Below are 72,089 nucleotides of genomic sequence, written 5' to 3'. Positions count from 1 at the left end.
AAACTAGTGGTATGGTCACCAATAAAAATGATGCTGGTCTTGTAGTAATCTGATGTACCAGCGCTGAGAAATCATTTCAGACAAAACTCCAAAAATGGTCTGGACAAAATTGTTGGTACTTTTCCAAATTTTGGGTAAACAATTTTGCTTCAAGCATGTGATGCTCATTCAAACTCACCTGTAACAGGTGTGGGCAATATGAAAATCACACCTGAAACAAGATAAAAAGGGGAGAAGTTGACTGAATCTTTGCATTGTGTGTCTGTGTGTGCCACACTAAGCATTGAGAACAGAAAGCAGAGAAGAGAACTGTCTGAGGACTTGCAAACCAAAATTGTTGAAAAATATCAACAACCTCAAGGTTACAAGTCCATCTCCAGAGATCTTGATGTTCTTTTGTCCAGGGTGCACAACATAATCTTGATGTTTACAACCTATGGCACTGTAGCTAATCTCCCTAGATGTGGATGGCAAAGAAAAACTGATAAACTGATAAAAGGTTGTAACAGAGGATAGTAGATAAGCAGCCCCAATCAAGTTCCAAAGAACTAGCAGCTGTCCTGCGGTCTCAGGGGGCATCAATGTCAGTGCAAACCATCTTTCCAGATATGAATGAAATGAAATGCTATGGAGAAGACTTAGTAGGAACCCTCTGCTGACACAGATACATAAAAAAACTAAACTGCTGTTTACCAAACTGTATGTGAGTGTATCTATATATATAATTGCCTTATTCTGTCTGTCTGTCTGTCTGTCTGTCTGTCTGTCTATCTGTCTGTCTGTCTGTCTGTCATGCTCCGAAATTGTGTCCTTACGGTGACACAAAGCTGATTGGCCGCTGGGCTCGCCATGGCCCCGCCCCCCCACACGGATTGGCCTCTCGCCCCGGCTCTCTGCAGGCCCCGCCCCCCTCACGCAATGCACGCTCGCTGTGGCCCAACTGACACGGAGCCCCGATTCCCAGGTGAGTACACACACACACATCAGATCACTCTCACACACACCTCACACATCACAACATCCTGGGATATCGCTTGCTTCTACACCGGCTCCGTCAGGATCCCGGCAGCGCCAGACATAACCTTGCGATGCTGGGATCTTAACGGAGGCCGTGAAAGCTGGTAACCATTATACACATCGGGTAACTAAGGTCCCTTAGTTACCCGATGTGTATCATAGTTACCAGTGTACACCGGCTCACACTCACTCTCACACACACCTCACACACACATCACATCGCATCCACACATCAAGGTCCTGCAGCTGCGGAACATACACACACATAACAGCACACACATAACAGCACACACACACACAAATCAGATCACACTCACTCACACACACACATCACATCGCATCCAAATACTCACAACATCCTGGGATATCGCTTGCTTCTCGGCGGCGATATTGTGCTGTGAGCTTCCAGGACCTGACGGAGGATCACATGGCCAGAAGCATGTGATATCCCCGGATGTTGTGAGTATCAGCGCGTATGTGCAATATCGTCAGTGTCTGCGATCGGGTGTGTGTGAGTGGATGCGATCGGTTGTGTGTGAGTGTATGCGATCGGGTGTGTGTGAGTGTATGCGATCGGGTGTGTGTGAGTGGATGCGATCGGTTGTGTGGGTGAGTGGATGCGATCGGTTGTGTGGGTGAGTGGATGCGATCGGGTGTGGGTGAGTGTCGGCAGAGGAGCACGGCGTGCTGGAGGAGGCTGGGAGCAGAGAGGCTGATCTTGGGGAAGGCTGGGAGCGGGAGGCTGATGCTGAGGGAGGCTGGAAGGAGAGAGGCTGAGGAAACGTGCTCCATCCGCCATACTGCGCACTCCCCATCGTGCTGCATCCCCCATGCTGCGCACTCCCAAACGTGGTCCATCCGCCATGCGGATGGAGCATGATGGGAGGTGCGCAGCATGGCGGATGGAGCACGTTTGGGAGTGCGCAGCATGGCGGATGGAGCACGTTTGGGAGTGCGCAGCATGACGGATGGAGCACGTTTGGGAGTGCGCAGCATGACGGATGGAGCACGTTTGGGAGTGCGCAGCATGCCGGATGGTGCACGATGGGGAGTGCGCACTATGGCGGATGGAGCACGTTTGGGAGTGCGCAGTATGGCGGATGGAGCACGTTTGGGAGTGCGCAGCATGGCGGATGGAGCACGTTTGGGAGTGCGCAGCATGGCGGATGGACCACGTTTGGGAGTGCGCAGCATGGCGGATGGAGCACGTTTGGGAGTGCGCAGCATGGCGGATGGAGCACGTTTGGGAGTGCGCAGCATGGCGGATGGAGCACGTTTGGGAGTGCGCAGCATGGCGGATGGAGCACGTTTGGGAGTGCGCAGCATGCCGGATGGTGCACGATGGGGAGTGCGCAGTATGGCGGATGGAGCACGTTTGGGAGTGCGCAGCATGGCGGATGGAGCACGTTTGGGAGTGCGCAGCATGGCGGATGGACCACGTTTGGGAGTGCGCAGCATGGCGGATGGAGCACGTTTGGGAGTGCGCAGCATGGCGGATGGAGCACGTTTGGGAGTGCGCAGCATGGCGGGTGGAGCACGTTTGGGAGTGCGCAGCATGGCGGATGGAGCATGATAGGGGGTGCGCAGCATGGCGGATGGAGCACGTTTGGGAGTGCGCAGCATGGCGGATGGAGCACGTTTGGGAGTGTGCAGCATGGCGGATAGAGCACGATGGGGAGTGCGCAGCATGGCGGATGGAGCACGTTTGGGAGTGCGCAGCATGGGGGATGCAGCACGATGGGGAGTGCGCAGTATGCCGGATGGAGCACGTTTGGGAGTGCGCAGCATGGCGGATGGACCACGTTTGGGAGTGCGCAGCATGGCGGATGGAGCACGTTTGGGAGTGCGCAGCATGGGGGATGCAGCACGATGGGGGGTGCGCAGCATGGGGGATGGAGCACGATGGGAGGTGCACACCTCCCCCCAACACACACACACACGCGCACTGCACAACACACACACACTAGGAATCACAAACAACGCCCTACACAGACACCCACACACACAGACAACGCTGCACACACAAATATACGCACATACTGCACAACACACACATTGCTCAAAACATACCTCCCCCCAAAACACACCACACCCACACAAACCGCACAACACACACACACACACAACGCTACAGACACACAGCGCTCCACAAACAACGCAACACACGCAACACACATACAACACCGCTCTCACCCCCCGCGACACTCAGAACATGTACAGCGCCCTACACAAACACTTGGTAACTACACACAACAACATCTATATATATATATATATATATATATATATATATAACAAAAATCATACATGAACTACACAATACATAAATTCTAGAAACCCGATGCGTAGAATCGGGCCACCTTCTAGTATAGCAATAAGAGGCTAAAATTTAACTTTTAATTCTAAAATATTAAAAGCCCAAGAGGGATACATGTAACCATGAAACTCCAGTGCTCTAGAGTATGAGATAATAACTTATCATAGCACAAGGAGTCAATGATGTATAACAAACATAACAAAAAAACACAAAATACATAAATCATGAATTGAGTAGATTATATCCACCCATAGGACAGTGGTCCACTTACTAGGGAAGAAAAAATAATCAAAAAAACTCAATAAACCTAAATCATGAGCTAAATATTGGTCCTCAATGGAAAGACCAGTACAATTACTATTGCTCAATATACAAATAAATGAGAACAATCTCACCCATGTTCAGTGGTCTAGGGCAAAACAGGATCTCCTCCGTGTAGGTCCTCTTTATGTCGTCAGGTTGTCACTGACCCTACATAAACCTAGGAGATAGATTAAACCTGTTGCCCAAACTTCTGTCCTGACAAGGACAGACCACAGCTGGCCCTCTCTATATACCCCTACACCGATCCTATCCACGTCCCAGGTTTAATCTATCTCCTAGGTTTATGTAGGGTCAGTGACAACCTGACGACATAAAGAGGACCTACACGGAGGAGATCCTGTTTTGCCCTAGACCACTGAACATGGGTGAGATTGTTCTCATTTATTTGTATATTGAGCAATAGTAATTGTACTGGTCTTTCCATTGAGGACCAATATTTAGCTCATGATTTAGGTTTATTGAGTTTTTTTGATTATTTTTTCTTCCCTAGTAAGTGGACCACTGTCCTATGGGTGGATATAATCTACTCAATTCATGATTTATGTATTTTGTGTTTTTTTGTTATGTTTGTTATACATCATTGACTCCTTGTGCTATGATAAGTTATTATCTCATACTCTAGAGCACTGGAGTTTCATGGTTACATGTATCCCTCTTGGGCTTTTAATATTTTAGAATTAAAAGTTAAATTTTAGCCTCTTATTGCTATATACACTATTAATTGATAAGTGGCCTCCCTCTGTTTGAGGTTTGCTGATAGTACCAAACTGTATGTGAGTAACAAAATTCCTTCTGGGAAAGTGTCTTGTGGACAGATGAGACCAAGATAGGGCTTTATGGTAAAGCACATCATTCTACTCTTTACCGAAAATGGAACAAGGACTACAAACAAAAGAACACTATACCTACAGTCACACATGGTGGAGGCAGAACACTATACCTACAGTCACACATGTGGAGGCTCAAAGATGTTTTGGGGTTGTTTTGCTGCCTCTGCACTGGGGGCCCTAACTGTGTGCAAGTTATCCTGAAATCTGAAGATTACCAGCGGATTGTGAGTCACAATGAAGTGCTGAGAGTCAGAAAGCGGGTTTGTGTTTTAGGTCAGGGGTCTTCCAGCAGGACAATAACCCCAAACAAACTCCAAGAAGCCCCTAGAAATGGATGGAAACAAAGTGCTAGAGAGTTCTGAAGTGACAGCAATGAGTCTGGATCTAAATCCCAGTGACACCTGTGGAGAGATCTGAAAATTGCTGTTGGGAGAAGAGAAGAGGCCGTCAAATATGAGAGACCTGGAGCAGTTTATAAAGAAGAGTCTGAGATTCCAGGTGAGAGGAGTAAGAAGCTTGTGGATGGTTATAAGAAGCGAGTGATTGCAGTTATTTACTACAAAAGGTGTGCAGCCAAATATTACATTGAAGGTGCCAACAATTTTATCTGGCCCATTTTTGGAATTTTGGGTGAAATTATGTCCAATTCGACCTTTTTGTCCCTCTTATTTTTTAGTGTTGTTACAATAAACACAAAGGGAATAAACATGTGTATAACAAAACGTGTAATTGCAATAATTCTCTGGAGAAATGCTTCAGTTTCTGGAACAATTTCAAGGGTGCCAACACTTTTGGCCATGACTATATCTATTGTTGAATTGTAACATGCCCAAAGCTGCTTTTTGCATTGCTTACATGAAGAATACATTTCCCATTTTACCCTCAAAAGTTCAAACCTGATTGACTTTTATCCTATACTTAAGCCCGCTTTACACGCTGCAATGTATCTTACAATGTGTCGGCGGGGTCACGTCGTAAGTGACGCACATGCGGCATCGTAAGGTACATTGCAGTGTGTGACAGCTACGTGCGATTGTGATTGAACGGTAAAACGTTCAGCGCACGCATGTCGTACATTCCTCATGAATTGCACGTCAGGTTGTTCATCATACCCGGGGTAGCACACATCGCAGTTTGTGACACCCCGGGAACGATGAACAGATCTTACCTGCGTCCTGCGGCTCCCGGCCGGTAATGCGGAAGGAAGGAGGTGGGCGGGATGTTTATGTCGCGGGCGGGGAGGAGGGTGTCAGCACACTACGCTCACCCCTTCTGCTCGGGTCCGGCGGCTGCTGCTCAGTGGTGGCTCGAGCTGTGGGCCGGATCCCGGGGTTTCTCGAGCGACACTCCTCGCCCGTGAGTGAAAGGGGATTTGTTGGGTGTGGGATTGTTTATTGTCCGTGACGCCACCCACGGTTGTGGTGATTTCACCACCGCTGCTCTATAGGCCCGGGGACGATGGTGTGTAGCAGCGAGATGTTGCGTTGCCCCTCCGTGGGTAGGGGTTGGTGATCCCGGGGCCCGGTGAGGAGATGGGGGAGATGCAGGGCCTGGTGGGCGCAGGGACGCGGGGGCAGCGCCGTGCCTTGCGGCACTGTGGTACTCACTCAGCCTGAGACGTTGACACAGTTTTACGGTAAACCACACGGCTGGAAAGACGGTTCCCACGGACGGCTGCACTTGCTCTCCCAGTAGGTAACGGTGATGTCCCTCTGACCTGCACCTGATGTTTCTAAGTTGGTAGCGATGGGTTCCCACTGGTAACCCGCTCCCCGGCTTCAAGCTGGACCGGAGGAGCTCTACTTTGCCTGCAGACGCTGGCCCTGAAGAACTGGTGCCCTGGCGGTGGCGGTGTTCCCCTTCAATGGTTGGACTGTTGCCTTCAATCGGGACTTGGTTGTTGGGGGATCTGCGTCCCCTTCACTGACGGATTAGGCAAATTATGGCGACTCCTAGCCTTGCCGGGGTCCGAGAGGCCCCTGCCCTGGTGCTGACTGTCCTTTGCACGCTGCTCCAGACCGCCGGGTCACTACCCGTCCGCGGTCCTTCCAGGAACTCCCAAACAGTCACCCCTCTGGACAGTCACCGTCGTTGCTGACCTTGCTGACCCTGTCCTGCACACAGCTGGACTACTTCAGGCTTTCTTTCTGTCACCACTCTTGCTTTCCTCCTTTACCACTTTACTTCCTTTGCTTCACTACTTGTTTACTCAAGCTCTTCCCTGAGCTGCTCTGCACTCAAGCCCTGCCTGGGCTAATCTCTCTCCTTCCACTTCCTCCTCCAAACTCTATTTGCCTGGTTTCTCCCGCCTCCAGAGCTGTGAACTCCTCGGTGGGTGGAGCCAACCGCCTGGCCCACCCCCTGGTATGAATCATCAGCCTCTGGAGGAAGGCAACAAGGATTTTTGGTTAGCTTTGGTGTTCCTAACTGGGATGTAGGGTGTGGTGGTGTGATGACCTGTGTCCCCTGGCTTGCCCAGGGCGACACATTTATGTCCCGCTCAGCTCCGCCCCTCTGCTTCTATTGGTCGGCTGCCGTGTGACGTCGATGTGACGCCGAACGTCCCTCCCACTCCAGGAAGTGGACGTTCGCCGCCCACATCGAGGTCGTATGGAAGGTAAGTACGTGTGACGGGGGTTAATCGTTTGTGCGGCACGTTCAACAAATTGAACGTGCCACACATACGATGGGGGCGGTTACGATCGCATGCGATATCGTATGCGAAATTGCAACGTGTAAAGCAGGCTTTAGTGACACATATTGTGGGTTCTCACTTGTGCCGCTGTTATCTGTCCTCTGAAGTGTTTACTATTAGACGTGTTCTACGTCGCGCTCGATGCTTGCAGACCATGAAATGCGTCCCTTGATTGTGTCATGAATTTATCCGATGTTTCAGTAAAACATGTCAAGATTGGAGTCTGAACAGCGCGATTATATTAATGTAAGGGAAGTCGCAGAACATGAATTATGTTGAGTGAGAAGAGATGAGAACAGGATGGCGGGAGCGGCAGATACAAGGTCTTTTTAATGTACAGGAAATAAGCAGACTGTTATGAAACGCGAGGAGAAGCTATATCGTAATTCACAAGGTAAATGGCAGCCGGAAGCAGTGGATAGGATTTTTCCAGATACCGAGAAACCTCGGAGGTCAAAACATTTAAAGATTTAGGAAACATTAAACTTACCTATGTCATAGATGGGCTTTCATGCACCTCTAATGGAGAAAGGGGCTTGGAGATATGTTATTACAAGGACATCCTCTTTGCTACAAGAAAATGTGATAGAAGATGTTTAAGGTTTCCCGGAGTCATATTATTGATGATCATAAATGCTTGAGGAGCAGGATCCCCTGCGATCAGCAAGATGACGCACCGTGGGACTTTTCATTGTTTACACAGGCACAGGGTTCCAGGACATTTAAATATAAGCTGTCATGTGTGTAGATGAAGTATAACACTATTTCTTTTTCATTTATATGCATTTTTACAAGATTTCCCTTCTGCAGGCTCTATCTCCTATTTCCAGTTGTCTCTCAGCTTGTGGGTGGAGAGTCAGGAGAAGAGGAGTGAGAGAGCAGAGGGTTGGCTGGTGAGACAGGCATGAGTGAAGTGAGACAGGCGTGAGTGAAGTTAGTTCTGCAGAGAGGTTCCAGATTAGTGGATGGGGCTTGGTAACTTGGTCCTGTCGGGGAACCCGGAGGAACCCTCCGTGTCTCCGGGGCCTACGGCTCACCTCGGGACGGGCTTAGTGTAGTTGTCCGAGGCAGCAGTTGGACACGAGTAGCAGTGAAGCCAAGAACGGTGACAAGTAGAGGCTTAGATTTGTCTGAGCTGGAGGGTTAGGGGTACTTTGCACGCTGCGACATCACTAACCGATGCTAGCGATGTGTGGCGCGATAGTCCCCGCCCCCGTCGCACATGCGATATTGTGTGATAGCTGCCGTAGCGAACATTATTGTTACGGCAGCTTCACACGTACATACCTGGTCGGCGACGTCGCAGTGACTGCCGAACAATCCCTCCTTCAAGGGGGAGGTGCGTTCGGCGTCACCGCAACGTCACCACGACATCACTAAGCGGCCGGCCAATAGAAGCGGAGGGGCGGAGATGAGCGGGACGTAACATCCCATCCATCTTCTCCCTTCCGCATTGCCGTCGGGACACAGGTAAGGAGATGTTTGTCGCTCCTGCGGGTTTACACACAGCGATGTGTGGTGCTGCAGGAACGACAAACAACATCGTACCTGCGGTCAACCCGACATTATGAAAATGACCGACACTACACAGATCACCGATTTTCGACGCTTTTGCTCTTGGTGATCGTCGCAGGTAGGTTTTACACGTTGCGACGTCGCAACCAATGCCGGATGTGCGTCACTAATGACGTGACCCCGACAATATTTCGGATGCGATGTCGCAGAGTGCAAAGTACCCCTTAGACAGAAGAAGTACCCAGAGAACTGCAGCTTCAGAATGGGATAGTATTGTCCATATCTGTCAAGAAGGATGAAGAACGAATAAACCAGTTAATGTTATTTTGTAAAGAGAGACTCTCTATGTGATGTCTACGACAGTGACTGGTTGCAGGGAGGTGAACGCTCCCCTGAAGATCAAAGTACGTGTCACACCCCCATCCAGGGCAGGTAACAAACACAGGTTAAGTCTGGTGATGTAGAGTGGAGCCCTGTTGGCTTAGCGTTTGCTCCCCTTTATAGAAGTATCACTCCAGAGTGTTTTTCTTAATGCAAAGCTAGAGTGGGGCTTTAAATATAAGTCCCCCGACCTCTGTCTGATACTCACCTTCTGGAGGCTTCATCTTTTTCCAACGGTGTTCCAGTTAGTCTATGGGAATTTGTGACCTGCCGGCTGCTCCAGTGTTTCATGGTGCGCCGGAGATCACAATGCAATACAAGTCTATGGGAGTCTCGTTCTGGTTCTCATAGACTTGCATTGACCTTTTGTGATGTAACCTCTGACTTCTGGCCAATCAGAAGTTACGGGCACAAGTTGGTGCTGCGGGGTATGCAGAGGCATTGGTAATAGATTTAGATGTCGGTACGTGAGAATATGACAGGGGGCTTACATTTAAAGCGTTACTCCAGTGCTGAAAAAAAATCCCCACTGGAGTGATGCCTTAATGCATTGTAGGATTTTGGGAAAAAAAAACAAAACTGTAATTGTTTTTATTTAACATTTAACCATTTTGTTTAGTCAGCTTGCGTGTATTGTAATACATTGCAAACTGCTAGATGCTGTTCAGTTCCTGGAAAAATATTTCAGCAGCCTATAAAACTACAGTTGATAGTGTGTAATTAATGAGTTATAAATAGAGAACTGTTCTCTATCAGTTTCATCAACTGAGCTGAATTTTCCCCAAGCTTTGATTCAGAGCAGATACATTTGTATGAATTTCAATACCAGAAAGCATGTAAGTGCTCTGAAAATACATGTGGGGAAGAACCTCACTGAAGATACGAGCTTACACTTTACAGGACAAAAGAGAGATGACTCCACTGACCATAAGAGCTTACAATTTCCAGATGAGAGAGAGGGAGAAGGACTTCGCTGACCATAAGAACTTACACTCTAAAGGAGAGAGATATAAAGAACCATGCTGATCATAAGAGCTTACACTCTACAGGAGGGAGAGAGAGAAGACCCTGCTGATCATAAGAGCACTCTACACGAGAGAGGACTCCAGTGATCCTAAGTGCTTACACTTTACAGAAGAGAGAGAGAGAGAAGGACGTATATATGATTTTCAGCTCGCCATGTATGAACCTACTCCTTTTACCGTCTTCCCTGGAGCATGGACAGGCACTGCCACGACCCAAAATAATCCAAAAAAGCAAAAGGAATCAAGCTCTTCAGGTGAAAAAGACTTCAGGTTTATTTCAACATGCATGCAAAACAGATAGCATGACCAGCGCAACGCGTTTCAGGTGATGATGAAGGATGCTTTTTTTTCACCTGAAACGCGTAGCGATGGTCATGCTATTCCTTTTGCTTTTTTAGGGAGAAGGACCTCACTGATGATACGAGTTTATACTTTACAGGAGAGAGAAAGGCCCGTAAGACCATGAAAGCTCACACTCTGCAGGAGAGAGAGCGAGGACCCTGCTGACCATAAAAGCTTGCATTCTACAGGAGAGAGAGGACCCCACTGATCATAAGCGCTTACACTCTACAGGAGAGAGAGAGGACCCCACTGACCATGAGAACTTACACTCTACAGGAGAGAGAGGACCCCACTGATCATAACAGCTTAGATTCTACAGGAGAGAGAGAGAATGCCACAAACCATAAGAGCACATACTTTGCAAGAGAAAGAGAAAGGACTTCACTGATCATAAGAGCTTACACTCTATTAGAGAAAGAGAAGACCCTGCTGATCATAAGAACTTACACTCTACAGGAGAGAGAAAACTACATTGATCCTAAGTGCTTGCACTTTACAAAAATGTGAGAGGGAGAAGGACCCCACTGATCATACAAGTTTACATTCTATAGGAGAGAGAAAGAACCATAAGATCATAAGTGCTTACATTCTGCAGGAGAGAGAGAAGGTCCTGCTGACCATAAGAGCTTACACTCTACAGGAGAGAGAGAGAACAGCGCTGACCATAACAGCTTACAGTCGACAGAGAGACAGAAGACCCCACTGATCATATGAATTTACACTCTACAGGAGAGAAAGGACCCTGCTGACCATAAGAGCTTGCACTCTACAGAAAAGAGAGAGAGAGGACTCTGCTGATCATAAGAACTTACACTCTACAGGAGAGAGAGAACTACATTGATCCTAAGTGCTTACACTTTACAAAAGAGAGAGAGGGAGAAGGACCCCACTGATCATACGAGTTTACACTCTATAGGAGAGAGAAAGAACCATAAGATCATAAGTGCTTACATTCTGCAGGAGAGAGAGAGAAGGTCCTGCTGACCATAAGAACTTACACTCTACAGGAGAGAGAGAACCCTGCTGACCATAAGAGCTTACAGTGGACAGAGAGACAGAAGACCCCACTGATCATATGAATTTACACTCTACAGGAGAGAGAGAACCCCGCTGACCATAAGAGCTTACACTCTATAGAAAATAGAGACTTACCGATTGACTCTGCAGATGAAAAATGACTGTGCCACAAACATGACCCATTTGTCTGTCGCATTTTTTTTATACATTTTAATGGCATTAATAAAAGGTATTATTAGTATATATTTTGGTTTTTTTTGCGAGTGCTGGACTATTTTTGAGTTTGGATCCAATCTTGATATGTGATGGCCCCGATATTGACCACCACTGTACAAAGTATGAAAATCTGTAAGATGTCAGAGCTGCAGGGCATCATGGCGAGGTTGCGCAACCAGGCAAAAAGTTGCAGGCGGGCTGCACTAGAGAAACGAAAAGGAGATACCCTTTGTATAATGGCAGGACACCAAGATTCTGCAAACCAGCACATCCCACAGGGAAAATAAACAAGAGGGCATATGTAAACGAGAAGCCTGATGGTTAAAAAGTAACAGCGAAGACTATTACTGAAGAACTGAAAATCTAGAAAATAATATACGGGGGAAAAAAACTGAGCAACAAATAACCCCTGCTGTTAAAATACAGATACACAAGACTTAAGAGGCTTTGACTAAGATGAGACAAACCCCAAATTTACTGGAGAAGAGAGGGGAGTCCCACGGAGGGAAAAAAAAACCAGAGAATAAACCAAGACATCTTATAAAAGCCGAACCCTGCAACAATAAATATGTTCTTCACTTCAAAAGAAGGAACCTTAAAGTAGAAGGGGGAGAAGAGAAGTGAATTAGAATAAGATCTTTATCAATAATTGGACCTGAAAAATCATTCTCCCTATCAAGATATAACCAGTGTTGTCTTTGTTGTTAAGACCCCTGATGAACCCCAAAGTGTGGGGAGAAACGCGTCGGGTCATCCTGTGAGGGGAGGGCCGCCCAGGCTGTAGGCCGTTTGTCCGGAAGTAATAAGATGATCTGTGTGTGTATATAATCAAAGCATATATGCTGTTGCATAATTATCTGTATGTCTGTATGACAATCGCATAGACGCCATTATAACTTTAAGATATGTGACCAGGAATGTGTTAACTAGATAATCAAGCCAAAATGAACAATGAACAAAGAGGTATTCATAACACACTGGTTCTCACCAGCTGGGATGTGAAGCTGCGGCTTTATCTTTTACTCCTTGTTCCCGTTTTAAGGTCAAATATTGGATTGTATAATCATGAGATTTTCAATACATGAGTCAGAAGCTATCTTCTGCTCAAGCAGTGAACACGCCTCATTGTTTGATTAATTTATATCTGGGTAGACCAATTGGAAATCCGCCTCTGTGACCCTAACAAGGGACCCCATTTGTGGTCTCCCCAAAATTCCCAACCTTGATAATTCAATTTGGGTAGTCCATTTAGTGAGTCAACACTTTTAATGAAATCCTATACCTTCCCTATCAATTGGTGGAAAGATATACGGTAACTCTATCCTATAGCTCCGTATCACAAATCTCTAAACCAATCTGCACTGGTGCCTATGTCTTCTAAAAAAAAAACCTGTAAAAAAAATCCAGGTAGACAATAGTGGGAAAAATAGGTAGGGAGAGTCGCCGCAGAGTGGGGACACCAATCTCTCTAGCGTTCCAATAGGGTGCCGACCCCCACAAGATAGGCAGAAACAAAAAAAATAGGGAAAGAATAGGAGGTTTTAGTCACGAGGATCATTTTTTGATAAAATGTTTGTGTGGTTGTATATGTATAATTTAATGTCTGTAAACTTAATAAGCCTTGTAATAGATACCTTCTATGATTAATTAATAACTAGGATCTATGAGAATATAATAACTGGGAATGTGTACTGGCAAAAAGACACCATCCTGCTCTCCGAAGCTTCAGCAGTGGGAAATGGTGGCCGGCAAGTTTTGCTTTTTTTTTTTTGCAAACCACGAATAAAATCTCAATGTGAATTTCAGGAAATTTTACTCAAATTCCATCCTTTATGTATTGATCATCTCTAGTTATAGGCACGCCATAGCAGTGTTCTCTGACTTTTGGGAATCGACGTTGGGAGTTGTAGCTTCACATCTGCTTGGAGACGACAGATCGGAAAACATTGGTCTATAAAGATACCTGCAATAGTGCAGAGCCTCATTAGAGAATTTGATTTCTGGCAGCCTGATATAGTAGACGCGCGGCCCTAGAGGTCAATAGCTCTGTAGTGAGAATCCACAGACTGCTGATCTGTAGAATGGATGGTAATGGGGTCTGATAGATGCTCAGTGGGGGAAGAGCAATACAGTTTCTAAAAAAAATACTTCAAATGCACAAATCTTTAGAAGAGCTTTCAAGCACATCTTGTAGAAGGGTTGTATAGACCCAAGATGAAAGGGTCAATTATATTACAATTATGGACATGCATTACTTATCTGCAATGCTTACTGAGGATATGATCTACAATGTAAAGCCTCTTATACCCAGGTGCAAACACACAGGAAATATTTGCTAAATTAATCACACCTACAATAGAAGAATATAAACCGACCGCACTTAACTTATTTCTCCATTGTTCTCCACAATATAAGGAAAAACTCCAATGCACATTAGACAAATTTTGGCTGAACGACGGTCTAATGTGTATAGGAGCCTCGGACAATTGATTGTTGGGGGAGATAAGGATCTGACGTGTCTGATTTTGGACTACCGGATCCATTTTGCTTCCTGAAATAAGCACCAACAGACGTATCTGGCAGCGGCTCTCTAATAGGCAACACAGGAGCACAGAGCAAGGGCTTCTGTTTATCAAAAAGTTGGTCAAGACGGCTGCTGTCCAAATAATCATCCAAACTTTCATTTGGCCAACACCCATCTATTGTGTATAGGGGGCTTCAGTTATAGTCATGAGATAGTAATAGTAAAGCGGTAAAATTCCGGGTAGGCATTGGCAATGGTTTGGTGGTTAGCTCCCCGCATAGATATGACACAACAATAGATAGGTGACAACTAGGGATGATCGAATACCTCAAATATTCGGCTACGCCCATATTCAACAAATAGGTCGCCGCTATTCGACTATTTGCAAATATTCGATGCGCAATGTAAGTCTATGGAACACCCGAATAGTTGCCGAATAGCAACTATCCGGGCTTCCCATAGACTTAGATTGCACATCGAATATTTGCATAGCGGTGAACTATTCGTCGAATATTCGCAAAGCCGAATATTGCCGAATATTTGTGATATTCGATCATCCCTAGTGACAACTAATGATCAGCGAGTACTACCATGCTTGAGTGAACGGTGCTCATAACGAGTAGTTGGATGCTTGGATGGGCGTGACTTGGGTACCTGAGTATAATTGAGCATGGTAGTTCTCACTCATCACTAACTACAAGTACCGAGCACCCAAGCGTCGTAGTGCTCACTCATCACTAGTTACGAGTACTGAGCACCCGAGCATGGTAGTGCTCACTCATCACTAGTTACAAGTACTGAGCATTCGAGCATGGTAGTGCCCGCTGATCACTAGTTACGAGTACTGAGCCCCCAAGCATGGTAGTGCCCGCTCATCACTAGTTACGAGTACTGAGCACCTGAGCATGGTAGTGCTCACTCCTCACTAGTTACGAGTACTGAGCACCTGAGCATGGTAGTGCTCACTCCTCACTAGTTACAAGTACTGAGCACCCAAGCATGGTAGTGCCTGCTCATCACTAGTTACCAGTACAGAGCACCCGAGCATGGTAGTGCCCGCTCATCACTAGTTACGAGTACTGAGCACCTGAGCATGGTAGTGCTCACTCCTCACTAGTTACAAGTACTGAGCACCCAAGCATGGTAGTGCCCGCTCATCATTAGTTACGAGTACAGAGCACCCGAGCATGGTAGTGCCCACTCATCACTAGTTACAAGTACCGAGCACTTGAGTATGGTAGTGCTCGCTCATCACTAGATACAAGTACCGAGCTCTCGAGCATGGTAGTGCCCGCTCATCACTAGTTACGAGTACTGAGCTCCCGAGCATGGTAGTGCCCGCTGATCACTAGTTACGAGTACTGAGCTCCCTAGCATGGTAGTGCTCGCTCATCACTAGATACAAGTACCGAGCTCCCGAGCATGGTAGTGCCCGCTGAGCACTAGTTACGGGTACCGAGCTCCCTAGCATGGTAGTGCCCGCTCATCACTAGTTACGAGTACTGAGCACCTGAGTATGGTAGTGCTTGCTCATCACTAGTTATGAGTTACGAGCACCCGAGCATGGTAGTGCTCGCTCATCACTAGTGATGAGTACCGTGTACCCGAGCATAGTAGTGCCCGCTCATCACTAGTTACGAGTACTGAGCACTTAAGCATGGGAGTGCTCGCTCATCACTAGTTAGGGGTACCAAGTACTTATACTCCTTATGAGACCCCCAGAAATAAGCGGTATTTTATTTAATTTCCTGCAGCGCCATCACTGGGAAAATTCAGTATTACGTAGCGCCCATTCGTATCAATGTGTTGTCTGTGTAATAATCCTCCTGAAGAATGATGCTCTCTGTAACTGTCTTCCAAAGAGATGAAGACCCCACCGTTCCCTAATATGCTATGTAATGTAGCTTTTTATGTTTTCCACTCTATAAGGTTGCGTTGTATGTCATTACATTTCCTGTAAATCTACTGCCGCCTTATTGTAAATTCTACTGAACAAGGAGCAAGTACATTTTACAAGCTAATAAAACAATAAGGATTATTTGATTTTATGGATTACTCGTGTGACCTTCTTGCTCCTCATACGGTTTCCCGTCATTTCCATCCTATAGCTTTGCTCTCAGTAACCAGCTATGTGGGTCACTATATATACGTATATATATGGTAATAAACCTAATCCAATTATCTTTTGATTTGTTTCATGGCTTCTGGTAAGAATAAATCCCACATCTGAGCTGCATCTGGGTAAATGTTATTTGCTATACATTGCTCTGTATAATTATTATCTTCTAATGTATAGAAATACACAATAGAAATAGAGTCACAAAGCAGAAATCTTCCTAAGACAAACGAAGACCCCCATTTCCAATCCTTATGAAAAAATAAGCATAATGTCACAGCATGGACTTAGGGAAGGTCCAGCGTGAGGTAAAACACACAACAAACAGGGGTTTTACCAAGACAGACAAGGGGTACATCGGAGACACATTAACAAGAGTGGGCCATGATGCTAGTGAGAGGAAAGATAGAGATCTCTTCACTTACCTCCTGCTGTACCCTGCACTCCTAACCAGTCCCTATACAGGTTCTTTACCTGTCGCTAAGCAGGAACCTGAAGCCCTGAGAGACCGTGTAATAAGCTCTGACTAGTGAGCGGGAAGGTAAGGATCACTAGTCCCACCGCTGCATTAAAACAACACACCAGGGAAAGGTAAAACAAGGGGGAAAAACAACAACAGATTAACTCCAACAAGTAGGCTGCAGTCAGGCACCAGTTCTGCAGTCAACACTGCTACCAACAGCAAGGGCTCCAGCAGCTCCTTCCACCTCCATGCCCAGAATCCAAATGACAAAGAGAATAACCAGCCCCCTCTGCCGGGAACAGAGGGTATATAAAGAGACTGGGAGTGGTCTCAAAGCAGAGACACCTGACCAAGAGTCAGAAGCTGCTGGCAAGGAAAACTGACTTTATCCCTTACCACACCCAAAGAAAGAAAACACACTCAATATGTAGAGTCTCAGCTGACAATGCGCGACTCTAGTCCTGATCCTGTCACTAGTCTCAAAATACAGAGAGATGGAGGTGACATATAACCCAACTCATGTTTGTGATATGGGAATGTGTTTTTTGTTATGAAACTTTTCCACTAAACACAATGAAATACCATTTTGTCTGTGGTCTGCGCATTGCATGACAGTATTGGACTTACCCCCACCCTACCACCATGTAACAGGAATAGAGATGAATTTATAGATATTCATTTCAAGTCCAATTAGGCTGAAAAATGTTATTTGGACCAATTTGACTTTGCACAGATCATTAGGTCTCCAAAGCATCTGACTGCTTGAAAAGATGTGTGTAACGGCCCCGTAACACGCAGCGAAACCGCTAGCGAGCGTACCCGCCCCCGTTGTTGTGCGTCATGGGCAAATCGCTGCCCGTGGCGCACAATATCGTTTGGAGCCGTCACACTACTTACCTGCCTAGCGACGTCGCTGTTGCCGGCGAACTGCCTCCTTTCTAAGGGGGCGGTTTGTGCGGCGTCACGGGGCGTCACTAAGCGGCCGCCCAATAGAAGCGGAGGGGTGGAGATGAGCGGCCATAACATCCCGCTCACCTCCTTCCTTCCTCATTGCCGGCGGCCGCAGGTAAGCTGTAGTTCGTCGTTCCCGAGGTGTCACACGTAGCGATGTGTGCTGCCACGGGAACGACGAACAACCTGCGTCCTCAACAATCAACGATTTTTGGAAAATGAACGACGTGTCAACGATGGACGATAAGGTGAGTATTTTCCATTGTTAACGGCCACTCGGTGTCACACGCAACGACGTCGCTAACGATGCCGGATGTGCGTCACGGAATCCGTGACCCCGGCGATATATCGTTAGACACGTCGCTGCGTGTGACGGGGCCTTAACTCTCTGAGGTCTCCTAGGACTGCGTCCAAGCACATTCAAGCTCTTTAACACAAATTCAGCCATAGGCTCGGTCTTGATGTGATCCGACAAAACATCGGCAAACACTGGGAGCAATGTAATGTTTTGGGGTCATGTACATGGCCATTTTTTTCTCGGACCAAGTCTGTCCGAGGAATAAATTGCAGCATGTCTGAGTTGCATCTGTCAATTGGATTGCACTTGGCTATGCAAGTCAATGGGTACTCAGAAAACATTCAATTTTCATGGACTGTCAGAATGGAGAAGACATTTTTTTTTCCATCTTTCTCCACATCGGAGAAAATCAGATAACATTATGATAAGAGTGTGATTAGCATAACTGGACTGATTTTTTCGGATGATATGTGGCTATGGATAAATGGAAGGCGCTGTCCATGCTGCTGCTGCTACTTGCACTACAGCTTCCTGCAATCTTACCAGTAGATGACACTGCTCGGGTCTTTCCTTTTACATTACCCCATCCATTTAGGCCCCCTTCACACGTCCGTGATTCCGGTGTTGAGGAGAGCCATAAGATGAAATACTTGATTTGAATCCAAGAGAACACAGTCCTGCACCACCCATACACGCCTATCACACCTGGGATCACTGGAGGGTAAGGAATATAGCACCAGACGTCCTTGTTGGAAGCCGGATCAGCGTGCAGGTCCAAACAGCAAAAGTCAGTTCAGTTCATCAATACAGAAGAAGAATAAGACCGCACCAATGCTGATGTCTTTTTCCGGATAATCTTTATTCCATAAACTCGGTTAAAAGGTGTTGTAAAATCAGCGGGTGGAGGAGACCTGGATGCGGCCCCTCACTATGGACGACGGCCACGGGTGGACCCGTGGAAGCCTAATCACAGGCGAAACGGCCGTTTTATGGAATAAAGATTATCCGGAAAAAGACATCAGCATTGGTGCGGTCTTATTCTTCTTCTGTATTGATGAACTGAAATACTTGATTAACCTCTGGACATAGAGCACTGTGAGAAGTGTGTTCAATTAAATCAATTCTCTATACATAAGCCATTCACTCTTAAGAGAAAGCCAAGATGGCCCCCGATGACATCACAGACCCTACCATCAGCATGGATCCACCAGCTGACTTCCCTCCCATCACCATGGTTTCATCCACTGAAGTCAGACCTGCCCACCAACAGCAACACGGATCTCCCCATTGGCTAGCCCATGAACTGTCCCACTAAATGGGCATATCTGAACTTGTGTACGCCCCTAGCCTATATCAAGAGAACGCATGCTTCTTCTCTCGCTCTCTTTGGCTGCCATTTTTACTGTGACCAAGAAGAGATTTCATATCCGACTGTGTCTGGTGTGAATTCTTTACGCATGCACTTGGTCTATACCAATTGGGCCAAGCAGTAGGCAACTAGTGATCTCTGGTTAAGAGTTCACCCTAACATTAATGGTGCCCAACGTGGGACCAATAGACGGAGACACCTGAAATCCTGATGAACCAGCAACTGGAATGGCATGACATGCTGGACACCCCAGGAATTTGATCACCTCCTAACAAGAGCACGGTAGGTCTGCTGATTTTTCATAATCTGTAGTCTTCCCGTGGTCTCGGGGAGGGGGGTGGGGGGGACTGATTGCCTGACTGTGTCCGTTTTTTTGGGGTATCTGTTGATGGGCAGACGTGTCTCACGGCTATTGACCATAATAATTTCGGAAGAACAGTCACATATTCAGTTGCCTGCTGCCTGTTGTGTATTTGTGAAGAGGGGAGATTGACTGGTAGTTGAGAGCATGTGGGTTTGTGAGTGGTGTCTGGAAAACGTGTAAAGTATATGGTTTGTGATTGCCTGTGATACGGTTTGTGGTTTTTGTAGTGCCAAGTTCAGCTAGACTGAGTGCAGAGCCAGATGTAGATGCCAAGCTCAGCTAGACTGAGTGCAGAGAGCAGTGCCCAGATCAGCTAGACTGAGTGCAGAGCTAGATGTAAGTGCCAAGATCAGCTAGACTGAGTGCAGAGCCAGATGTAGGTGCCAAGCTCAGCTAGACTGAGTGAATAGCGCAGTGCCCAGATCAGCTAGACTGAGTGCAGAGCTAGATGTAAGTGCCAAGATCAGCTAGACTGAGTTCAGAGCCATATGTAAGTGCCCAGCTTAGCTAGACTGAGTGCAGAGCCTTGCTTTATACATAAATCTCACCTTTTTAAAGTTTTCCTGGAGTGAATCAGCTGGTATAGACACCTTGTAGTCAGGGGTGATACTAGAGCTGTTTTTGCATATTCAGGGACCACAAGGGAGAACAAGGACTGGTTTGGAAGTGTATGCTGCAAACTCTAGGTTTTCTTTAGTGTTTTTAGTGTTTCAGTTGTGAGTCATCTCCCCCATCTATTTGTTTGTCTGTTGTTCTTATCTTGGTCTGCATAGAGAAAGATTGTTTGTTTGGTGTTGTTTATCTTGAGAGAAAGATGGAGAAATTGATGAAGCTGTGTCTAGTTGTGGTCGTCATAGGTACCCTAACACCAGTACGCCATTTTCATACTGTTCGTCATTCCTGGGGTGTCACACATAGCGATGTGTGCTGCCTCAGGAACGACGAACAACCTGTGTCCAAAAGCAGCAATGATATTTGAGATTAGAACGACGTGTCAACGATCAACGATATGGTGAGTATTTTTGATCGTTAATGGTCATTTGTACGTTTCACACGAAACGACGTCGCTAACGAGGCCGGATGTGCGTCACGAATTCCGTGACCCCAACGACATCTCGTTAGCAATGTCGTTGCGTGTAAAGTGGCCTTAAGGATGGGCCATCAAAACGAAAGTAACAGACAACCCTTTTAAATCTATCAGTATTCTGAAGCTCTGAGCTCTTCTCTCATATCCTTATTCCCCACGAAGTGCTGGGACCCTCTTAGTGGCTATCCTTCATTATTGGCTGTGCTATATGTTGGGTTACCGGCACACATAGTTGACCGGCGTCAGGCCACAGCCAATGTCATGTTATCCTTCTTTTCCATCTTATGAAATATGTAACATGGCCTGAGCATTTTAGGTGATTTGAATTGCATTTTTTGGGGTCAGGGGGACTTGCAAAATTCATTAAATTTCCAAAAATTCACAGTTAAATTGATTTCTTCGCTCATCTCTGCAGGAGAGTAGACGCTTCATCCATCTCAGTGGGAATGCATATTTCATTAGTATCTGTACATATTGTGCTGCAGGGAGGTAGGTTTCTCTAATTATTTATTATTTTAATTGCTATGCTAATGACCTGCAGCTAATTGTGAACAGAAAATAAGGAATAAAAAAACTGGGCTGCAGCTTCCACACTAGATTTAATGTAATCACCATTACAAATTGGCTTATTCCTATGCCTGCAGCCAGAGGTAAGTACAGCTAATGCTTTTACAAGTCGTTTGTTAGTTGTACTAATGAGTCAATCTGCAAGGGTCATCACGGTCGCTATAAATAACACTAATTATTGCATTTTCTATAAAGACTGCCTATTGCTATCAGCGGTGATGTGTGCATGTACCCAAAGACCGAAATTATAAATAATGAGCGCACCGTGCTATGACTAGTGGATTCATGTGATTATTAATCTGTATTAAAGGGATATTCCAGCCACGAGCATTTATCATCTGTACGCAGGAGCCTCTAGATAAAAGGGAAGAGCTCATGGACTCGTTAAGGCTATGTGCACACGCTGCGTTTTTTTGACGCTGCGTTTTTGTGCGTTTTTGGCCGCTAAAAACGCACAAAAACGTCCCTGCGTCGAAAAAACGCACGCGTTTTGCCGCGATTTGGTGCGTTTTTTGCTGCGTTTTGCTGCGTTTTTGCTCACTGCGTCCTTATGCGTTTTTTATCAGTGAACAAAAAAAAAAAAGGTCTGATGTCATTTCCTTCTTCAATGTGTTCTTCATTCTCCACTAGTGTATGCAGAAGAGCAGACAGCTGCAGAACTACAAGGCTCAGCATCCTCGATCCAATAGTGTATGCAGGAGAGCAGACAGCAGCTGTCGAACTACAAGGCTCAGCATCCTCCATCCAATAGTGTATGCAGGAGAGCAGACAGCAGCTGTCGAACTACAAGGCTCAGCATCCTCCTTCCAGGACTGTATGCAGGATTTCTTTGCCCCCCCCAAAAAAAAAAATGACGTGGGCTTCGCCATATTTTTGTATGCTAGCCGGGTACAGCAGGCAGGTACGGGCTGCCCCCAACCCCCAGCTGCCTATTTGTACCCGGCTGGGAACCAAAAATATAGGGAAGCCCTTTTTTTTAAATTATTTCATGAATTTCATGAAATAATTTAAAAAAAAAAATGACGTGAGCTTCGCCCCATTTTTGAGTCCAGCCGGGTACAACTAGGCAGCTGGGGATTGGAATCCACAGTGCAGGGTGCCCATGCTTTCTGGGCACCCCCGCTGTGAATTGCAGTCCCGCAGCCACCCCAGAAAATGGCGCTTTCATAGAAGCGCCATCTTCTGGCGCTGTATCCAACTCTTCCGGCTGCCCTGATGCCGGGTGGCTAGCCAGGTAATAATGGAGTTAGGGCTAGCTGTATATTATCAGCTAGCCCTAAGCCCGAAATTCATGGTGTCACGCCAATATTAGACATGGCCACCATGAATTTCTAGTAAAGATAAAAAAAAAAACACAACACAGAAAAATATTTTTATTAGAAATAAAACACAACACAATTAGTGACTCCATCTTTATTGAAATAAACCCCCCTCCGCAGTAATCCTGGGTCAGGGCCCGCGCCGTCCAATCAGGATCCAATATCATCTGATCGGTTTGCTGGAAGGCAGAGCGATCAGATGATGTGTCAGGATCAAGTGCCTGAATCACATCACACATCAGCTGATTGTATAAAAGCCGATTATACAATCAGCAGATGCATCAGTAGAAAAAAAAAAAATAAATAATACTCACTTATGTGCTGAATTACCGGCAGCTCCCAGAGCGATGGGGCGGGAGTCTGATCCTGTCCGATCGCTGCAGCAGCTGCCGGTAATCAGGGATGAAGTCTCCTGACGCATCCGCTGATACCGGCCGGGCGCCCGCGTCAGCCCGAGACTCGATCAGCTGATGCGTCAGGTGACTGCATCAGGTGATCCATCGCCAGGTCCTGCAAGCAAGGTCCTGCCCCGGGGAGACTGCACACAGCCGGAGCGGGAGCGGCGATACCGTGACAGGAGCTGGGAGCGGGCATGGCACCGCGAGGCTGCAGACAGGTGAGTATAACTTTTTTTTTTTTTATTCTACTGTTAACTTTTGTTTTCGCAGCCGCTTCCACCTCCTGCCTGTACATGGCGCCGCACGGCAGCATACATGCACAGGACGGGAGGTGGACGCGGCGGTGACGGTACCGGGAGGATTCATGCTTCTGTCTATACTGACAGAAGGAATCCTCTTCCTGTACACGTCACTTTACTACCCACCTCCTGCGCTTATAGCTGCGTTTTTGGTCTTAGAAACGCACCAAAACGCAGCTATTTGCGTTTCTCATTGCGTCTTTCAACATCCCATTGAACTCAATGGATGAAAAGCGCAGTGAAAAACGCGGGAATAATTGACATGCTGCGTTTTTGTGGTCACCACAAAAACGCAGCTGAAAAAAAAACGCTGTGTGGGGACAGCAAAAATGAAAACTCATAGACTTTGCTGGGGAAGCAAAGTCATGCAGTTTTGAGGCCAAAAACGCACCCGAAAAACGCGCAAAAACGCCGAGAAAAACGCACCGTGTGCACATAGCCTAAGGAGTTGCCATTATTCTGGGGTAACACCTAACTTTCCCTGAAAACTTTCCAGAAATAAGCATTCCCAGGTTTCCTGTGCCCGATTGTCACGGCTGTCTCTCTGTATTATGAGCCTTGTGACAGACTCAGGACTTGAGCGTTATTTACATTCTTGACTCTCAATATTAAACATGTTTTCCTTTCCTTTGGCAGACATTTGGTTAATGTCAGTATTCATTGCCAGCAGGCAGCCTAATTACCAACTCAGGTGTTTCCAGTTTGGGACCATTCCCAGTCCCTTTATATATCCTATGTGACCAGCAGAGGGTGCCAGTTATTCTCGTTGCTATTTGGATGCTGGGCCTGGAGGTGGAAGGAGATGCTGAAAACCTTCTCTTGAAGTTGCAGTGGTGGCTGCAGTCTTGGTGCTGACTGCAGTAGTCTGTTGTAGTGTTTTACCCCTGTCTGTCTTCCTTCCTTGATGTGTTGTTTCAGTGCATCAGTGAGGCTAGTGTCCCTTACATGCATATTCACTATGCAAATCAAAAAAGTCCATGGAGCCTCTGTTAGGAGTCTCGACACGGAAAATAACCTGATATCCATCCGGGAAGGACCTAGCCAAGGAGTGACTCTTTTTAGGAGACCACCATAACCACCATATTAAGTGGCCCTTTTGGTCAATATCCAACTCTTGACGAGTTTAAAGATATGACAAGGGAAATACCAAGGCCAAGTATGCATCCACAGACAGCTGTTTCCGGGTATTGCCCTCATCAGTGTGGAGTAGGATTCTGGCCAGGTGGAAGCAATGCCTAGTACACCAACAAGACAAAACAATCACTGATCTCAGGGAGACCAGCCAGAGAAAGCACTGCCGGCAGCCAGCAAAGGCGCTCAACACCGTGAAATCCTAGGTTCATTGGCCCTTTTGGTCAATATCCAACTCTGCTCTCCCCGAGATGGCTGGCTTCAGTGATCGGGGAAGTCCCATGATCGTGATGACCACCCCCTGCCTACCCTGAGCCATCCAACCCTGTGTGAAGGGACCTAAGCTGTATGTGGTGTGTGAATGGGGAACACCGGTGATTAAAGCCTCCCTTACCTGAGATGGGTACTGCACCTTAACTGAGGCGCAGTACCCTGTGGCTACCAAAGCCTCAGGGGCGCCACATATGCAACTGCACATATATATTTATATCACGCCATGATATTTTTCAGCACTTTTATCAAAGGAGACCGACACAAATGTAGCGCCCCTGAGCCACTCAGGGTACTACAGGTAACTGCATCCTCCCGGGGATGCAGGACCTACCCCCTCGGTCCTGTAACACCAGTGCCAGCAACAGCAACACACACCTAAATTCCCAGTAGCCACTCACACCAGGGCATAGAGGGTTAACCATATAAGGGGATAGTCGCCATGGGAACGAGTCCCTGGGTATAGCCAGCCTGGTGGTATGGGACAGGAAAAACAGAGAGCAGTCTACAGAAATGTAGTGAATGGAGCAGACGTGTCTCAAGCTGGGTCTGTGTAACGGTGACCCGGGGGCACGGGAGTCAGGTTGCCAGCAGAGAGCAAACGAGTACCTCTGGGCTGGAGTCAAGACCCCAGGGATGGTACGGGGGAGCACCACTGGAATCTGGGCATGCGCGGGGCACAGGGCCCTAGGTCAGGCGTCAGTTTCATACGGCCTGGCAGTTACCTGCACGGTGAGGGCTTTCCAGGTGCCTCACTGACCTTACAGATCCAGGAGCATCAGCAGTAAACTATCCCCACAGGGTCCGCATTGCCAGCCGAACAGACAGACCGCTGTATCATAGCTGGGGGACCCCCAAAGTTCCAGGCTTCGGGGTCTCAACTAAACTGAGAGAGCCGGGGATAAAGCACCCAGGTCACCAACTGGCATTGGCAATACTGGGACGAGAACCAGCACCCGAGGGTCCACAGTGAGTAAGGACTGTTTAATACAATCTACAGACTGGTCTCCGTTATTTCCCCCGTTACATCTCCCAGGCACAGCCCTACCTGCGGAGGGCCTACCATCATAGCTGCCACTACCACAAGCCCTGGGAGTACCCACATTCAGCAGCGGCGGTTCTCCATTCTTAACCGCAACCCGCAGGTGGCGTCACCTGACAAAAACTCTTATCTCCCCTGTAAATACTCCCCATTAACAAAAGGGGCCCAGAGCACGGGACCGGGCAACGGCCACCAGAGTGACATTCCCATTTGTTTCTGCCTGGGACTGAGCACCCCCTTCCCTGGGCACTACGCAAACATGGGGAAAATATGCAAACTCCTTGAAGATTTTGTCTTTGGAGGGATTTAAACCCAGAACCTCTACGCTGCAAGACTGCAGTGCTAACTACTGAGCCACCACAAGAGTGCAGTGCTAACTACTGAGCCACCAGAAGAGTACAGTGCTAACTACTGAGCCACCACAAGACTGTAGTGCTAACTACTGAACCACCACAAGACTGCAGTGCTAACTACTGAGCCACCACAAGACTGTAGTGCTAACTACTGAGCCACCACAAGACTGCAGTGCTAACTACTGAGCCACCACAAGACTGCAGTGCTAACTACTGAGCCACCACAAGACTGCAGTGCTAACTACTGAGCCACCAAAAGACTGCAGTGCTAACTACTAAGCCACCACAAGACTGCAGTGCTAACTACTGAGCCACCATGCCGCCCATATGGTGGATCTGTCGCGGGCGGGGAGGAGGGTGTCAGCACACCGCGCTCACCCCTTCTGCTCGGGTCCGGCAGCTGCTCCTGGTGGCTCGAGCTGTGGGCCGGATCCCGGGGTTTCTCGAGCGACACTCCTCGCCCGTGAGTGAAAGGGGGTGTTTGTTGGGTGTGGGGATTGTTATAGTTCGTGACGCCACCCACGGTTGTGGTGATTGCACCACCGCTGCTCAGTATGGGGGTCCCGGGGATGGTGATGCGGAGCAGCCAGGTGTTGTGTTGCCCCTCCGTGGGTAGGGGTTGGTGATCCCGGGGCCCGGTGATGAGATGTAAAGTGTAGGGTCTGGAGGGCGCAGGGACGCGGGGGCAGCGCTGTGCCTTGCGGCACTGTGGTACTCACTCAGCCTGACACACGGACACAGTTTGTACGGTAAACCAACGGCTGGTAGGACGGTCCCACAGACGGCTGCACCTGCACTCCCGGTAGGTGACGGTGATGTCTCTCTTCCTTGCACCTGTGTTGACTGATGGTAGCGGTGGATTCCCTCCGGTTACCCGCTCCCCGGCTGCAATCTGGGCCGGAGGAGCTCTACACTTTGCCCGCAGGCGCTGGCCCTGAGAAACTGGTGCCGTGGCGGTGACGGTGTCTCTCCAATACGGGTTGGGCTGTTGCCTTCAATCGGGACTTGGTTGTTGGGGGATCTGCGTCCCCGTCACTGACGGATTTGGCAAATCTGGCGACTCCTAGCCTTGCCGGGGTTCGAGAGGCCCCTGCCCTGGTGCTGACTGTCCTTCGGAACACTGCTCCAGACCACCGGGCACACAGCCAACGGGGTCCTTCCAGGAACTTCAAAACGGTCCCCCTCCAGACAGTCACCGCCGTTGCTGACCTTGCTGTTCTGGCCCTCACAAAGCTGGACCCTTCAGGCTTCTTTCTCCTCTGTCACTTCACTTGCTTTTCCTCCTTTTCCACTTTCCTACTTTCACTTTCACTTTCTCAACTCCTAAACTGAACTCTCCTCTTTACTCTTGCCCTGCCTGGGCTAATCTGCCTGGTTACTTCCTGCCTCCAGAGTTGTGAGCTCCTCGGTGGGCGGAGCCAACTGCCTGGCCCACCCCCTGGTGTGCATCATCAAACTCCTGGAGGAAGGCAACAAGGATTTGTGGTTAGCTGTGATGTGCCTACCTGGAGTGTGGGGTGTGGTGGTATGTGACCTGTGTCCCCTGGCTTGCCCAGGGCGACACATTCCCCCTTAGCAAAATGCAGACCGTCCGCGGGCTGCCGTCCTACACCGGTTTTATTTTTCTGTAAAAAGGGGATAACAGGGTTAAGCAAAACATAAATACATTTTTAATCAAAACCCTTCCCAAAACGGGAGGCACATTTACTTTAACGTTACAACGGTATACGGTCACGGTTTCCGCTCTCTCCCACCCAAGCAACCTGGCCCTGATGCTGCCCCTAAAGCCCAGGCAGCACCCCTTGACCCACAGTCCAGCACAAGTTACCCGAGCGGGATCTGTCCTTCCCCTCCAGAGGGTGGCCACCGGTTCCTTTGGTGGCTGGGCCCTGGCCTGCTCTGCTCAGGGCCCTCCCTCCAACCTGCCTCTCCGGAGGCGGCATTGCGGAAACGGTAACGGTACCCAACATATTTACAAGCCACTTAACGTTTGTGGTGCCCTGCAAGTTCACGGGCTTGTCCATGGATAGTTCCCATGCCAATAAACTTAAACGGTCCCCACGGGGACAACGGTGCCGGCTCCTGCCGGTTGCAAATCAACACACAAATCAGGTGAAGTACTCGGTATCATTTTCATTTTCCTTATCATTTCAAACTTTTTAAACTTTTTCAAACAAACAGCAACACTCTTTTACATTTGCGGGCCCCTTTCACTCATAGAACAGTCTCCCTGTACCTAAGTGGGGGTCTACCTAGATTGGAACGGGTGGACCTTCGGGGCCCGGTGTCAGTGGTGCTAGACAGTGGGGTAGAGGGAACAATCGGTTCCTCCTCCCTGCTACAGTGTGGGGCAGGCGGAGGTGCAGGGGGGCTGGGTACAGGTTCATCCCTGGGCACTGGCACTGGTTCTGGCTCACGGTTGACCGCTTCCACTATTTCTTCATCCACGGGTTGTGGGAACAGTATCACTGGAAGAATCACCGCGCCGTTCTGTGTAGGCCAGTCTGCTGGGAAGTCACCCATTACAGTGTGGATTACCTCTGCTGCCTTCTCCACTGGTGGAGGAACCGGTACTTCAGCCTCTGCTTTCAGCGCTGGGGGGCATTTTTTTAGATGGTCCCGGGAAACTGTGGCTAGGGTGTCCCCTTGGTCACGACTGATCTGGTAGGTCTTCCCATCTCCCCATTCTGTAGGTTGTATGACATAAGGGACTTGCTCCCACTGATCATCCAGCTTGTGGGTTTTTCTCTTCCGTTTCAGCACCACATCTCCTGGCTGGAAAGAACCTGCGGGCGCCTTCTGGTTGAACCGGTGCTCCTGCTGCTCTCGACTTCGACTGAGGTTTTTCTCCACATACTCCTGGATTTGCCGGTACTGTGCCCTCCTCCGACTTTCCCACTCTGCCGTTGAAGGGAGTGCTTCCGGGGCTTCCAACCCCATCTCCAGATCCACCGGCAGGCGGCCAGGCCGAGCCCTCATCAGATACGCTGGGGTGCACTTCGTCGAACTGGACGGGATATTATTGTACATGTCGACCAAGTCAGGTAGCTTTTCCGGCCACATGTTCCGTTCTTCCAGCGGTAGCGTCTTGAGGAGCCCCAGGACCAAGTGATTCATTTTCTCGCACATGCCGTTGGTTTGGGCGTGGTACGGAGTGGTCCGGATCTTCTTGCAGCCGTACAACTGGCAGAATTCGTGGAACACCTCTGCTTCAAAAGCCGGGCCTTGGTCAGTCAGCACCTTCTCGGGGTACCCATGGGGTCGGCAGAAATAAGCCTGGAACGCTCGAGCAGCGGTTCGACCAGTCAGGTCCTTAACGGGGACTACCTCCATAAATCTTGAATAGTGGTCTACCATGGTCAATGCGTAGGTGTACCCACTTCGGCTAGGGGTGAGCTTGACATGGTCCAGGGCAACCAGCTCCAGCGGCTGATGGGTGACTATGGGATGTAACGGTGCCCTCTGGCTAGTCTCGTCCTTTCTCCTCAGTGTACAAGGACCACACTCTCGACACCAGGCTTCCACCGATTCACGCATCCCACTCCAATAGAACCGCTCCCTCAACAGCATCTCCAGCTTCTTCCACCCGAAGTGGCCAGCACCATCATGGTATGCCCGCAGGACAGTAGCGACATCAGCTTGAGGAACGATTAACTGGCATATTTTCTCATGGGTCTTTGGGTTGATCAGCTCACGGTACAGCCTCCCTTGGTGTAGGTAAAGCCGTTTCTGTTCTTTCCACAAGCGTTGGGCTTCGGCTGGAGCGGCAGGGTCTATCCCCATAGCACCTTGTTCCACTAGAGTCTTGACAAGGCGGACAGCCGGCGCTTGATCCTGGGCGTCTTGCCACTCTTGACTGGGCCGCGGGTCCAGATCCACCCTTTGCTGACAGACTTGTACCCTCTCAGTAGGCAGCTGGTGAAACGCAGGCAACTCGATCTCCTCGAGGTCGTCATCCTCGCACCCCTCTTCTGACAAATGGGGCATCCGGGAGAGTGCATCAGCATTTATGTTGACACGACCAGCTCGGTACTTTATGGTGAAATCATAGTTGGCTAGCCGGGCTACCCACCGCTGCTCCAGCGCGCCCAACTTGGCCGTGTTCAGGTGAGTCAGCGGATTGTTGTCCGTAAACGCGGTGAATTTGGCTGCCGCCAAGTAGTGGCGGAACCGCTCTATGATAGCCCACACCAACGCCAATAGCTCGAGCTTGAAGGAGCTATAGTTCTCAGGGTTCCTTTCGGTCGGCCGGAGTTTTCGGCTAGCGTAGGCAATCACCTTCTCCTTTCCATCCTGGACCTGGGATAGGACCGCTCCTAGCCCCACGTTACTGGCGTCCGTGTGGAGGATGAACGGGCTCCCATAGTCAGGGTACGCCAAGACCTCTTCTCCGGTCAAGGCCGCCTTCAACTGGCAAAAGGACTCCTCATGCTTGTCCTCCCACGACAGTGGGGCCCCAATGGGTCTACCACCTTTGGTCTGTCCCACAAGGAGATCTTGCATGGGGGCAGCCATCTTCGTGTACCCCTTTATAAAGCGCCGATAGTACCCCACCAGACCCAGAAACTGCCTTACTTCCCTCACTGTAGTTGGTCTCGGCCAGCTCTGGATGGCAGTAATCTTCTCAGGGTCAGGGGCGACACCATCCGCACTCACCACATGCCCTAGATACTGCACTCTGGGTTTCAGCAGGTGGCATTTTGAGGGCTTCAACTTCATCCCGTACTTGGCAAGGGACGCGAACACCTCGGCCAGGTGCTCCAGATGGGCTTCATACGTCTGGGAATAAACAATCACATCATCCAAATACAGCAGGACGGTCTCGAAGTTTAAATGTCCCAGACAGCACTCCATCAACCGTTGGAAGGTCCCAGGGGCATTGCACAGCCCAAACGGCATGCTATTGAATTCGCAGAGCCCCATCGGGGTGGTGAAGGCGGTCTTCTCCCGGTCCTCTGGGGCTACGGCCACTTGCCAGTATCCACTGGTGAGGTCAAGGGTCGAGAAGTAGTTTGCAGTTCTCAGTGCAGCCAAAGACTCTTCAATACGAGGCAAGGGATAGGCATCTTTATGGGTTATCTGGTTGATCTTCCGGTAGTCCACACACATCCGCATGGTACCATCCTTCTTCTTGACCAGTACCAACGGAGCGGCCCAGGGACTACAGCTGTCCCGAATAACCCCTGCCTCCTTCATATTCCTCAACATATCTTTGGCACACTGGTAATGTGCGGGGGGAATAGGTCTATACCTCTCTTTGATAGGGGGATGTTCACCTGTGGGAATGTGGTGTTGGACCCCCTTGATCCGCCCAAAGTCTAGGGGGTGCTTACTGAAAACCTGTTCGTACTCCTGCACCACCCTGTGTACCCCGGCCCTGTGATGTGTAGGGGTATCATCAGTGCCTACATGTAGCTGTTGGTGCCACTCCTTTGTGTCCCCCTGGGGCGGGGAAGTGCTGGGAGTAGGTGGGAGTGTGGATGGACTGGCTTCATGGATAGTGTGAGGGTCCAGGGTGAGCAGCTTGGCAATGGTGGCATACCGGGGAGCCTGACTTCTTCCTCTCCACAATTCAACACTCTCACGGGCACTCTCCCTTTCTTCACATCTACAACCCCTCGGGCGGCCACTACAGTGGGCCAGTGTTCGGAGGGCATGGGCTCCATCATCGCAGGGTAGTCACGCCCCTGAGGCCCTACTGCTGCCCTACACCAGATCATCATCTCACTCCTAGGGGGCACAGTCAATGGAGCAACATCCATCACTCTCACTCCACCAATCTCCCCTCCTGTTGAGCTTACATGCTGGCGGTACATCAGGGCGCGGATCTCACGCTGCACAGCCCTCTGCCGGCTCCCCGCCGCTGTGGCGGCTAGCTGTTGCAATAGGTTCAACACATCAGCCATGCAGTGTTCCATCACATTGGTTCCCAGCACTATTTTCGGGTTATGATCACTGGGTTCATTCAAGATCACAATCATACCCTGGTGTTGCAGTTCAGCTTGCCCCACTGTCATAGCCACTTGTTTATACCCCACCTGGGTCAGTGGAAGTCCGTTAGCGGCAATCAAATTTATACTATTGTCTGGAGGCGCCAGCTCGTCTGTGGCCCAATACTGCTGATACAATGTGTACGGTATGGTAGTTACCTGTGATCCAGTGTCCAAGAGAGCCATCACTGGTATGCCGTCCACAGCCACGGGGATGATAGGGCGGGCCCCGACATATCGGTCTCGCCAGTCCGGGGGGCCACGGTGTTCTACTCCTGAGGATTGGCCCGGGGCCCCAGGGGTTGCTCGTTTAACGGGCACTGTCGGTAATAATGGCCCGGCTTACGGCACTTGTAGCAGATTGGGGGTCTGCTCCGTGGGTTGTTAGCGCTTCTCCGCTGCATCCAGGGAACATCTTCAGGACTGTCAGCAAGCTGTATCTGCACTGGAGGCTGAGATCTGGTCAGAGGTTGTAGCGCAGCAAGGATCTTGGCAAGGTCTCCGTCCATGCGACGGACCTGGGCTGCCAGCTCTTCTACTGTGCTGCTGGGGGCTGCAGGCATTAAAGAGGTTGGTTTGGCTGAGGCCGCCACAACAGGAGCTGTCTCGACGGGCCACGGGACGGGTTCCAGAACTTCAGCAGCTGGGGGCTGTAGTGCTTTGATAGCCCGCTCCTTTAACACAGCAAAGTCCACATCAGGGTGTTCCAGGGCCCACAGCCGGAGTTGTTTACGATCCTCAGGGGACCTCATCCCCTGCGCAAATTGCTCCACTAACATCTTGTTGCTATCCGCCTCATTAATAGAGTTCACCCGCTTCAGCGTGCGGAGGGCGGTCTGCAGACGTAGAGCATAGTCCCGAATGCTATCTCCAGCTCGTTGCCGGCACTGGTAAAACTGCATCCTCAGCTCAGCTTCAGTCCGGGTCTCAAAGGCAGTCTGTAGCTTCTCGAAGATGGTGGCTACAGAGAGCCGGTCCCCCTCGGCCCAGGTCTCCGCTTCCTGCTCCGCCGCACCGGTTAACTGGCCTAGCACTATCGCTGCACGTTGCTTATCAGTCAGGGGGTACAGCTCTAGCAACGGGTTAAGCTTTTTCCGGAAGGCCTGTAGGGCATCCGGTTTCCCGTCATACCGCGGTAGCCAGGCAGCTCCGGGCGCATAGGGCAAGGAAAACGGCATGACCGGAGCAAGCGCGGGGGCCGCGGCACCTCCCGCCGGTACGACCGGGACCTGGGCAGGCCCATTCCCATCCGCGGGTGCCGCTGCGGCTGCGACCACCACTCCTCCAGTGGCTCCGTCGGGCGCAGACATCTTGTTTCCGCCCCCCTTAGCTCTTTCCGGCCCCTCCTCTCTCGGGGCGGAGTTTTGGCCTTCGCGCTTCTACTGCTCGAGAAGACGCTCGAGCGGGAACTTTTCGCGCCAAAGATGGCGGCTTCTGAAATTTTTCTGCCGGATGCCTCCGGCGGTAACAAGGCGCACCTCTACCTGACGGCAGAGCGGTAAGATCCTGTTCGTGACGCCAAGTTGTCGCGGGCGGGGAGGAGGGTGTCAGCACACCGCGCTCACCCCTTCTGCTCGGGTCCGGCAGCTGCTCCTGGTGGCTCGAGCTGTGGGCCGGATCCCGGGGTTTCTCGAGCGACACTCCTCGCCCGTGAGTGAAAGGGGGTGTTTGTTGGGTGTGGGGATTGTTATAGTTCGTGACGCCACCCACGGTTGTGGTGATTGCACCACCGCTGCTCAGTATGGGGGTCCCGGGGATGGTGATGCGGAGCAGCCAGGTGTTGTGTTGCCCCTCCGTGGGTAGGGGTTGGTGATCCCGGGGCCCGGTGATGAGATGTAAAGTGTAGGGCCTGGAGGGCGCAGGGACGCGGGGGCAGCGCTGTGCCTTGCGGCACTGTGGTACTCACTCAGCCTGACACACGGACACAGTTTGTACGGTAAACCAACGGCTGGTAGGACGGTCCCACAGACGGCTGCACCTGCACTCCCGGTAGGTGACGGTGATGTCTCTCTTCCTTGCACCTGTGTTGACTGATGGTAGCGGTGGATTCCCTCCGGTTACCCGCTCCCCGGCTGCAATCTGGGCCGGAGGAGCTCTACACTTTGCCCGCAGGCGCTGGCCCTGAGAAACTGGTGCCGTGGCGGTGGCGGTGTCTCTCCAATACGGGTTGGGCTGTTGCCTTCAATCGGGACTTGGTTGTTGGGGGATCTGCGTCCCCGTCACTGACGGATTTGGCAAATCTGGCGACTCCTAGCCTTGCCGGGGTCCGAGAGGCCCCTGCCCTGGTGCTGACCGTCCTTCGGAACACTGCTCCAGACCACCGGGCACACAGCCAACGGGGTCCTTCCAGGAACTTCAAAACGGTCCCCCTCCAGACAGTCACCGCCGTTGCTGACCTTGCTGTTCTGGCCCTCACAAAGCTGGACCCTTCAGGCTTCTTTCTCCTCTGTCACTTCACTTGCTTTTCCTCCTTTTCCACTTTCCTACTTTCACTTTCACTTTCTCAACTCCTAAACTGAACTCTCCTCTTTACTCTTGCCCCCTGCCTGGGCTAATCTGCCTGGTTACTTCCTGCCTCCAGAGTTGTGAGCTCCTCGGTGGGCGGAGCCAACCGCCTGGCCCACCCCCTGGTGTGCATCATCAAACTCCTGGAGGAAGGCAACAAGGATTTGTGGTTAGCTGTGATGTGCCTACCTGGAGTGTGGGGTGTGGTGGTATGTGACCTGTGTCCCCTGGCTTGCCCAGGGCGACACAGATCCATGCTGTATACTCAAACATTCCAGTTTTGTTTTGTTTGTTTTTTTGCAAAAAATGTTGTAGTTTTGTGTAAAAAAACAAAAAACAAAACAGCAGCACATAGAAATGTGCTTTTAGGGTTTAGGTTTGGAAGAAGAATTTCGTACTTTTTTTTTTTGTTTTTAATAATACGCTGTGATCTACTGAATTCCAGCTCCTCGAGCAGCAACCCGATCCAGCCGGTCCCCGCAGAGATTGCCAGCTAATGAAGAGTTTACGGTTTAATGAAAAAGTACAATAAAACTGATTGCAGTGTAACTGAATGCCCCGCTGAGTTCTGCCCTCATACGGCCACTTCTTATTAAACATAACGGCTAAGCTGGTGCAAATAACACTAAAATCTTCATGTGAGGATAGTAAACTGCAACTAATAAGCCCTCGCTGGCTGCAGCGTGGAAACAGTCACACGAAATGATGGAGCCACAGAGCACAACATTCTGAGGCTCGCTATAACAGACGGCAGATGACATGTACGGTAGCTCTGCTCCTATGGCAGCGTATAATGACATGACTGAGGCTGAATGAATCCGAACGGAATGGTGCTGATTATACAGTGAACAAAACTATAAACACAACACTTTTGTTTTTGCCCCCATTAATGAGCTGAACTCTAAAGAATGCTTTACACGCTGCGACATCGCTACCGATATATCGTCGGGGTCACGTCGTTAGTGACGCACATCCGGCGCTGTTAGCGACATTGCAGCGTGTGACACCAAGGAGCAACGATCAACGATCGCAAAATCGTTCAAAAATGATGATCGTTGACACGTCGCTCCTTTCCTTAATATCGCTGCTGCCACAGGTACGATGTTGTTCATCGCTCCTGCGGCATCACACATCGCTATGTGTGACACCGCAGGAACGACGAACATCTCCTTACCTGTGTCCACCGGCAATGCGGAAGGAAGGAGGTGGGCAGGATGTTACGTCCCGCTCATCTCCGCCCCTCCGCTTCTTTTAGACGCCTGCCGTGTGACGTCGCTGTGACGCCGCACGACCCGCCCCCTTAGAAAGGAGGCAGTTCGCAGGCCAGAGCGACGTCGCAGGGCAGGTAAGTATGTGTGATGGGGGTATGCGATGTTGTGCACCACAGGCAGCAATTTGCCCGTGTCGCACAACTGACGGGGGCGGGTACGCTCACTAACGATATCGGTACCGATATCGCAGCGTGTAAAGTACCCTTAAGATCCAAGATTTTTTCTATGGACGGGCCTTTGTGGGTCGGGTCATCGCTGTAAAGTCTTCCTCCAGCTTCCTCTATGATGTGCCCCCTTTTCTTTATTTGACTATCACGCCAGAGTCCGCGCAGGTGACGCGCCCACGGGGTCGGAGGTTACTTGTCACTGGGCCGCAGTGCTTCTCCTGGGATGACGCAGTGGCCTTGTCCAGTTCTTCGACTCCGGGTGTCAAGAAAAGGCTGGGGATGGGGATGATGAGGGTAGTCGTTCGTGATGCGCGGCCGGTATTAGCCGCCGCTACGGAACTTCTCTGCTGGGACGGATAGCTTGGATGTTTCAGCTCTCCACATGCAGAGCTATGGCCCCAGGGAAGATTGTGGTGGTAGTAGTTTCTCAACCGCCGATGGCGCACAGGCGCAATGGGGAGGGCAGCGGCAGAAACGGGATGACACAGGTGGAACAGTTCAAGGTCTTTTACTCACTGGTCACACACTGCCGTTGGAGCACCGGGCTACGCTGTGATGGGCCCCAGCCAATCCCAGATACTTCGGAGGTCACCACCGGTGTTGTGAATTGTGAACCCTTCCTTTCTGCGCTGTGTGAGATGAGTTTCTGTGACCTGTAGTCCTTCAGAAACCCCTGTCCTGGGTTTAGTTCCCGTCCCATATGGCAGGCAGCACGAGTCCGTTATTGGGCTCGATCGTGGTCACAACTCCTGTCTCTGTCTACTGCAGTGCCCCGGGCACTTGAGTTGGGCTAGTAAACTTGGAATCTCCTGCCCGGCAGATTTACCAGAGGGAAATAAAGTTCCCCCTAGCCTAGGGCTCTGCACCACGTCTGTGCCTGTCCTGAGGGCGCTATCAGCTCTCCCCTCAGCGACCAGGTTCTCCTGCATCTCACATCTTTCTTGTCCATAGCTGTTTTGTAGTGTTTGTATGTGTAACCTTACTCCCCAGTGTGTATCTCTAGCCCCCAGGTGCTGATTTCATGAGTGGAAAGTCCTATTGCTATGGTGACCATCCAAATAACATCTCACCCAGTTCCAGTGGCTGCTGCTAAGCTGTGTGTGAATGTGCATGTGATGAATACCAGTGAATAACCTCCTCCTTACCCGGGATGAGCACTGCACCTTAAGTGAGATGCAGTACCCTGTGGCGACTGAAGTCTTAGGAGCGCCACACAGGCACAAACCGCGATCTCCAGCGCCATTTTATTGAAGACACTGTGACGAAGACAATGAAAGGCATCGGCACGTGTGCAGATTTTTCTTTTTTTATATCTGCACATGCGCCCCTCCCGCTCATAGTCTTCAATGTAGTGTCTTCAAGCATCAGATCTTCCTACAACAGATATGCCTGGATTCAGCATCTTAGCGCAAGTATTGCACTGCCTTTAGGTCATATGTCAGAATCCTGGTGGTTGGTTTTCTTTAAAGTTTGTCTCTCGGCTCTGGAGTTTGTACAGTTTTGACCTCGGCTGACTGTGACAGATACAGTATGTGAAGGTTAAAGCACTCTAAGCATACCTAGGGTAACAATGGTCATTCTACTTTCATAACTCTCATCCCCTTCCACTGAAATCTCAACAGTCTGGTGGGCGATCTTTTCATGTAAAATGTCCTGGGGGGGTGACCTTTCATGTAAAATATCCTGGGGGGGTGACCTTTTCATGTAAAGAGTCCTGGGGGTGACCTTTTCATGTAAAGAGTCCTGGGGGTGACCTTTTTATATAAAGTGTCCTGGGGGTGACCTTTTTATATAAAGTGTCCTGGGGGTGACCTTTTTATATAAAGTGTCCTGAAGGTGACTTTTTTATATAAAGTGTCCTGGGGGTGACCTTTTTATATAAAGTGTCCTTGGGGTGACCTTTTTATATAAAGTGTCCTGGGGGTGACTTTTTTATATAAAGTGTCCTGGGGGTGACCTTTTTATATAAAGTGTCCTGGGGGTGACCTTTTTATATAAAGTGTCCTGGGGTGACCTTTTTATATAAAGTGTCCTGGGGTGACCTTTTTATATAAAGTGTCCTGTGGGGTGACCTTTTTATATAAAGTGTCCTGGGGTGACCTTTTTATATAAAGTGTCCTGAAGGTGACTTTTTTATATAAAGTGTCTCAAGGGTGACTTTTTTATATAAAGTGTCCTGTGGGGTGACGTTTTTATATAAAGTGTCCTGTGGGGTGACCTTTTTATATTAAGTGTCCTGGGGGTGACTTTTTTATATAAAGTGTCCTGGGGTGACCTTTTTATATAAAGTGTCCTGAAGGTGACTTTTTTATATAAAGTGTCTCAAGGGTGACTTTTTTATATAAAGTGTCCTGTGGGGTGACGTTTTTATATAAAGTGTCCTGTGGGGTGACCTTTTTATATTAAGTGTCCTGGGGGTGACTTTTTTATATAAAGTGTCCTGGGGTGACCTTTTTATATAAAGTGTCGTGGGAGTGACCTTTTTATATAAAGTGTCCTGAAGGTGACTTTTTTATATAAAGTGTCCTGGGGGTGACATTTTTATATAAAGTGTCCTGGGGGTGACTTTTTTATATAAAGTGTCCTGGGGTGACCTTTTTATATAAAGTGTCGTGGGAGTGACCTTTTTATATAAAGTGTCCTGTGGGGTGACCTTTTTATATAAAGTGTCCTGGGGGTGACCTTTTCATATAAAGTGTCCTGGGGGTGACCTTTTCATATAAAGTGTCCTAAGGGTGACTTTTTTATATAAAGTGTCCTGTGGGGTGACCTTTTTATATAAAGTATCCTGGGGTGACCTTTTTATATAGTGTCCTGAAGGTGACTTTTTATATAAAGTGTCCTAAGGGTGACTTTTTTATATAAAGTGTCCTGGGGTGACCTTTTTGTATAAAGTGTCATGGGGAGACCTTTTTATATAAAGTGTCCTGGGGTGACTTTTTATATAAAGTGTCCTGGGGGTGACCTTTTATATAAAGTGTCCTGGGGGTGACCTTTTATATAAAGTGTCCTGGGGGTGACCTTTCATGTAAAATGTCCTGGGGGTGGCCTTTTTATGTAAAGTGTCCTGGGGGTGACCTTTTTATATAAAGTGTTCTGGGGGTGGCGGCCTTTTTATGTAAAGTGTCCTGGGGGGTGACCTTTCTTGTAAAATATCTTTATAGATAACATGTCCTGGGGGGTGATCTTTTTATGTAACATGTCCTGGGGGTAACATTTTATATAAAGTGTCCTGGGGGTGACCTTTTTATATAAAGTGTTCTGGGGGGTGACCTTTTTATGTAAAATGTCCTGGGGGCGACCTTTTCATGTATAGTGTCCTGTGCTCTGTGTTTGGAACCCTCCATAACCCCTCTCCTGTGTTCTGAGTGACAGCTCTAGTGGTCTCCTGAATGGTCAGCTGAGGATTTAGAACTGATGGTAGATTCTCTTGAAAAGGGAAGTGTCTCTAGGTTTATGCTATGCGTTCTGAGAGCAGCATGATGCAGGGGCTAAGAGCTTGATTTCAGTGATGTGTCACTTACTGGCCTGTGTGTTCCTGTTTCAATAAAATCAGTGTTTAACCAGCAGGAGATTATCACTACAGGACTCGCTGCCTTCTGATGCAACCACACCCAAAACACTGATTAGCGTTTTTTGTCAATATATAATGCATACAAAACTGACAGCCCGTGGGTGTGGGTGGGATTATACAGGGCTCAGCATTCTGAGCTCTGCTAGATCTGCAGCAGGGAAAACTGTGATTGTATTGTGGCGCCCCTGAGGCTTCTGTCGCCACAGAGGCATTGCACCTCAGCCAGAGGTGTGATGTCCCATCCTGGGTAAGGAAAGGAGTAAACGCCGGTCCACAGGCAAATTTGCACTACACCCATTGTTAGGCACACACAGGGACCAGGGACAGTGGCAGCTACCCCCCCAGGCTGCATGCTGGGGGGCCGTAAGACCCATCCCTTCTCCCATAGGGTGGGGGCTAGCAACTGGGAGGTGGGAGGAGCCAGCAGAGAGTAGAGTAGAGACAGGAAGGTCAAGTTTAGTCAGATTGAGATAGAGTTTGGAGTTGAAGGGAGTGAGAAGTCTGCGGGAGGCAGATAGTCTGAGAGAGGAGTGAGGAGTGAAACAGCACGAGAAAGTGACGCTTCCTGGTGGAGACCCTGGGGCCCAGCTAGGCCCAGGTGACACCACAGCAGAGAACTACAGAAAGGATTCCATGGCCACTGCAAGGCTTTCAAGCTTGTGGCCTGTTCCACTAAGTCATCGGGTGGAGGGATCAGGCTGCATACAGGGAACGGTCCCTAGAAACTGGAGGAAGAGAAGTCATTTCCAAAGGTGAACACCGAGGCCCAGGGTGGTTGCAAGCGCCCAGGGCCACATCCCACTGTAGAACCCCTGGGAAGAGGGCAAAGTACCATCCAGGCAAGCCCTCTTGTCCAGAACCTAAAGTGGAGGCCAAGACAGGTTCAACCAGAAAAGTCAAGGCTTTGAAGACAGCCGAGGGAAGAGACACAATAGAAGGGTGCACCGGCATTTACCCCCAGATCTACCCGGGATCGGTGGAGGTCCCTGACAGTGGGTCCCAGCAGTCCAAAAGCACCAGTGTGCTGCAGCCAGAACTGTGAGTAAACATCTTGAAACTGCACCCCTTGGTGTTGCCTCCATTATTTCGCCTGCACTGCACCATCTACAACACCCTCATAGGCTTTAATAAGCACCAACGGTTGCCCCGGGGCACCGCTCCACCTGTGGGGAGCAGGACCATCCAAGCTGCCATTCCACCAGCCACAGAGGCCCCATACAGCAGCAGCGGCTTAATAGCCGCAAACCACAGGTGGCGTCACGAATACAAACTTTAATTAATATCATCACCACCATCACTGCCATATTAGTTGACCCCGCCAGGGTCACGGAGTCGGACCCCGCCACCACTGACAACCCCCGGACTAGTCCGGCCCGACACCGGGTGTCCCAAAGCCCTGGGGTGGGTGAGTCAGTATCACAACTGCTGCACCTAGTAAACTAAGTGACATATTGCTGGAATCAAGGCATCTGTCCCGGCATAATGCTGCTGTCAGATCGCATAGCAAAAAATCGCTGACAGATTCCCTTTAATGTGATAGTTGCCTAATAATCACAGCACTGCATATCTAGATAAATATATGATTCAGAATATTAGGAAAGCAGAATGACGTACAAGATAAATGTACCGCTTCATTTTCTGATTCAGCATTCCCAGAAAAAAGATATTATTTAGCCTAAGTACTGAGCTACAGAGGCAAATAATTCAGTGTGAAGGATGCTCGCTAACAGAACTTGTTGACACGTCCATTATCTATTATTCAGGGCCTTCTGCGTGGCCTCCATCAGATGCAAATAGGACTAAATTTACTTTGTACCACCTATATTATTTCATAGTTTTAAGGTTGAAGTTAGACTTATATCGATTGAGTTCACCCCATAGCCTAACATGCGGATCCAGAGGAAGGTAAAAACCCCATGGGGCAGACAGTAAGCGCCACATCCTGCTCTTGGTTTTCTCCTGAGTCTCTCATTGTCTATTCCTGTGTGTGTGTGCAGTGTGTCAGAGTTTTGGTTTTCCCTTGTCTGTCTTAGGCCCTGAGCGCACTGGAAAACGGAATTTTCTTAAGAAAATTCCGCAGGCACTGAAAGATTACCGCACCCGCGGAAAAAAAAAAACACAAAAAAACGCACCGAAATCCGCATGCGTTTTATTGCGTTTCAGTGCGGTTTTTCTGCGGGTTGGTACATGTGTTATAATGCAATAAAGCACTTTGGAAAAAAAAAAAAAAAAGGTCATTTCCTTCTGATATAGAGAAATAGATAGATGATAGATAGATAGATAGAGGGATAGATAGATAGAGGGATAGATAGATAGAGGGATAGATAGATAGAGGGATAGATAGATAGAGGGATAGATAGATAGAGGGATAGATAGATAGAGGGATAGATAGATAGAGGGATAGATAGAGGGATAGTGTTAGGACCAGGTGGATGGGCAGACCCAGGAGGTGGATCCACTGGGTTGAACACCTCACCGAGGGCAAGGTGCCCGGTAGCCGGAGCACTACAGGTAGCAGGACAGTCCGTGCAGAGGAGTGGAGTGAAGATGTCCCTGGGACCACGGGGTCTCTGATGGTAGTCCAGGTGACGGAGCTCAGGTTCGGAGGCCGAGATGACGTCAGGCAGAATCCGGAACCAACGGAGCGAGAAGGTGGGTCACCGCAGGGATCGGAGATGGTAGGAACTGACGGGATGGCAGACAGTCACCGTTCGGGGTTCGGGTATCGTCAGGACCGGTTGGCGTGGCAGGAGCGACTCTACAAGAGAGATAGGTAAGTATGGCACAAGACACAAGGAGACCTGACTCCTAGCTTAGCAAACACGAAGAACAGGCCCCGCCCACTTGGAAAGGATCCCCCTATATACTCTGTACCTGATACTTCAATATCCTGCTGGAGGACACTGTCCCTTTAAGAGAGGGTCAATGACCGCGCGCGCGCCCTAATGCGCATGCGCGAGGCCCGGGTGCCAGAAGCCAGAGCAGGGAGCGGTGCACAGGAGGCAGGAGTGCCGGGCTGGATCAGAGTTGCCGCCGGGCGCCGGGAGCGGGGACCGGGCTGCCTGGGGACCGCAGGTGATGGGGCATGGAGGCTGTGGAGCGGGGGACGCGTGGCAGGGGAGCCGGGGAGCATGGCAGGGGAGCCGGGGAGCATGGCAGGGGAGCCGGGGAGCATGGCAGGGGAGCCGGGGAGCATGGCAGGGGAGCCGGGGAGCATGGCAGGGGAGCGTGACAGTACCCCCTCCCCCACGCCCCCCTCCCTGCAACCGGGACAGGAAGGCACGTATCAGGGGAGTACCCACATTCTCCCGGGGTTCCCAGGACCTATCCTCAGGACCATACCCAGCCCAGTCCACCAGGAAGAACTGTCGGCCCCGCACGGTTTTCATGGCCACGATATCCCTTACCGCATAGATGTCATCATCAGCAATAGGAGGAGGAGCAGAACTGGCAGCAGCGGAGAAGGGACCAAGGACAACCGGCTTGAGCAGGGAGACGTGGAAGGAGTTGGGTATTCTCATCGTGGCCGGGAGCTGCAGCTTGTAGGAGACCTCATTAATCTTGCTGATGACCTTAAACGGCCCGATGTAGCGAGGACCCAGCTTGTATGATGGTAGCTTCAATCGGACGTACTTGGAAGCAAGCCAGACCAGATCTCCTGGAGAGAAACACGGAGAATCCAGACGCCTCTTGTCTGCGTGTCTCTTCATCCGCAGGGAAGCACGTCCAAGGGACGTCTTGACAGAGTCCCAAACTGTTGTAAAGTCACGGACTACAGCATCAGCAGCAGGGACATCCGAGGAAGAGGATACAGGTAATGGGACGGAAGGCTGAAGTCCGTAAACGACATGGAAGGGAGAGCTGGAGGAGGACTCACTGACGTGGTGGTTATGGGAGAATTCAGCCCAAGGAAAAAGCGTGGACCAGTCATCGTGATGGGTATTAACATAGTGATGTAAGAAGGAGGTCAGGATCTGATTGACTCGTTCCACTTGGCCATTCGACTGAGGATGGTAGGCTGAAGAAATGTCCAGAGCCACTCCCAGATGTTTGCAGAGGGCCCTCCAGAAGCGGGAGGTAAACTGAGTTCCTCTGTCTGACACAATGTGTGATGGAAAGCCATGCAACCGGAAGATGTGCTGGATGTAGGCGTCAGCGAGTTCCTGGGCAGAGGGGAGTCCAGCCATAGGGACGAAATGAGCCATTTTGGAGAACCGATCCACCACGACCCATATGACTGTGTGTCCGGCGGACAAGGGCAAGTCTGTAATAAAGTCCATTGCAATGTGTTGCCACGGAACGGAGGGAATAGGCAGAGGCAGAAAGCGACCATATGGCAGGTGTTTGGGCGTCTTGTTCCTGGCACAAGAGGAGCAGGCTGAGACAAAAGACGCGACGTCCGTGCGAAGGGATGGCCACCAGTAGTGACGTACAATTGTACTCCATGTTCTCTTCTGACCAGCATGGCCGGCTATTTTCGAGGCATGGCCCCAGTGCAACACTTTTTGTCTGTCAGTTTCAGAGACATAGGTCTTTGTTACGAGGGGGACCCGGGGAAGCGTGCCAAGATGGGGAATGGACAGCTTCCGCCGGTCAAGGTCCACTGTGCGGTGTAAGGGACCGCTGCTATGGTGGGTGAAGAGTGAGCGGGTTGCTGCTAGCGATCGTCTGGAATGTCACAGACGATCTATGTACACCGGTCTGCCCTAACCCGTGTGGGTTGTATGGCAGGGATCACACGGCTCGGTGTACCTGTTGCACGGGGAAGCACAGAGGTGCCCACGCACGTGTGCCAGTGGAAGTCACGAGAATATGGCACGAGGGTAGCACAGAGGTGCCCACGCACGTGTGCTTTCAATAACCAGGTGAGTCCGGTGGAGACTCGAGGAGCTCACCTGGGACAGGAACACGGCCTGTTGAAGGAGTTACTGCCGGAGCAGCAAGGCAGGGACACGGCCTGCAAACCAGGTACTGCCTAAGCAGCAAGGGCCAAGCCCACAGAAGACGATAATGCCTGAGCAGTGGCGTGGCAGCACGCTGCCAGACATCCAAACATAGAAGGACGGTCGTGCGCCGCCATGATGGCAGGAGGAGCTTTTAAGGAGGTGTAGCTCCAGCCAAGGGCGGGCGCGAGGCGGAGATGACGGACTTGACCCAATCAGGATCCACGACATCCCAGCCTGGCCAGTCAGGATTCACCACGTCACCAGCCTTGTCATCAAGCCGTGTGACGTCAGTGGGCGAATCAGGATCCACCAAGCATAGCATATGCTCACCCTCCTGCCTCTGGGAAATAGAGGCGGGATCCTCGGTCTCACAATGTGTAGAGATAACGGGAGTCTCACTGCTTCCCTGAACAGCAAACCTCTGCACATTGCGCAACCTCACAGACCTTCGAGGCTGCTGAGCAGGAGGAGCTGCGGCAGGCAAGGAATGGGAGACCGCCTCATTTCTTGCAACAGGAGTACCACTAGGTGTCACCCTCGTGCTGCCTCTCTGAGGAGGTTTCTCCTGCACTCTGCGCAGTCTGGCAGACCTTCGGCGCTGCTGAGCAGGAGCGCTCGTGGCAGGCAAGGAGACTGTCTCATTCCTTGCCACAGGAGAGCCACGAGATGTAACATTACCCCCCCCCGTATAGGCCCCCCCCCCTTGTCCGTGCTCGAAGGCCGCTATCAACCCCGGGGCGCGGATATGATCCTCCAACTCCCAGGATCTATGCTCCGGACCACCACCGGCCCACTCCACGAGGTAGTACCTCTTGCCCTGTATGACTTTTGTCTCCACAAGTTTTGCCACCTCAGGGTCGTCGGACGGGGAGTCGGTTTGAGCCGGCAGGGACCCCGAGAATTTATTAAGTCGTACGGGTTTCAGAAGGGACACGTGAAAGGTGTTGGCTATAGCCCAGCGTGGAGGGAGCTGGAGTCGGTATGCCACCGGGTTCACCTGCTCTAGTACCTTAAACGGACCCAGGTACCTAGGGGCGAACTTGGCTGCCTGTACCCGTAGGTTAACATTCTTAGAGGACAGCCACACTAGGTCACCAGGGGCGAAGGATGGTGCAGGGCGGCGGCGCTCATCCGCCGTTGTCACCATCCGGTCTTTAGCCCTCTTAAGGGCCTCTTGGGTGTTATCCCAGATCTCCCGGGCCTCGGTCGCCCAATCCTCCACTCTAGGATCGGGTGACGTAATGGGCATCGGAACCGGGATTCGGGGATGTTGTCCGTTATTGAGCAGGAACGGAGTCTGACCAGAGGATTCATGGACCGAATTATTAATGGCAAATTCGGCCCAAGGAAGGAGGTTAGCCCAGTTGTCGTGGTGCACGGAGATAAAATGGCGGAGGTACGTTACCAAGGTCTGATTGGTCCTCTCTACCAGTCCATTGGTTTCGGGATGGTATGCGGAGGAGATGTTCAGCTCTATCTGCAGGAGCTTACAGAGCTCTCTCCAGAAGCGAGACGCGAACTGGGGACCCCGGTCGCTCACCACCTTGTCAGGCATGCCATGCAGCCTAAATACATGCCTAATGAATAAGGTGGCGAGAGCACGTGACGTCGGGAGTCGTGGGAGAGGCACCAAGTGGACCATTTTAGAGAAGTGATCCGTGATGACCCATACGACCTTGTGACCTGCTGACTTGGGCAGATCTCCCAGGAAGTCCATTCCCACCACTTCCCAGGGACGATCCGGCACTGGCAGTGGGTGAAGAAGACCTGCCGGTCTCTGCCGGGATGGCTTATTCCGTGCACACGACATACAGGCTCCCACATACTCCTGTATGTCCTGGGGTAGTCTCGGCCACCAATAGTGCCTAGTCACAAGGTCTCTGGTCCTTTTGACCCCAAAGTGACCCCCGACCTTGGAGGCATGGGCCCACGATAGCACCTCATTCCGTAGTTCAGGGGGAACGAGGGTCTTGCCAGGTGGCACCTGGTCCAAAGAAGTGGGAGTGACCATCCTCAAGCTGTCCGGGGGTAGTATAAGACGAGGCTCCTCCTCGTCCTCCTCCAACACAACCATACAACGTGACAAGGCATCGGCCCGTACGTTCTTCTCACCGGCCAGGTGGCGGATAATAAAGCGGAACCGGGAGAAGAACAAGGACCAACGGGCCTGCCTTGGGTTCAGGCATTGTGCTGTCTGGAGGTATGTGAGATTTTTATGATCGGAAAATACTTCAAATGGATGCTTCGCACCCTCCAGGAGATGGCGCCATTCCTGGAATGCTAGTTTCATCGCCAGTAACGCCCTATCCCCTATGGAGTCGTTCCTCTCGGCCGGAGAAAAGGTTTTGGAGAAAAAGAAACATGGATGCTTCCTTCCTTGTTCGTCTTTCTGGTACAGGACTGCACCAGCACCGACCGAAGAGGCGTCTACCTCTAGTAGGAAGGGTTTGGAGATGTCTGGACGATGAAGGATGGGAGCTCTGGAGAAGTAAGTTTTGAGAGTGTGAAATGCCTCTACCGTTTCCCGTGTCCATGCTTTGGGATTAGCGCCCTTGCGGGTAAGGGCAATGATGGGTGCTGCCACCGTCGAGAAGTTGGGAATGAACTGGCGATAATAATTGATAAACCAAGAAACGCTGGATCGCTTTCAGCGAGCGGGGCTCAGGCCATTTCATCACTGTCTCCAACTTCCCCGGATCCATTGCTAACCCCTGACTGGACACGATATACCCCAGAAACGGCAAGGATTCACGTTCAAAAACGCACTTTTCTAGCTTAGCATATAACGAATGAGTGCGGAGCCTCTTAAGTACTCGGATGACATCCCTCCGATGGGTGGCAAGATCGGGGGAGAAGATAAGGATATCATCCAGGTATGCAACCACGGAAAGATACAAATCCCGGAAAACATCATTCACAAAGTCTTGAAATACGGCGGGGGCATTGCAGAGTCCGAAGGGCATTACGAGATACTCGTAGTGACCATCCCTGGTGTTGAAGGCGGTCTTCCACTCATCGCCCTCTCGGACTCGCACTAGATTATACGCCCCGCGTAGATCCAGCTTCGTGAAGATCTTTGCCCCGCGGAATCGATCAAATAACTCCGTAATGAGGGGCAAAGGGTATTTGTTTTTGATCGTGATTGCATTTAATCCCCTGTAATCGATACAGGGGCGTAGATCCCCTTCCTTCTTTTGCACGAAGAAGAACCCCGCACCGGCCGGTGAAATAGACTTGCGAATGAACCCTTTTGCCAGGCTGTTCTCCTGAATATATTTGGACATAGCCTCCGTCTCTGGAGCAGAGAGGGGATACACTCTGCCCCTAGGGGGCTCGGAGCCTGGCTTCAGGTCTATTCGGCAATCGTATGGCCGGTGGGGAGGAAGGGTATTTGCGGCCCTCTTGGAGAAGACGTCCCTGTAGGCCTCATAAGGTGTCGGTAAACCTGGCTCCCCTGTATTCCCTGAGGACCCAACCGACCTAATGGTAGCAGGTGGTTCGGTAGTCACGAGGTGCTCCCTACAGGATCCTGCCCATGATGAGATCTCCCCTGTTGCCCAGTTGAGTATAGGAGCATGCTGTCTCAACCAGGGGAGACCCAGTAGGATCTCATCCGTCCCCTCTGGAAGCACCAGGAAGGACACCTGCTCATGGTGTCCTGGTGGTACCTCCATCCTGAGAGGGATGGTGATCTGGGTGATGGGATCGACTAGTAGGGACCCGTTGACTACCCGAACCCTGAGTGGCTTGGGCAAGAGAACCAGGGGAACTGAGTATCGGGTTGCCAGGGAGGTCGAAATGAAATTGCCATCAGCGCCTGAGTCCAGGCAGGCCAGAGCAGAGAAGAGAGTAGTGCCAAACTGCAACTGGGCGCTGATAGTCAACCTAGAGGGAAAAGCAGCGTCTAGGAACCCCCCTCTGATGGAAACTAGACGCTGTCTTTTCCCGACGGTTTGGGACATCGGGTAGCTATGTGTCCCCTCTGCTCACAGGAAAAGCAGATGACACCAGACCGAGAACCTGGGGTAGAGGAGACCGCTTTGGACACCTCCATTGACTCCACGGAGTCGCCTACAGAGCTGGCTGGGAGACCTGTCTGGTGGAAGACGGGAGCCAGACGCTTTTTAGGCCGTGAGGACGTGGGTGCTGAAGAGACCTCGAGCCTCCGCTCCGCCTGGCGGATGTCTATGCAAGAGGCAACCTCAATCAAGGACTCTAAAGTAGCAAGCACCTCACGCGTGGCCAGTGCGTCTTTGACGAACCCTGCCAGGCCCTCCCAGAACACAGGGACAAGGACCTTATCGGGCCAGTCCAGCTCTGCGGCAAGTGTCCTAAAGTGTACGGCAAAGTCCCCGACTGAAGCGGACCCTTGCCGAAGTCGTAGGAGGCGCAGCGCGGAGTCGTGGGTGACTTGAGGCCCGAGGAACACCATTCTCATGGCCCCAAGATAAGATGCTAAGTTATTCACCACACGATCTCCGCGCTCCCACAACGGCGTGGACCACTTCAGCGCTCTCCCTGTGAGCAGGGACTGGACGAAGGCTACCTTCGCCTTCTCGGTAGCGTAAAGAGTCGCGGACAGCTCTAAGTAGGTGGTGACCTGGTTTATAAACCCACGGCACTCAGAGCTGTCCCCGCTAAAGCGCTCTGGAAGCGCAAGGCGAGGAGACCTTCCGCCCAATAGCACAGCCTGGGTAGCCGCCTGGGTGGCGACTGTCGTCAGAGTAGTCTTGTCGGAGGAAGACTGCTCCACTGCTGCCAAACGTGATTCCAACTGCTGCACATAACGCAGCAACTGCTGCTGCTCTTCAGCCATAGCCAGACCTTTGGCGCGACCGTAATGTTACGAGGGGGACCCGGGGAAGCGTGCCAAGATGGGGAATGGACAGCTTCCGCCGGTCAAGGTCCACTGTGCGGTGTAAGGGACCGCTGCTATGGTGGGTGAAGAGTGAGCGGGTTGCTGCTAGCGATCGTCTGGAATGTCACAGACGATCTATGTACACCGGTCTGCCCTAACCCGTGTGGGTTGTATGGCAGGGATCACACGGCTCGGTGTACCTGTTGCACGGGGAAGCACAGAGGTGCCCACACACGTGTGCCAGTGGAAGTCACGAGAATATGGCACGAGGGTAGCACAGAGGTGCCCACGCACGTGTGCTTTCAATAATCAGGTGAGTCCGGTGGAGACTCGAGGAGCTCACCTGGGACAGGAACACGGCCTGTTGAAGGAGTTACTGCCGGAGCAGCAAGGCAGGGACACGGCCTGCAAACCAGGTACTGCCTAAGCAGCAAGGGCCAAGCCCACAGAAGACGATAATGCCTGAGCAGTGGCGTGGCAGCACGCTGCCAGACATCCAAACATAGAAGGACAGTCGCGCGCCGCCATGATGGCAGGAGGAGCTTTTAAGGAGGTGTAGCTCCAGCCAAGGGCGGGCGCGAGGCGGAGATGACGGACTTGACCCAATCAGGATCCACGACATCCCAGCCTGGCCAGTCAGGATTCACCACGTCACCAGCCTTGTCATCAAGCCGTGTGACGTCAGTGGGCGAATCAGGATCCACCAAGCATAGCATATGCTCACCCTCCTGCCTCTGGGAAATAGAGGCGGGATCCTCGGTCTCACAATGTGTAGAGATAACGGGAGTCTCACTGCTTCCCTGAACAGCAAACCTCTGCACATTGCGCAACCTCACAGATCTTCGAGGCTGCTGAGCAGGAGGAGCTGTGGCAGGCAAGGAATGGGAGACCGCCTCATTTCTTGCAACAGGAGTACCACTAGGTGTCACCCTCGTGCTGCCTCTCTGAGGAGGTTTCTCCTGCAGTCTGGCAGACCTTCGGCGCTGCTGAGCAGGAGCGCTCGTGGCAGGCAAGGAGACTGTCTCATTCCTTGCCACAGGAGAGCCACGAGATGTAACAGGTCTTCCCGGGCGGTATCTGGGCCAGGGTGACAGGGCCCACCGGAACGATTTTACTTGGGCAGATGATGGGCTGAGACGTCTCCTCCTCCTGTTCCATGGGCATGAATGACCTGGACAAGGCATCTGCTCACACATTCTTGTCCGCGGGCCGAAAATGGAGCTGAAAATCAAACCTGGCAAAGAACAAGGACCACCTGGCTTGGCGTGGGTTCAGTCGCTGAGCGGACCGCAGGTATTCCAGGTTCTTGTGGTCCGTGTAAATGATCACGGGGTACACTGCTCCCTCCAGAAGGTAGCGCCACTCCTGCAGAGCCAGTTTGACTGCTAATAGCTCTCGGTCACCGATAGTGTAGTTGCGTTCAGGCACGGAGAAGCTCTTGGAGTAGAAACCGCAAGTAACCATCTTCCCGGAGGAGGACTTCTGCATGAGCACTGCTCCGGCTCCCGAGGAGGAGGCATCCACCTCCAAGGTGAACTGTCGGTTTAACTCAGGACGGTGGAGCACAGGAGAGGAAGCAAATGCCTGTTTCAGGGAGCCAAACGCGGCGTCTGCCGCAGGTGACCAGTCCTTCGGATTAGCCCCCTTCTTGGTCAAGGCGGAGAGAGGCGCAGTCAGGGCAGAGAAGTGAGGGATAAACTGACGGTAATAGTTTGCAAATCCAAGAAACCGTTGGATTGCCTTCAGTCCGGAAGGAGGGGGCCAGTTGAGAACGGAAGATACCTTCTCTGGGTCCATCTGCAGACCGGTATCGGAGATTACGTAACCCAGGAAGGGAAGAGAAGACTGCTCGAAGACACACTTCTCGTACTTGGCGTACAGACGATTCTCTCTCAGTCTTTGTAGTACCAGCTGCACGTTCTCTCTGTGGGTCTGAAGGTCCGGAGAGAAGACCAGGATGTCATCCACATATACCACCACACAGACGTAGAGAAGGTCCCGGAACACGTCGTTCACCAATTCCTGAAAGACTGCTGGTGCGTTACACAGGCCGAAGGGCATCACACAGTATTCATAGTGCCCATTGCGAGTATTGAATGCGGTCTTCCATTCGTCCCCAGAGCGGATGCGGACCAGGTTGTAGGCACCCCGAAGATCCAACTTGGTAAACACACGAGCTCCTCTAAGCCGATCAAACAATTCAGGGATGAGCGGCAGGGGGTATTTATTTTTCACGGTGATTTGGTTCAATCCCCGGTAGTCAATGCATGGGCGCAGGTCGCCCTCTTTCTTCTTAACAAAGAAGAAGCCTGCTCCAGCAGGAGAGGAGGATCTCCGGATGAATCCCCTTGCCAGGTTCTCAGTGATGTAGGCAGACATGGCCCTTGTTTCAGCAGGGGACAAAGGATATATCCGTCCTCGAGGTGGTGTAGTTCCCGGGAGTAGGTCGATGGCACAGTCGTAAGGACGATGTGGTGGCAGTACCTCTGACTCCTTTTTATCAAAGACGTCCGCGAAGGACCAATAGGCCGAGGGCAGTCCTGGTAGGGACTCCGGAACCGGAGGTCGTCGGGTGGGCTGTATGGTCTTCAGGCAGTTCTCGTGGCAAGAGGAGCCCCATCGGGTAACTTCACCAGTACGCCAGCTGACTGACGGTTCGTGTGTCCGTAACCAGGGGAGTCCCAGCAGGATTTGATGAGACATGTGTGGGAGGACGTAGAGGGTGATGTTCTCGGTGTGCAGGGCACCGATACGTAATTCTACCGACTTGGTGATCCACGAGATGGTGTCAGAGAGGGGTCTCCCATCCACAGAGGCAATCACGAGGGGTTTATCGAGTGGAGTAACAGCCACCTGGTACTTGTCCACCGTGGCCTGCTGGATGAAATTGCCTGCTGCCCCGGAATCGAGGTACGCCTCGGCCGTGAACCGCATCTCTCCCGTGGTCACTTGAACAGTCCACGTAACCGGGTCTGAGAGAGTCCCAGCACCTAGGGTGGCCTCTCCTACCAACCCTAGGCTTTGGAGTTTCTCGGCCTCTCTGGACAGGAACGTAGCAGGTGTGTGCCCTCTCCGCAGTAGAAGCAGAGACCCTTAGCGAGCCGTTCTGCTCGGCGTTGGTCGGACTGCCTCAGACGATCAATCTGCATGGGTTCGTGGACAGAGACGCCAGACGATGCCGACTGAGGTACGACGGGCTTCTGCGGAGGAGAGGAATGCCGTATTGGACTTCTCTCGCGGGACACCTCTTTGGATCGTTCCTGGAATCTGAGGTCCACGCGAGTGGCTAGTGCAATTAGAGCATCCAGTGTGGAAGGAACATCGCGGCCCGCCAGCTCGTCCGTAATACGACCGGAGAGTCCTTCCCAGAAGGCGGCGGTGAGGGCTTCATTGTTCCACCCCAATTCTGAGGCCAAGGTGCGGAAGCGGATGGCATACTGCCCCACCGTCATGGTCCCCTGACGTAGCCTGAGGAGTGATGAGGCGGATGCGGCGGCACGGCCGGGTTCGTCAAAGGTGGTTCTAAACGCCTGCAGGAAGTCCTGGATGTTAGTAGTTAAAGGGTCCTCCTGTTCCCACAAGGGGTTCATCCAGGCCAGTGCCTCACCCTCTAGATGGGACATCACAAACGCCACCTTGGCTTGGTCGGAGGCAAACAGGTGCGGAAGCAGCTTGAAATGGAGGGAGCACTGATTTAAGAATCCTCTGCAGGTCTTGGGATCTCCAGCATAACGGGGTGGAGAGGCCAAGCGGAGTTTAGAAGCTTCCGAGGTAGCCACCACGGGAACCGTGGCCGTGGACTGTGCAGTAGAAGCCCGAGATGCCAGGGACGTGGCAGTTGCTTGCAGCGTGTTTAGGCGGGTATCCACCGAGGACATGAAGGCCAGCATGCGGGACTGGGTCTCGCGCTGTCGTACGAGTTCTTGCTGCAAGGTGCCCAGCTGGGCCGCTAGTGCTTCGGCGGGATCCATGGCCTGTTCTTACTGTTAGGACCAGGTGGACGGGCAGACCCAAGAGGTGGATCCACTGGGCTGAACACCTCACCGAGGGCAAGGTGCCCGGTAGCCGGAGCACTACAGGTAGCAGGACAGTCCGTGCAGAGGAGTGGAGTGAAGATGTCCCTGGGACCACGGGGTCTCTGATGGTAGTCCAGGTGACGGAGCTCAGGTTCGGAGGCCGAGATGACGTCAGGCAGAATCCGGAACCAACGGAGCGAGAAGGTGGGTCACCGCAGGGATCGGAGATGGTAGGAACTGACGGGATGGCAGACAGTCACCGTTCGGGTATCGTCAGGACCGGTTGGCGTGGCAGGAGCGACTCTACGAGAGAGAGAGGTAAGTATGGCACAAGACACAAGGAGACCTGACTCCTAGCTTAGCAAACATGAAGAACAGGCCCCGCCCACTTGGAAAGGATCCCCCTATATACCCTGTACCTGATACTTCAATATCCTGCTGGAGGACACTGGCCCTTTAAGAGAGGGTCAATGACCGCGCGCGCGCCCTAATGCGCATGCGCGAGGCCCGGGTGCCAGAAGCCAGAACAGGGAGCGGTGCACAGGAGGCAGGAGTGCCGGGCTGGATCAGAGTTGCCGCCGGGCGCCAGGAGCGGGGATCGGGCTGCCTGGGGACCGCAGGTGATGGGGCATGGAGGCTGTGGAGCGGGGAACGCGTGGCAGGGGAGCCGGTGAGCAAGGCAGGGGAGCCGGGGAGCATGGCAGGGGAGTCGGGGAGCATGGCCGAGGAGCCGGGGAGCGTGACAGATAGATAGATAGATAGATAGATAGAGGGATAGATAGATAGATAGATAGATAGAGGGATAGATAGATAGAGGGATAGATAGATAGATGGATAGATAGACAGATGGATAGATAGATAGATAGATAGATAGATAGATAGATAGATAGATAGATAAATAGATAGATAGAGGGATAGATAGATAGATAGATAGAGGGATAGATAGATAGATAGATAGATAGACAGACAGATAGCTAGATAGAGGGATAGATAGATAGATGATAGATAGAAGGATAGATATATAGATAGATAGAAGGATAGATATATAGATAGATAGAGGGATAGATAGATAGATAGATAGATAGACAGACAGATAGCTAGATAGAGGGATAGATAGATAGATGATAGATAGATAGATAGAAGGATAGATAGATAGATAGAGGGATAGATAGATAGATAGATAATAGATAGATAGAAGGATAGATAGATGGATAGAGGGATAGATGGATAGATAGATAGATAATCAATAGATTGATCTGTCCTCTATCAATCAATCAATCAATAGAGTCCCTGCAGTTCTCACGGTCGGCAGTGTATTCATATTACCGGCCGTGGGAAATGACCTGTGGTTACCTCTGCAGTCTCGTTACGAGGCTGCATTCAGTGCAGTGTCAGTCGCGGCTGTATGCAAGCGTCGTGGGACCTGCGTGGATTGCACCGGAGCTGTGTTTTGGAGGGTGTAATAAAGGGGTGAAAGAGGAGGCTTTTTTATGTTTTATTTAAAATAAAGGATTATTCGTGGTTTGTATTTATTCCCTTTACTTACAGGTTAATCATGAAAGCTGTCTCATAGACGCTGCCATGATTAAGCCTGGACTTAGTGGCAGCTATGCGCTGCCATTAACTCGTTATTGCCTGGATTACCACCGCAACACAGCAATCTGGAAGAGCCGGGGACACTCTGGGACTGTCGCATAATGGATGCGACAGGCCCGGGGCAGCTGCGGGCTGATATTCTCGGCTGCGGGAGGGGGGGAGAGCATTAACCCTGGCCCTCGCCCTCCCCAGCCTGAGAATACCGGGCCGCCGCTGCGTGTTTACCTTGGCTGGACGGAAAAAATATGGCGGAGCACACGTTTTTTTTTATATGTCCATTTGATTTGTATGTGCATTCTCCATGTCTGTGTGTGAGTGTGAGCTGTGTGTGAGTGTGATATGTGTGTGTTTACTCTCTGCTCAGCTTCCTCTTCCTGTCATAATGACATCACTTCCCTGCAAGACGCAAGCAGTGATGAACATTATGTCCCGAAAACGCGAAATACCGCAGGCAATAACGCAGGAAAACGCAATGAACCGCACAGAATTTGCTGCCTGCATTATTCTCTGCGGGATTTCACGATTACATTACAGTCAATGGAGTGAAATCCCGCAGCGACGTGTGGAAAAGAAGTGACATGCAATTGTTTTTGCTGCGGGAATCCCGCAGCAAAATATGCAGCTGTCAAAATCCGCATAGTGCGCACAGCATTTTTTTTTCCCATAGGTTTTGCTGGTGAATCACTGCAGAGATGTGAACATAACATGCAGTGAAACATACAGCAAAACTGCAGGAAATCCGCGGCAAAAACCGGCAAGTGCGCACAGGGCCTTATTCTGTGTTTCCATCTGTCTTCTGCCCTTTCCTTCCCTGGTGGGAGGGGAGAATCAAATTAGTTCTGGTCAGACTCAGAAGCATAGCTTGGCACGGGACTCAGGCATCTCCACCATCAGGAGCAACCCTGAGCTTAGGGCTAGCCTAGGGTCCCCTAGCATGGGGGACAGTATAGGAGTCCCTGTCCCTTGCTATTCCATAGTCACATCGTGACATATACACACACATTCTATATGTAATCTATATACAGGCCCCAGATCCCATCACTCATGGCTTGGTCTCATTGGACACTGACTTTCTCTATGAAGATCTGCATGGCTCCAAACTCCTCCTCTATGCAGCACCTTGACACTGGCTGAAAGGCAAAAGACCTGTGAAGATCATAGTTGTCGTAGTTGGGGGTGGGTTCCAGGTGGTCAAACTGGACTGCAGGTACCCAAAAGTTTTAGAAAGTAGAAAGAATTGTTCCTGCAGGATTCTATTGTCCATACCACCAAAAAGAGAGCGGAGGTGGAGGAGCTGTGTCTGTGACATATCCTGCTGTGTGACTATACACTGGAATGTCACAGTACACTGTCAAAGCTATACAGATGGAGCCGTCCAGATTCTTACAATGCAAACACAAAACATGGTGTGAACAGGACCTTATCCTATTATATCGTGCACACAAAAAAAATCTAAATAAAAAGTAAGACTTTTTTTATTTAATTTTTACAAAATTATTTGCAGGAATAGACATTTGTTCATAGTGTGGTAGATGTAAAAATGGTAAAGAACAACAGTATTGGAAACATTTTGTGCTGCTACAGCCATTGCACTTGTTAACTCCAAATTGCAAAATCTTGGTTTTCTTGTGAGGCAGAGGAGTCCTCAAGTGACAGAGCTACTTATTCACCTACTATACAGTGTGTCCACCCATATCCTGTCTACCGCCATTAACTTGAGAACGGCGGCAGCTATAGGCATAGAAGTGGTGTCTAGGTATAGTAAAGTAGCCATGCGCTACGCAATGAAACCACCGCTACTTGGTGGAAAACAACGGAGTTTGCATTTTTATCTCAAAAACGGAACGAGATAGAGAAAAATAGTGAAATACAAAGTTCTAGTGCATCATCAATTCAATATGAATCAACACCTTGCATACAGAAATGCTAGGATATGAAACCCATGACCCCCCCAAAACATTGAATGCTGGTTACGCATTTGGTGCTCATTTAACTTTGATGCTCAAAGTGGCCACCGTCAACTGCAATGCCCATCTGGACTTTGGACAGCATACTGTATCTTGCTGCACGTTGTGCAATATGGCAGGTGACACGTTTGCACAAGCATCTGTGATACGTCATCGTAGGTCCTGCAATGTTGGTGGAGGGGTCGCATACTCCTGCTGTTTGATGTGACCTCAAAGAAAGAAGTCCAATGGGGTCAGATCAGGTGAGCGTGGAGGCCACTCCACGCAGCCACCATACCCAATGACTTGTAGGAAGGTCTCCATGAGGTATCGCTTCACGTCCGCAGCCTTGTGAGTGTTACACGTTCTAATCATAGCATTTCTGTATGCAAGGTGGCGATTCGTATTGAATTGATGATGACCTACAACTTTGTAATTCATTTTTTTCTCTATCTCGTTCCGTTTTTGAGATAAAAATGCTAACTCCGTTGTTTTCCACCAGGTGGTGCTATAGGTGGTTTCATTGCATAGCGCATGGATACTTTACTATACCTAGACACCACTTCTATGCCTATAGCTGCTGCCGTTCTCAAGTTAATGGCGGTGGACAGGATATGGGTGGACACACTGTATATACATAGACTCTGTAAGGCATGGTATTCACCTAGGGGCAGAAGCAGAGAATCCTATTAGAAGCCTAGAAGGATGCAAAATATATTTCTGTAAAAGTATACACAGTCTCACAATTGACTTTTATTAGCCATCTTGATTGATCTGGAATTTAATTAACATAAGCAGAACTGAGAGGCAACACAAGCAACCCGGAGCCACCTGCTTGTCAGCCCGAGCACTGACGTACACTTGGACTAGTGCCCTGTATACTTGCCAGCTTCCCCATCTGCCCGCTGTGTCTGGAGACCAGTCTGTATGGCAGCATATTGCAAGCCTTACCTTTGATTGTAGGGTCTATCATCTACCAGCGAGAGGTGGGGAAAAAGTAAAACTTTAGCTCTAGTGTAATCCATTATCACAGCAAGGTGTGAACTATTGTGCGCTCCTTTATTTCGATACAAAAGTAAAATTTTCCTACAAATGTTCTCTAATACTCGTAAATAGTGAATTCTATCAATCTGGGATTAGATTGTACGGGTAATGTTATGTAAAACACATACAAATGATGTTCCAGAATATTCAGGGCTATATTACTTATTTATTTCTACTCTATTTCTACTAAATTGGGCTGTACAGAAAAAATTGGAATGGAGTAAGGGGCAAAACCATAGTATAAGCACAATAGAGTATATATATATATATATATATATATATATATATATATATGACACCCCTGCAGCAGTCCGAACCGCTCGGATCCGGGGGTGACTATTCGTGGCTCGAGGGTCTCTGGACCCGGGGGGCTAGGGGCCACACTCGAATGAAGAAGGGGGTATTTACAGGGGAGAGATAGTTCATGACGCCACCCATGGTGTACGGTAATTGGGAGTACCGCTGCTGCTGTTGGGAGTACCCGGGTTGATTGAGTGGGGCAGTAAGGTGTCGTGGCCCTCCACAGGTAGGGGTAGGCCCCGGGACTTGGTGTGGGATTCCGTGGGATGCAGGGGTCACTCAGGTACTCACTCAGTCAATAAGCAGATGCTGACAACCGGGTAAACCAAATCTCGGGGTATTGCTGCCGCTTGAGGGGAGCATGTCCGGGTCCCGTTCCCTATGGTGTTGCCTGACCTGCCTCCTGGCACTAAGTTTAACTTCAACGTGGTGGCCCAGTAGTCTGAACTTTCCGGGCCCCGCTCCCCACTGTGGCTAAGTGTGGGAGCCTGCTCTCAGGGCTCACGCTTGGGATTTTCTGGACCGTTTTAGTTGGAAGGCCCTATCCCCCTCGTTGGGCTAATGCACCGATTCTGGAGTGGGTGGGAACAGATCATAAAGGCTCCGTTCTTCTCAGTTGAATTGTCGGGTTGCCTGAAGCTTCTCCCCGACCTAGGGTCCGTGTACCCCGCCATGCCTTCGGTACCGGACCTGAGACAGTGCCAGGCTGCTGACCATCTTAATCGACAGGTGCAGGCACCCAGCCACGTTTCCCTGCGATCGGGGGTCTGACTCCTCTAGGTTCATACCACCGTTTGCAAACTGGACAGCTTCTCTTGGGAGCCACCACTCCCAACCTCCTCTGAGCTCCTCACAGCTCGAGGGCTACTTCCCAACTCTCCACTCACAGACTGACTACACAACTCACCTCCCCTCCCTGACCCCACAGGTGGGCGACTCTATTTCACTCAAGCCACCCACTGGTGTGCCTGGTGGGTGTGGTGCAGGGTGTATCTAGGATTTGATTTAATGCTGGAGGCAACACCATTAAGATAGGGACCCAGAACCAAGAGGGACTTGGAATACTGCATGGAAGGGCAGCTTGTGCAGTACCCTGTGACGACCTGATAGTCCAGGGGCGTCATATATATATATATATATATATATATATATATATATGTATATATATATTATATATAGAATATAGTTTAGAGCACAAATTCACCAGCTATGAAGATCCTCGGGGCACGGAAAGTAAAAGATTCTGCTTGGCTAAAAACGCAAACAACAGATAAAGGTGTTCCGCTGTTTGGAGGTAAAACTTTACAAATTTATTCGTACAGCTTTTGGCTACATGCCCACGCATTTTTATGTGCAGAATATCTGCAGATAAAAACACATGTTTTGGCAGGAAAAAAGCAGCTGAAAAAATGTGCATATTTTATTGTGGTTCCTTTTTTTTCACATGCTTTTTTCTATGCTTCTTTTTGTGCATATTTTAGTCATGGTGACTGCAAGGATTCAGGCATTGTACCCCTACGGTCGCCGCTAGGTCACCCGCTAATCTTACAGCCAGGACCCGGCTCTCGTGGCCAGGAGCAGTACCCGCGCCGTTCCCAGAAGTTTAACCCAGTGCGATCGCAGCATTCAGGAGACAGAGAGAGGATTCACTTACCTCTTCTTGGCGATCGAGTCCCTCTAATTTTTTCACAGAAACCCAATTGCTGCCATGATAACCCTGGGTCATCACCATGATGACCCCGGGTTACTGAGGTACAGATCACCTCACAGACCAGGGCACCTACATCACTGTATTTCCCTACAGCACAGTCCTACGATAAAGACAGTGAGGCCTAGGTGCAGGAAACCCCGGTGACATCACAAGGTGAACTGAGTTCATGTCGGCGGATCTGCAGGAAACTCCGGTGATCCGTCAGCATGAACTTGATTCACCTTGTGACGGACTTCCCTGTAGCAAGGTCCCACGGTAAAGGCCGTGAGATGAGGAAATGGCTGAAGGGAACCCCAGTGACGTCAGTAAAGCACATAAAAACGCACACATGCGGTTTTTCCTGCGTTTTTCACTGACCCCATTGAAGTCAATTGGTGATAAAGGCAAGAAAAAAATGCAGAAACAATTGACACACTACTTCTTTTTTCAGCAACAAAAACTGCAAGGAAAAAAGAAGCAGCGTGTGCAGAGAAAGTCAGGATTCTCATAGACTTTGCTGGGATGCTTTATTCTTGCTTTTATTGATTAAAAGAAGCAAGGAAAAAAGCATGAAAAGAAGCAAGGTGGACCAGTCACTGGTTCAGTAAAAATATTGTATCAAGGCAAAAAAAAACGACATGGAACTGTCCGTGGTCATGGTATGTGGATGCATGCACACGTTTTGCAAAGAGCCAGCGGTGACACTTCTCTTGCAAATAATGTTACACACACCCACAAGGACATGATGAGTGGGAGGGTTACTCTGGGGAAATCAACGTCCTCACAACTAGTCACCCACTAACTAGCATATTGCGAGCGGAGCTTTACTGCTCCCATTTCCAGTATCTTATATCGCAAAATGAACGGTGTCATTCAAAGCTGCAACTCATCTCCCAAAAAAAAATAAACCCGAAGCAATCCCAAATATATGTCTATGTCATCATTTGAAAAATTAAAAAAAAAGCTGTGGCTCTTGCAGGAAGGAAAGTAAAAAATTGAAAGGGCAATTAAAAATTTTCAGAAAAAAACACCATTAGGCCTCTTTCACACGTCAGTGAAAAACACAGATGTTTTTCACTGACGTGTTAAAAACGCAGATGTCCATCCCTGTGTGTTCTCCATGTGTTAGCCGTGATCAGTGATTAGTGATTGCACAAGGAGATAAACTCAGCTGTTCCGCTCCTGCTGTCCGTGGTGCTGAATCTCCGGCGATGCTGTCTCCGGCCACCGCTGTCTCCCCTCTGCAGCTACTTCCGGGTCGGCTGTGCAGTGCATAAATGCATATTCATGAGAATAGTTAGCCGGCTTGAAAGCAACAGGCAGTAGCCAGAGACAGTGTCGCTGGAGAAGGGAGAGTTTAAAAAGCTTTTTATTTTCAATGTACGTGTTTTTCAGGTATGTGTTTCATGAATCACACTACAGTGTGGTCCGTGGGACATCAGTGATGCCAGAAAAAAAGGACATGTCTCTGTGCGAAAATCACGGACACACATGTACGCCGCACGGCGACACGGTCAGTGAAAAATCACTGATGTGTGTGCAAACCCATTGATTGTGTGCGTGATTCTGGTATGTATAAAAACTGTCCCATACGTACCAGAATCATGGACATACATAGACCCATTAAAATCAATCGGTCTGCACACACATCTGTGATTTCTCACTAACCACGTTTCCGTGAGGCATACACGTGTGCCCGTGATTTCCGCACTGACATGTCCATTTTTTTTCTGGCATTCATGATGCCACACGTACCACACTACAGTATGTTGTGTTCCGTAAAACACGTACCAGAAAAAAACACGTACATTTAAAATAAAAAGCTTTTTAAACTCACCTGTCTCCAGCGACGCTGTCACCGACCTCTGCTGGCTGCTGTCTCTGCTTCCAAGCCGGCTAACTATTCTCATTGATATGCAGTTATGCACTGCACCGCTGACTCGGAAGTAGCAGCAGAGGGGAGACAGCGGTGGCCAGACACAGGAGAGTCGGAGATTCAGCACCACGGACAGCAGGAGCGGGGACAGGTAAGTTTGGAATACCTGATCTATGATCACGGATAGCACATGGACAACACACGTGTGCCGTGAAATCATGGCACACGGAGGGACATATGCGTTTTTAACAAGTTAGTGACAAAGGTTTGTGTTTTTCACTGACGTGTGTAAGAGGTCTTATGGTAAGTGGCTAAAGAGGTTGTCCATTACTTTTACATTAATGGTCTAGCTTTAGGATAAGCCATCAATGACTGATCAGCCATTGTCCAACACCTGACACCCATACCGATTAGCTGTTTTCATTGCTGGCAGCGGCAGCAGATGGCCTAAAATGCTCAGTTCCGAAGCTGTCCCGTGAACCGATAGCGGTCGCGGCCAGGTACTGCACATCTTCCTCCTATTAATCTGAATGAGGGGCAGATGTGCCGTGGCCACTGTCAGTTGATGGGGCAGCTCTCAAACTGACCATTTCTGGCCACCGCTGGCACTGAGAACAGTGGGGGTGCCGGGTGTCGGATAACAGCTGATCAAACATGGATGACCTATCCTAAGGGGTACTTTGCACACTGCGACATTGCTAACCGATTGTAGCGATGCCGAGCGCGATAGTCCCCGCCCCCGTCGCAGATGCGATATCTTGTGATAGCTGCCGTAGCAAACATTATCACTACGGCAGCTTCACACGCACTTACCTGCCCTGGCCGGCGACCCGCCTCCTTCCTAAGGGGGCGGTCGTGCGGCGTCACAGCGATGTCACACGGCAGGCGGCCAATAGAAGCGGAGGGGTGGAGATGAGCGGGACGTAAACATCTCGCCCACCTCCGTCCCTCCTCATTGCAGGCGGGACGCAGGTAAGGAGATGTTCCTCGATCCTGCGGCTTCATACACAGCGATGTGTGCTGCCACAGGAACGAGGAACAACATCGTACCTGTCGCTGCAGCGAAATTATGGAAATGACCGACACTACACAGATCACCGATTTTCAACGCTTTTGCGATCGTTTATCGGTCCTTCTAGGCTTTACATGTTGCGACGTCGTTACCGGTGCCGGATGTGCATCACTTTCGATTTGACCCCGACGAGATCGCAGTAGCAATGTCGCAACGTGCAAAGTACCCCTAAGGATCTGCCATCAATGTAAAAGTAGTTGACAATCTCTTTAAAGGCACACATACAGTTAGGTCCAGAAATATTTGGACAGTGACACAAGTTTTGTTATTTTAGCTGTTTTCAAAAACATGTTCAGAAATACAATTATATATATAATATGGGCTGAAAGTGCACACTCCCAGCTGCAATATGAGAGTTTTCACATCCAAATCGGAGAAAGGGTTTAGGAATCATAGCTCTGTAATGCATAGCCTCCTCTTTTTCAAGGGACCAAAAGTAATTGGACAAGGGACTCTAAGGGCTGCAATTAACTCTGAAGGCGTCTCCCTCATTAACCTGTAATCAATGAAGTAGTTAAAAGGTCTGGGGTTGATTACAGGTGTGTGATTTAGCATTTGGAAGCTGTTGCTGTGACCAGACAACATGCGGTCTAAGGAACTCTCAATTGAGGTGAAGCAGAACATCCTGAGGCTGAAAAAAAAGAAAAAATCCATCAGAGAGATAGCAGACATGCTTGGAGTAGCAAAATCAACAGTCGGGTACATTCTGAGAAAAAAGGAATTGACTGGTGAGCTTGGGAACTCAAAAAGGCCTGGGCGCCCACGGATGACAACAGTGGTGGATGATCGCCGCATACTTTCTTTGGTGAAGAAGAACCCGTTCACAACATCAACTGAAGTCCAGAACACTCTCAGTGAAGTAGGTGTATCTGTCTCTAAGTCAACAGTAAAGAGAAGACTCCATGAAAGTAAATACAAAGGGTTCACATCTAGATGCAAACCATTCATCAATTCCAAAAATAGACAGGCCAGAGTTAAATTTGCTGAAAAACACCTCATGAAGCCAGCTCAGTTCTGGAAAAGTATTCTATGGACAGATGAGACAAAGATCAACCTGTACCAGAATGATGGGAAGAAAAAAGTTTGGAGAAGAAAGGGAACAGCACATGATCCAAGGCACACCACATCCTCTGTAAAACATGGTGGAGGCAACGTGATGGCATCGGCATGCATGGCTTTCAATGGCACTGGGTCACTTGTGTTTACTGATGACATAACAGCAGACAAGAGTAGCCGGATGAATTCTGAAGTGTACCGGGATATACTTTCAGCCCAGATTCAGCCAAATGCCGCAAAGTTGATCGGACGGCGCTTCATAGTACAGATGGACAATGACCCCAAGCATACAGCCAAAGCTACCCAGGAGTTCATGAGTGCAAAAAAGTGGAACATTCTGCAATGGCCAAGTCAATCACCAGATCTTAACCCAATTGAGCATGCGTTTCACTTGCTCAAATCCAGACTTAAGACGGAAAGACCCACAAACAAGCAAGACCTGAAGGCTGCGGCTGTAAAGGCCTGGCAAAGCATTAAGAAGGAGGAAACCCAGTGTTTGGTGATGTCCATGGGTTCCAGACTTAAGGCAGTGATTGCCTCCAAAGGATTCGCAACAAAATATTGAAAATAAAAATATTTTGTTTGGGTTTGGTTTATTTGTCCAATTACTTTTGACCTCCTAAAATGTGGAGTGTTTGTAAAGAAATGTGTACAATTCCTACAATTTCTATCAGATATTTTTGTTCAAACCTTCAAATTAAACGTTACAATCTGCACTTGAATTCTGTTGTCGAGGTTTCATTTCAAATCCAATGTGGTGGCATGCAGAGCCCAACTCGCGAAAATTGTGTCACTGTCCAAATATTTCTGGACCTAACTGTAAGTTTATCTAATGCTTTGTGGCATTTATATAAAATATTGTGTTTTGTTTCCTCCATTTTTGTCAGGGAGTGGTTTTTGTCCATTTTTACAATTATGTGGATCATACATGCAACGTTTCCTCTCTGAATTTCACGATTTCAAAAACAGCATAAAATACAACAAAGCAAAAAAACTCAACTCAAGAACCGCAACACATGTCACACATGCATTATTTTTTTATTTTTATACCCGGGAAATAAACAATGATGAAGACCTATGGGAGCAAAAATCTGAAAAAAATACCAACTTTACTGTTTGTAAAAAAAAAAAGTCAGTAAAAAAAACACAGCTTTTTGTCTGAAAACTGATCTATGTTCATAGAGTGTAGTGAATAATACAACCCTGAATTTCCAGTAATATATGGTTTAGCCGTGCCTCAGCAGGAGTTGCATTTTCCCTCTGCGTGGAAGCCATCAGTATTCAAGATGATATTATTCAGGGAAAACCTTTGTGTCGCTGAATAAGTAATAGTTTTTTTTCCTACTTAGGAGCTTGTTTGAGATGGTATATTGAAAATGAGCCTTGAAGTGCGGCCCCGGATAAGTGTGATTGGGCATTTATGCTTATAAACCTAAGACATGGATGCTCTTAAGAAAAAGCCATGTAGCGGGCGCGTAGCTACTAAGGGACTTGTTTCCTTGGTAATGATAACTACGTGACTATCTGGGAATGCAGAATGTCTCTCCGGCTATTTATATTATAACCAGAGTTTACAAGAAACTCAGGCCCCGATTCATTAAGCCTACGTATACACAGATTTTTCTTTAGCAGGTTTTGGAGCAGAAACTTAACGAAAACTCTCCAAATCCTGCTACAAAAAAAAATCAAAACTCCTCAAAAATATGGAGATTCTGCTACAAAAAAACTGTGCTAAACGACAGTATGGGACTAGCGGAGGTGCGTCGCCCAACTACATTCGAGACCCTATGCTCTGGCCGAACTTCGACCAGGGGATTAATCTCAGCCATATACGACATACTGATAACTGGGGATCATTTGGATACAGTGAAACACACGTACATGAGGAGGTGGGAGGGTTGGATAGGACGCCCTCTATCGGACGCACTCTGGTCAGTGATATGGGCTAGGACATTCCGGTCCTCGATTAGGACTCTCTACAAGGAGAATCAAGTTAAAATCCTCATGACATGGTACTACACTCCAGAGCTTCTACACAAGTTTAATCGTAATTACCCGGATGTATGTTGGAGGTGCGGCCTTGGAGGTGCATCTCTATACCATATTTTCTGGACATGCCCGGCCATCGGGGATTTCTGGGAGGAGGTAGAGTCACTGATGGGCAGATTGGTTGGTAGAAGTGTGTCCAGAGACCCGGTGGTGTTTTTGATAAATGCCCTGCCGTCGTCCCTAAGCAAACCGGATTTAAAGCTCCTACTTCATATCCTCACAGCGGCCAAATGCCTAGGCTCATTATTTTGGAAGAGGGCGGCCCCTCTGTCTGTCTCTGATCTGTATGCCCGAATAAAAGATGTTAGAAATATGGAAAAACTGACAGCCCAGCTGCATAATACCTTGGATGGCTTTGTAGCGACATGGTCTAATTGGGATGCGCTTGGGGACACCTACCAAATTTGAGGACGAAAAAGGACTTATGACAACATGTATTCCTCCTATACAAAAACCTGAGGAGCTGTGCGAAGGCTCCATCGGGTCCCTTTAGGTCCGGCTCTAGTCTCACCCATCTCCGGGTTTACCTGATGATCGAATCCTGCTCGCCCTTCAATAGACTTTTAGTATGTTTCTGACATAGCATAATTGTGCACATACCAGTGAAATGTTTCTTTTACGTAGGTAAGTGTATATTTTCTTTTGTTGTATACCATGTTAAAAAACCTCTTTTTGAAAAATAAAAAGTTGAACAAAAAAAAAACCAACAAGTTTTCTAGAGGAAACCACTTGAGAAAACGCTCCTTCTTTATGGAGTTTTTGGAAGAGTTTTTTCGTTTCTGAAGCAGTTTGGAAGTGTTTTGCAAGAGTGTTTTTTTATGAATTTGAAGTTTACAGCCTTCTGATTGAACAGAGCCTTGTCTGGAGCAGATTACATCAGTAGTAGGGATGGGCGAACCCAAACTGTAAAGTTCTGGGTCTGTACTGAACACATGGTGTTCGTGCACACGACCCCGAACACGAGCTTTCCGGGAAGCTTGTTTTACAGTTCGGGTCCAGTTCAGGTCCAGTGGCTGTAAAAAAAGTACATTATTAAAAAAACATTATAATTATACTTACAGGTCCCGCGACACGTCCTGCAGACTCTGTCTCCCGGCCGCTTCTGCGTCTGTCCGATCATTGCTGTACCGCCCAGTAACCAGCACTGAGTTACAAGACCTTCCATGACATCATACCCATGTGACCAGTCACTTGTGAATATTGTATTATCTCATTGGCTACAGACTCAATATACTCGGCGAGCGATGAATACCGGCAAGATGCTCGGACACATTCTTGGCTCCCCCTCCCTGCATGTTTGCACTCTTTACAGAGTCAGCCTACATGCAGGGATTGGCTGCCACACACTAATGCCACAGCCGTGATGCCAGTGTCGCATCACGGCGTACAATCTCCCGACAGCAGCGGGTCAGCTGTGTTTATTTCCATGCAGCTGAGGCGCTGCTGTCGGGAGAGTGGGGTGAAGCAATGCGAGACACAAGTGCAATCATCCCCTCACTGTCAGCCTGCTACATCGCTCTATGCAGAGCGATGTAGCAGAGCTGACATGGCTGTCTGTGCTTCTCATTCTGTATAGACTCTGTCTGTGCACAGTGATGAAGCAGAGTTGACAATGCTGTCCCAGTGGATTACGTCGGACTAAGGATTTTTTTATAATAAAGATGGAGTCTCTAAATGTTTTTTTTTGTTTTATTTCTAATAAAAAAATTCTCTGTGTTGTGTTTTTTTTTACTTTTTTCTAGAAATTCTTGGTGGCCATATCTAATTTGGCATGACACCATGAATTTCGGGCTTAGCACCATCTGAGAATACAAAGCTGGTATTAACCCCTTTATTACCCAGCGAGCCACCCAGCACCAGGGCCACTGTACGAGTCGAGTAACAAGCCTGGAAATGGCGCTAAGAAACAATGCGCCGTTTCCAGGGGCGGCTGCGGGCTGCCGAAAATCCTAGCCCCCACCTGCCTGGCTTTACCTAACTAGCGATCAAATTATGGTAGGAGCTCACGCATTTTTTTTTAATTATTTTTTTAAATAAAAAAAAATTAATAGGCGTCCCTGTATTTTGATTGACAGCCAAGGTAAATCAGGCAGCAAAGGGTGGACGTGGCAGCCTGTAGCCGTCTGCTTTATCCGCGCAGAGAATCAAAAATACTGCAGAGCACTACGTCATTATTTTTAATGATTTATTTATTTTTACAGTACTGTGATGTCAGGCAATAACAGACCCGGCACAGAGACTGTGTGGGCTCTTGCTGCATTTTCTATTGCTAGCTAAGAGTAATCCAAGCAGCTACTGGCTGCTTTACCCCCACTGCTTGGTGTTACCTTCACTGGCAATGGAAAATCCAGGGAAGCCACCTTTTTTTTTTTTAAAGTTTCTTGCCAAAAAACTAAAAAAAAATGACGTGGGTTTCGCCGTATTTTTGTATGCTAACCAGGTACAGCAGGCAGGTACGGACTGCTCCCAACCCCCAGCTACCTATTTGTGCTCGGCTGGGAACCAAAAATATAGGGAAGCCCTTGTTTTAATTATTCCATGAATTTCATGAAATAATAAAAAAAAAAACCTGACGTGGGCTTTGCCCAAATTTTTGTATCCAGCCAGGCACAACTAGGCAGCTGGGGATTGGAATCCGGAACGTAAGTTGGCCCAAGCTTTCTGGGCTTCCCTGCTGTGAATTGCAGTCCTCAGCCACCCCAAAAAATGGCGCTTTCATAGAAGCTCCATCTTCTGGCGCTGTATCCAACTCTTCCAGCGGCCCTGGTGCCGGGTGGAAGGGTAATAAGGGGTTAATACCAGCTTTGTTTTACCAGCTGGTATTAAGCCCGAGATTCCTAATGTCAGGCCAAGTTTGACCTGGCTATTAAGAATCTCCAATAAAGGGTTAAAAAAGACACCACACAGAGAAAAAATACTTTATTAGAAATAAATACACAGACATATTAGGGACTCCATCTTTATTACTCCTTCTCAACCCTCCACGATCCTGGTCTTCTTTCTTCTTCAACCAATGCAGCTCTTCTATATCAGACAGTACGGGGGGAGGATGAACGCTGCTGCTGCTACTCCCCGCGCTGTCTAATCACTCAATGAGTGATCAGAGGCTGCAGGTTGGAAAGCGGTGATGTCACCGCTTCCACCGTTGCCATAGTAACCTAACAAGCAGGTTACTATAGCAACGGTGATCTCCGATTACCTGATTCCCAGCGCAGCTATTCACCGGCTCTGGCATTAGCGTGTGGCAGCCAATCCCTGCATGTGGGCTAACTCTGTAAAGAGCTCCAACATGCAGGGATGGAAAGCCGAGCATGTGCTCGAGCATCTCGCCGAGTATACAGAGTACTGAGATGCTCGGGCGATCACTGCATACCGGCGAGCACCAAGACACTGACAATGCAGGACCTTGCATGACGTCATAGTCATGTGACCAGTCTGTAGCCAATGAGATAATATAACATTCACACGTGACTGGTCACATGGCTATGATGTCACGGAAAGTCCTATTGTCAGCGGTAGTTACCGGGAGGACACAGCGATGATCGGGCTTGGCAGCAGAAGCGGCAGGGAGACAGAGTCTGCAGAACGTGACACGGGACCTGTAAGTATAATGACAATGTTTATTATTAACTATATTCTTTATTTTACAGTCCCCCCCACCCCATCCCATAACTGTAAAGTCCAAGTTTGGGGTTCGGACACAAGATCGACTTATCTCAGAACCTGAACTCGAACTTTACAAAACATTCGGGCGAGTCTCCTGAACACAAACATTGGGGGGTTCGCCCATCACTAATCAGTAGCCATATCAAAGAAGTGATCTGCCCTTTCTTTTCTTCCACTAGGTGTTTTTCAAAACATGAAGTAGAAGAAAAACACTCAAAAGACTGAACATACGACCGACCAGCAAGGGTATGTGCACATGGTGTCTTTTTAAAACGGATTTGTGCCGCCCCCATGCCTGTAGCAGCCGGGCTGCTCGGATCCGGACCCGCTGTGTGGCTCAAAGGATACTCCGGACCCGGGGGTCACGTGGACACGCCAAATGAAAAGGGGGGGTGTAGTTGTACGGCCTTGGCCGTATCCTGTTTGTGACACCAGTTTTTGGGGTGTGCCGCCCCCACGCCTGTAGCAGCCGGGTTGCTCGGATACGGACCCGCTGTGTGGCTGGAGGGATCCTCCAGATCCGGGGGTCACGCGGACACTCCAAATGTAAAGGGGAGACATGGTTGTACGGCCTTGGCCGTATACAGTTCGTGATGCCACCCACGGTGTGTGGTGAAGTGGGACACCACCGCTGCTGTTGTGGGACACCCAGAGGGCGATGTAGTGGCAGCTGGATATTAACCACTCCGTGGGTAGGGATGGTTGCCCAGGGACCAAGTGTCTCTGTCACAGTGTCTCTGCGCGCCCGGACGTACCAAGGGATGTTTGGTTACTCACAATTAAATGAATCACCCGAGTCTTTTTGTTAACCAAGGTGCTGGTGGCCGGCCGCCGCGGCCGGTTGTACTCTGGTCCCCCACCCGTGCTGGCGGTCGCCGTCTTTTCCCTCTGCACTGTGTTTGCCTGTGTTGGACTTCCCGGTATGGAACACGGGAGTCCACTCCCGGCTTGTTGTGTGCCTGAGGAGCCGTGCCTGCTGACGCTGACCCATGGGATCTATCAGGCCCTGGCGGTTGCCCTATCCCTCTCTGTGGGTGGTTGTCTGCTTTTGGGACTTTGGTTGGGACAGGACCTATAATCCTGCCCTCAATCGGTTGATTAGCTCGGCTGTTGGTTCCGGTCCTGGCATCAGGGTCTGAGTACCCCCTCTGTGCACGGTTTCCAGGTCGGGTCTCTGGTGTCGGTACTGGTGGGCTCCAACTCTGTCCCGGTCCACCTTGGATCTCCGGCTGCCATCTTCCCGTCGCCTGCCGACGGAGACCACCATCTGCCACCTAGCCAAGGGACCAGGGCTCCAACCCTGGCACCGTTCAATTTGAGCTTCTACTCTGCTGAAGCTACACCTAGCCCCAGCCTCCACTCCTCTCAACTTGAACTACAACCTCGTCTCCTCTGTTTTCCCGCCCTGGGTGTCTAGACCCCCTAGGTGGGCGTTCCCTAAATGCCTGGTCCCACCCACTGGTGTGCCTGTCTTGCCCTGAGGGGGGTGACTAGGGTTTCAGGTTGGCTGTATGTAACCCTGTGAGGGATGGTGTTGTGCGGGGGCCTGTTGTGTGACTACCTGGTTTTGCCAGGGCGCCACAGATTTCGTCTGGGGGCCACCACAAATAGCGCCGAAAATGACATTGCTGTGCACATGCTCCGTCTTATGTCACTTTTTTAACCACTTCATGGTTCGGAAACCTTGAAGTGGTTAAAAGAAGTAATTTGCTCATTTTTTTTAGTGGTTTTCACTCTCTACTTATCAGCATAAATAACAGATGCTGGCGTTTTCCTGAAGCATCTTCATCTGTGAAAACTCGTCTTATTGACACCATGTGCATATGGCCCAAAGTGGTTTAACAATAAAAAGTCTTTCAAGCGTTTTCCGGGTGATTTTGTAAGTTTTTCAAAGTATACTCGCCTCAAAGACCCCTCAAAAATGTCTGTGTACACATACAATGCCCCAAATATGAGAATTATATCAGTGATTTGATATAGAATGTTATGTGCTTTTGGATGATCCCCTTTGTCTATAAGCTGCTGCAAAGATATTTATTGTTTTTGCTATTTATTATATTATTGTATATGTTACTTTAAAGGAAAAGTGTCATGTCAAAAAACAGTATATTACTGCAGATGTGGGGTTAATCTGCAGCCAAATAGTGTTAAAATCATGTTTGGCTGCCCTACTGAAGCAGCGGCTAGAAGGAGACAGTTAAGTTATATCCTCCCTGCAGCCGAAACATCAACACTAC

This window comes from Anomaloglossus baeobatrachus, chromosome 7 (genome assembly GCF_048569485.1).
Source record: "Anomaloglossus baeobatrachus isolate aAnoBae1 chromosome 7, aAnoBae1.hap1, whole genome shotgun sequence".
NCBI lineage: Eukaryota > Metazoa > Chordata > Amphibia > Anura > Aromobatidae > Anomaloglossus > Anomaloglossus baeobatrachus.
Note: the sequence above shows the minus strand (reverse complement) of the source record.